Here is a 72,089-nt window from a genome sequence, read left to right as displayed (position 1 = left end):
TGGCTTCGCTGTGTTTTTGGTTTTACTGTTTCTCAATCCGGTTCTAGTCTCTGTTTTCTATTGATCTGAAGTCGGGTTTTGTGTAGGAGATAGTCTTCCGCGCCCTTCAAACGGATGCTGAAAGCGCAACCAGAGCCATTATTAGCTCTGGAGGGTGTTTCGGTCCTTCCTTTGGTGTGCTCGGGAGAATGTGGGTTTTGGTTATCGTTTAGTTAATTTATATGATGAAATGAGAAAGAAATATGGATATATTTATATATGTAGGAATGGATTAGAAATATATTACCCTTGCTTTTGATTGATCGAATGTTTATTACAATGTTGTTCTTGCTCCTTCACTCATGTTCCAGTGAAGCTTTTCCTATTAGTTTTTTACAAAATTACTATCCCCTTACATTGTGTTTTGTCCTCCTTACAGTGTTTTTTTTCCTTCCTCTTCTTACAGTGATGAACCTCTCCTATTTATAGTGAAAATTTGCTGTGAATTATTGAGTTTCATCATTTTTTCCCATTTCCTACTGTAACCCTATGTCTATTTTCCTATGCAGCTGTTCACTGTCGAGAAGCCTCTCGCAAATCGGCTGAATTATTGAGCTTTTTGGCAAAAATGCCATTTGGTCCCCGTAATTGTGATTTTTTTGCGGACTCACGCTGCTGGACTGAATTCTGACCCGAATTTGACGTGGACCTGGATTGAATTATTTATGACCCGAACTTTGATGTGTACTCGGACTGAATTTGAATTATTTATGACCCGAGCTTGATGTGGATCTGGCTTGAATTTGAATTATTTCTGACCCGAGCATACGCCGTTGGACTTGCACGGACAAAATCCCGAGCTTTGGAATTTATTGGACTTGAACTAACAATTACCTGTGCTTTGGAATCGGGCTTGAACTGATAATTTCCCGTGTTTTGAATAATTCTCCGAACTTCCGATTTGTTGGACTTGTACTGCAATGAGATAACTCAGTCACTTGAATATGGTTTGATCACTTTTTAGAATATTCTTGAATCGAGTGTGCGTTCTGATCTTGCTTTTCGGGATATAAAAATTGTCTTCAATTTTAAAGTGAGCATTTTCGGGTAAGTTTGACGTTGACAAGCGGACCTCCGGATCTGTCAAAATTATTGGAAAATAGATATAATTAGAAAGATAATTATAATAATACTGTAACATTTATTTATTAACAAAAATTTATTTTTATGCGTTCATTTGTCGTTAATTTATTGACTTTTCAATTTTTGAATCCATTTGTCATAATTCGTTATTTAGAAATCAATTATATTCTAAACGTTTAATTATAATATAAATCATAACCAAAGTCAATATTAACTTTAACTTTAATATACGATGATACATCATAATTCGCAATTTAGACTATAGGTATTTCTAAATATAGTTTACGATAAATAAATAAGCATTGAAATGTTAATTCGATTGATTGACATCTGAACCTTAATTAATAAATTATAACTCGAATTCAAGCAAATTCAATTTTATTCAAAATACAAGGAACATATCTCGAATAAATAAAATTCATAATAGGTTAAAATTATACATTAATTCTATTAAGTCGCATTTTGAATATAACTCGATATTTTTACCGATTTATACCAAAATATGACAAATTAGCCTTAATAGCACAATTTTTTCCCAATAAATTATTTTCGAGATAATACCATATATTCTGGATAATTCATGAATTGTTCAAATTTTGAGTGAAATTTATTAAAAACTTAAAAATTGATCCGGACAAAAATGGGTATCTACAGACAGAAACATTTATTTTAGATGACATTTTTAAAAATTAAAATGTCACTTTATGCCTTCTTCTTCGTTTGAATTTCTGGTTTTTATACCTGAATATAGAAACATTCTAAAATATGAAGATGAAATTCTGTATATCAATGGTTTTAATTTTATTGGAGACCAATACTCATAATATGTTTACATTTGTGCCTATAACATCAATCCATATCTTGAATAACCAATAAATTTCTGAATTAAAATACAAAAAATAACCAATCTTCCATAAGTCAATACATATCTTGGAGTAATAATTAGGCCTATAATTCCAAAGGTCTTGGTATTTACAAAAACCAAGCAAGTCATTAATATTACACGCATCCCTAAACTCAGTAGTAATTACGTGACCCTTCCCCTTTCACGGCCTTTCACTTACCACAATCATATCACTATAAATATATGCATCATAATTCAGAATCATACCTTCAACAACTAGAAAACTTACCAACAATGGATCCCCTTGTTGAAACTCCAGGAGACATAATTGCTGACTTGGATAAGTTGTACATGGAGAACCCAGAGTGTCTTCTGGCCATCAATGGTACGTATGTCAATCCATAGTTGTTGTGTAACCCTTCTTGGTTTCTTCTGTGTATTCCTAATGATTCTTCTTGGATGATAATGTACATGTCATCTCAATGGTAACTTCTTCACATGGTCAATCAGGATGAAAGGCCCCCAATACACCCCATATGAAAGGTGTGTATTTGAAATCAGAATCAGCTACCCTCCGGATTTCCCAAACAGACCTGCAAGAGTAATATTAACTCAGATCAGTAAGATATAATCACCTACATGAAACATACACTAATAAATTTCTCCTCTTATTCTCAGTTTTACTTCTAGAATGGGATATATCATCCTAACGTGGCTCCTCAAGGGTTGATTCAACTTCCCTGTATCCTTAATAACCATCGCTTTTCCACTGCCACGGTATAATGCAACCATTTATCTATTTCATTTGATAAACATACAACATCATATTTTTTTTCTAATTATTCTATGCATTTTGTAGTGTCTGTGGCACATATATGATCTACTTCTACAACCCAACAGTGAGGAGCCATATCCTGGGCAAGAAGTGCAGTTACTGAGCAATACCACAGCAACAGGGAAGAGTATGAGGGGCTCGTCCAGATATGGACTGAGGAGTATGCAAAGTGGATATGAGGGTGTCCAAATCTCCTAAACTATCTTGGTTAAAGAGAAAGGAGAACCGAAAGGCAATGTGAGCTCCAAATGTGGTTCTCATACCAATTCCAAATTTCCTTTCTATAGTAAAAATAGTTAAGGAGCTTTTGACCTTTAATTCCCCCCTTTTTCTAATATAACATAGAGCTTTGTGCTCCTAAACTGACCCTTTTGTAATGCTCCTTCTACTTGTACTCGTTGTACTTTGAACTTGGTAATGAGGGTTATGATGCTGTCACCGTAAGGGATGCTGTTTGTGCGGAATATGAAGGGTGTTCAAATCTCCTAAGTTGTATTGGCTAAGTGAAAGGAGAATTGAAAGGAAATGTGATATCCAAATGTGGTTCTCATTCCAATTCCAAATTTCCTTTCACTAGTCAAAACAGCTAAGGAACTTTGGACTGTCAATTACAACCGAAAGGCAACACTCATCCCCCTTTTGTAATATAACGTAGAGCTTTGCTATTCAGTTTGTATGTATGTACAAGTAGACTAAACTGACCCTTTTACAATACTCCTTCCACTTGGGTTGTACTTGTGGTACTCTAAACTTGGTAATGAGGTTTATGATGCTGTCAAAACAAAAGACTCTGTTTGTGTTGAATGCATCATAAACCTATCACCGTGTTTAATGTTGTTGTTATGATATCAAACCGAGTGGAAAAAAACATAGTAAGAGTATGGCCAATGCACATACATAACCCTTTATGTAGAGCTTGTTATTCAGTTTGTATGTATATGTATATTCTATCTAATCAAAATATATCTTATCATTTGCAAGCCATATAAGTACATGCAATTAGCTTAAATTTACCCTTCAATCCATGCTTCATACATGCTTCATAAATGAATTGCATTCAGAATCCTTACTTATCATCATAGGTCTTGTTCAAATAAAAATCAGTCAGTTGAGTTCATAACATTTTCAGCTTTAAGAGTTTGTCTAACATACTATAACAAGTAGACAACTTATTCAAGTAGACATGTATATTCAAGTGAACATGCTATAACAAGTAGACAAATTATTCGTGCATGTCTATTCCTTACTTATTCAAGACAACTTATTCCTTACTTATCATCATAGGTCATGTCCAAATAAAGAATAGTATGGTGATATCTTATCATTTGCAAGCCATATCAGTACATGCAATTAGCCTAAATTTACCCTTTAATACATGCTTCATACATGCTCACTGGCCCTTTTATAATGTTCATCTAATACTTGATGCATGATTAATAAGCTACATGCCCAAATGAACAATCATACACATACTCATACAGAACCTCAAACATAAACATCAACAGAACATCAAACATAAACATGTTTCATACACATACACATACACATACACATACACATACACATACTCAATCACTTCTAGCAGTATAACTCATACGTGTAAGAGTAGTGCCAATCACAATGAACATTCAAAGCTTTAGAGTATGCCTAATCAGCCACATGCTCCATGACCCTTTTACAATGTTCCTCTAATACTTGATGCATGATTAATAAGCTATATGCCCAAATGAACAATCATACACATACTCATATAGAACCTCAAACATAAACATCAATAGAACATCAAACATAAACATATTTTATACACATACACATACTCAATCACTTCTAGCAGTATAACTCATAGGTGTAAGAGTAGTGCCAATCACAATGAACATTCAAAGCTTTAGAGTATGCTTAATCAGCCACATGCTTAATGATCATTCATACATAAACTCTATGAGTCCTAGCTTCCTAAACAGTTATATCTAACAAATCAGTTCATACCAATCATTTCATCATCACCCACAACATCATACATATATGTAATCATTCACTTCAAACCCACATACACTACAAGAAAATCGCTTTTTGGCAACACGTTTTGGCAACGAGAATAAAAAGGCGTTGCTAAAAAATAACTTTAGTAACGAGAATGTTTTGGTCGTTGCCAAAGATTGTTGCGGTAAATGTTTCCACACTCTCTTTAAAAAAAATTCGCAAGCTAAGAAATTTGTAAAACTGGCAATATATTTGGCAACAAGAAGTTTATTGCCATAAATTATTTCATTTATAGCTACATATAGTTGTCGTTGCTATATATATGACCATTTACTGCAACGACACTGAGTTGTTGCGGTTAATGAAAGAAGTTACAGCAACGACTTCATGTTGTTGCAGTAAATTTTATTAGATTAATTAAAAAATATACACATTAATATATATAGCTACAGACTCCGTCGTTGCGAAAAATATTTTTGGTAACAAATTCTTTAGGTCGTTACGAAATATAATCACTTAACACTTTCCCTCCATATATTTTTTGCTTTCCCTCCCATACTTTTTGCGGAGGCGGGAGTGAGAATTAAAGCATTATGTTTGGCAATAACGAGGTCGTTGCAGTAAATAAGACATATATAGCAACGACAAATTATTGTTGTCCTTAAAATTTATTTATTTGCTACAACGGTTTGACGTTGCCAAATATTAAAAAAAATATTATAATTAATTTAATTATTAAAAATATATACTTTTTTCAATAAATAATTATATTAGAAAAAAGTCATCTACATTTGGCATAACACTCCTCCTACACGATATAGTGACTTTCCATGAACCAATACTCCTCTTCCCTCTTAGACAAACCAGAACCACCAGCATCAGGCTCTCTCACCCTTTACCCAAAACTTCTTCAGATAGCTGGCTCTCTCTTTCACGGTAATACATTTCTCTCTCTCTCTCCTTTTTGGTGTCTCTGATGTCTGCGTTCTGTGTGGGTTCCCCATCTGAGCCGTCGTAGGCTCCATCTCTCGCTGGAACGGGTGATCGGAAGGAGAAATTGGCGATCTCCCTATGTTCTGCATCAGTCGAAGTTCCTTGCGTTGTACTGGATTTTGAAGTAGGTGGGTCAGGTAAGTGTGAGTCTGTGGAATTCCTCTGGTAGTCGAGCATTGTTTGGATTTGTATTGTGTTCCCCTAAATTAATTTTGGTTAACTGATGGTAATTCCTTCACATATCTAATATAATTTTGTTTGCAAATATTTTGGGCATTTTGGTTCTGGTTTTTCTAATATGTTTATTAATTGGTTTAATTAGTATGCTAATGTGATAGTGTTGTCTATTTGGGTAATAGGTTACTCTGTTTGGGTTTATTTATTTCCATAAGTTTCTTCTTAACCATTAAGTCAAGCTTTGATAATGGGTTTGTGCTGTCTATTTGGGTAATATTTTTGAAGCATCTGCTTGGGTAATTGATTAGGCTAATTTGGTAATGGGTTTATAATGTAATTGTATGCTTTTATTTTTTGTTTTCTCCATTGTACCTGTGTATGTAGAACTTCTCATATAGTTGATAGGCTAATAGGCTAAGAGTCAAGTTAGAAGAGAACTTTGTCAAATGGATTTTTATGCTGATCTGAAAAATCTAGGATAGTTTGGTCAAAATTGTGATGAACTTACCTCTCTTTTTATGTTGTTTTTATATCGTTTTATATTCAGTTCCTACATTATCTAGTTTTATATTGTTTTTTTCTACGGATAAGGTACCAAAATAGGTCTGTGGTTTTTGGGAGGTATTCATTTAGACTCCATATATAAAAATAGCACCAATATAGGCTTAACGTGTAAAAAAGTTACCAATTTAGGCATCGATAACAGAACTTAACATGCACAAGGCTTGAAAGAATGCTGTTTTATTCATATACTGTAGAGGATGTCATTTTTATTCGTGCATTAACCCCTGATATTGCATTCAAATCATAATTTACTTACTGCTTCACTTTTATTGCTTGTCTATGTATGTGTTCTACATTAAATGACCTCATTTTATGTGCTGCAGATTGAAAGTCAAGAATATGCTACTAATGATGAAGATGATGAGTATGGTGGTTATATTGCTGAACAAGATGAATCTCTTGTAAATAAACCCAACCATGTCCTTAAGGACTCTGCAGATTTTGAGATGGATTATAGGTATGAAGTTCCTGCAGATTTATTGCACCGTGATGGAAGAACAAAAAGTAAAGAATCTGTAGACACAACAGCTGCTGTTGTTCGACGCTGTGTAGAATATGCGGAAAAGTATGAAAATGAGGATGAGGATGTGGATGCCATTGTGGTATAGGAAAGTAGTGACGAGTCAGAACAATGGGATTGTGAGACGATCGTAACCACATATTCAAACCTTGATAACCACCCTGCTAAAATTGATGCTCCAGGAGCTGCTAGAAAGAAGAAGATAGGCGAAACTGTCTCTGGAGCCTTAAGTGCATCCAGTCATGTGATATCACTTCGAGGAAAAGAGAAGCTTCCTGTAAACTTCTTGCCTTGTGGTAGAAAATCTGATGCTGAAAAGGTCAAGGATGTATCTGGTTTGAAAACAGAGCCAGTAAAGAGAAAGCAACATGGCCACGAGTCCAAGGAGGAGAAGAAAGAACGAAAGGTATGTATTTGCTGTTTGTTGGAGCCATTTCCCTCTGTCTTCTTGAACCTATTGAATTAATTTGTATGTCTTCTTCTGTTAAAAATGGCCTTTAGGGAAACAATTTATTTATCCGCATTTTGATAGTTTCATCTAGGTCTATGTCCTGGAATATAATAAAATTCAAAATATCAATAGGAGTTGCTGTTACAGCCATTTTTTTAACTTTGACTACTTTGGTATATATCAATGCACCTTCTTCGGGAATTTATCCTTGTTTCTTCAATATGTTGATTTAACATGGTTCCATTGTCGAAGATTATGAGATTTTAATTATGGATGGAGGCTGTTGTTAAAGAAGAGAGGCGTGAAGCTAGGCGTTTGAAGAAAGAAGTAAAGGAGCACTATATGAAGCCCAGCGTGCTCCGAGAGTTGCTGCTATATCTGGCCCATCTTCATTTCATCTTCTGTAAGTATGTCGTTTGTGGACTTGGCTTCTTGTATTGAGTGGAATTGTAGCATTATATAGGAATTTTAGGGATGGCTGTTCTGAACTTCTCAAAGTCCTTGCCCATTTTTTTGTTTGAATTGAAAATAATCTATGGGAATTATGCTTAGGGGGGATGTTTGGTTTAGGCTTTTGGTAAACTCTTTCTCATTAGATGATAATTGATTATGCTATATTTCTTATTTATATTACCATTTTCAAAATTTATTAAATACTGTGTATATATATTTTTTTAATTTTTAGATGATACTTATAAAATAATAAATATATATTTAAGTAAAATCGTTAATAATTGTCCTAGCTATAGTATTATTTTTAAATAATGTATTTGGGCATTTATATGTATATTTGTGTTTGTGTTACATGGCATGTGTAGAGAATAAAATATACTTAGCTGAACTAAATAGAGGCCCTTAGATTTCAAAATTGAGAAACACAAAGTAACACAAAGATGCCAATTGCCAGCAAAATACAACCAGGCACGGAAGTCTAATTGGCTTGGATAACCTTTAGGATGACCATTTCTCGGTTGAACATACTCCAATTATAGGACTTCAATTAGGAAAGTTTAACTTAATGGTCTGAAATATTTGTCTGACAGTAATGGAGTAATAGGAATGACATGTCTAATATTTTCTCGAGGCCTAAATTGATACTTTTTTAAATGTTAAGCCTGTATTTGTACTATTTTGTACATTGAGCCTATATTTGTGCTATTTTGTACATTGGCAAGGGCAATTTTTATATGAGTAAGGAATATGCTAGTCAATTTCATGACCATTTGTTGAAAGATATATGTTAGTCATGTTCATTTTATGTTATCATGATCCTATTCATATATTTGCTTATCCTCTTTTCTTTTCTTGTTCTTATTTAGGATGGAGTTTCATGATGACAGTGATGATCATTGAATGAAAGTGGAGTATAAAAGGGAATCCATGCTTGAAAGAATATACCATTTTTTTAGGGTAATTTATGCATATGTGATGCCTAATTCTTTTTTTTTTTTTTTTTTGTGTGCATTTTCACTTCATAAGCTGCATAAAATGTTTATTCTTATTCTGATGTTGTATTTCATAGTTCCAGGAATGCCCAGGTCTTTTCTCATTTTCTTTTCTCATTTACATGATTTGGACCTAGTCTGTTAAATTCGAGATTTTTTTTAACTATTGGCTTACTCTTTTCCCCTCTGTTTGCACCTAATTACTCTCTGTTTAGTCGAGAAACTGGAGCATTGACTAGAATAATCGATCCTGGTAGCGGTGCAATAAATGTAGTACCAACCATCTTAGAGGTACGGCTTTATGCTATATGTTATTTTCTGGATGCTTGACATCTGCTGCATACTTGTATGTTAGGTTTTCTTTTCCCACTTAGACTGTAGTGTCTTCAATCATTTGCTTATGCTCCGTGTAAGGGTCCTATAAACGTGTAAGGGTCCTATAAATGGAAAAGTAGCTAAAAACTAGATGTATCCATGGGCTTGGGACTTGCTAAGCTCATTTGACCCGAATACCATGTTATTGGGATTGGCAAAGGTTTTTGCGCTTAATCTGATTTCTCTTGAGCTCAATTGGCTACAGAGTGTAAATGGGCTGGCATGTGAATTATATTCTTCTGAGGCCTGTTCTGATTCAAAAGTTCTTTTATTTCTAAATATATTCATTTACCTTATTATTCTCAGTGGCGAACTAAGTTTAGGAAGGCCATGAATAAAGCTGATAATGATGCTAATACAAGGGCAATTGATTCTCTAATAAATTATGCGGTGAGATTCTGATGTTCGGCTTTCTTAAATTTTATCTTTGGTTATCTATTTTCCAGGAACATAAGAACATGATTATCTTCCATATCTTCTTTGTTTTTTGGTTGCACATATTTATTACTTGCATTTTAACTATTGTTTGACTTCATACTAAAAGCTTTCAGTTCTTTGGTTGTTTATAGAATTTTGTTTAATTTTAAAGATGAAGGATAGGGTGATATTTTTTATCTTTTCAGAGAGGAGTTTGCTGCTATTGATTAATTTAACCCTTCCACTAATTCTCCTTTTCCATTTCATGTTCTAAGTATTTATTTCTCATTCTGGTGACCATACTTTACTCATATCTGTGTATCTGTTAAAGGCAATAGTTTAGAAGCCAATATGATTTTTATTCATGTTAGCCGACCCCGAATCATTTCGGGACTAAGGCTTTGTTGTTGTTGTTGCTGTTGCTTATGATTTGAATTACATATTCTATTCAACAAAAAGTTTAGAAGCCATTTATGGTAGCTGAACAATCAGGAAAACCAATAAAATTAATTTTATATTGGTTTGCTTTTCAATTAATGATGATTTTTATCTTTTAACTATATTAGTTTGTGGAAATCATGCTTGTCAGTCCTTTTGTCTTTCTTTTGGCGTAATATAGATTATTGGTTTTCTTGCAGGTACATGAGCGTAATCATCCTCATGTACTTCTACTGCAAATAGGGAACACGTTTCAAATTGCCTAGTGGACGACTAAAGTTAAGAGAGAATGGTAAGTTCCACTTTTTTTCCTATTATGATTATAATCTCTGGCCTTCATCAGGATTGCAAGGGATTATTTATCTTTTACATTGTTGTTTGACATATTTTCATATTTCTTATGATGTCCATGCACATGATAAAAATAGAGTGTTTAAAGTGAAAGCTTACAAGCAAATTTGGTGCTAATTCATCTGCTTTGGTGCCCGACTAGCAGGTATCATTTACTCTCTTATCTTATTTTAAGTGTAGGATCTAAACAGGGATACTGTAAAGTGTAAACTAATGATCTTCTGTGGGAAATCAACCTGTGCAGTTGTAATGTATTTGTAGCTGATTAAATTAGCCATGTTTTGGTATTGAATTTTTTTTTTTTTTATATAATGGTATTGAATTTTTTTAGGAGAAAAGTGTATTGCAGATACTTATTTTTCCGAAGAGAAAAATGCATACCACTTGTCTATGTACTTAGATGTTGCACATGGATGGAGTAGATATGGACAATTCATGTTGGATGGGGTTAATGTGGTTAATGAGGCCCATAATAAATACTCAATTAGATATGCACATTTGCATATGACTTGTTTAATCTATAATTTATTGGGAAGGTAGCTAAAAGTATGTTCGTTTGAAATTGATATTAAAATAGATGTAGCATACATAATTGAGTAGTATAAATTGTTCCATCCTTGTAATTTTTTTTTTTTAGTATAAATGGTTTTATCCTTGTAAAGCACACTTATTATAGTTTCATTTTTTCCTACATGTTTTTTGTTATTTTTTTATGATTATGATACAATAATTTTTAAATAATCTAGTACCTAGACATGTTCCATAATTCTTTTTGTATTTGTTGATATATATATATATATGAGTTCCCTTCGATCCAAATCATTAAATAAAAAATCACAATTTTTAAATTTTTTGGAAAATAAAATAAAATTTCAAAATTTATGGCCCAAACTTTGGCAACATAACAGTTGTTACTATTAATATAGTATTGGCAACGACAATAGTTGCAGCAAAACGTCAACAATATATAGCAACGACAGGTCTTGTTGCGGTACATCAAAATATATAGCAATGACACATGTTGTTAAAGAAAACTAACATATATAGCAACGTCAAAACTTGTTGTGAAATGTTACAATATATAGCAATGATATGTTGTTGCAAAAGATAAGTTTTATTCTCTCACCTACACGTAATGTTTGGCAACGATCAATCTTTAACAACGAGCGTGTTGTTGCCAAATATATATTTTTTGGCAACAACAGTTTGTCGTTGCAGAAACCTTTAGCAACGGAACTATTCAAAACGACGGGAAGTTGTTGCAATATATGACATGTCGTTGCGAATAATATGTTTGACAACGACTTTTTACGTTGCTAAAAATCAAATTTCTTGTAGTGATAAAAGAATTAGATGAGTTCATACCATCTACTGTATCAGGCAGTGTCTTGCCCTAGATTAAAAAAGATAAAGACCCAAGCTTTACAACAGTGAATCTAAATACAATAAAATCAGTGTAGCTAAGCGAGAGATCTAAACCTTTCAACGATAGGTCTGAAAATCACAAGATCCTTATACCAACTGCTGAAATCGACATACACAAAAGTAAATCGGATGAGGAAAAGACAGAGTAAGGAACAATGATACTCTAATACATCTAGGAACGAAGAAAATATGGCTTACCAGTATCGTGTTTCGAGCTCACCCAGTGATTGCATGTTCAAATCAACCATGAAGATAAAGAAGGATGAGAGGGATGAAGCTCTTGCATAACCTAAACTGGGTTTGGGATTGAGAGAAGGTTTATATATCAGTTGAAATTTCAGTCAAATGATATAGAGCGCCTAAAATTTGGTATGGCCGCGTAAGTGAAATTTCATTTGCCGCTTTTTTGTTTTCAGCATACAATGACATTCATTTATTAGAAGTGTCATTTGTTGAGCGCATCAAATTTAACGAAAACGCACGTTTTCTTTGGATGAAAGGATTCTGTAATCGTAATGTCATCTAACAATCGAGCGCATTTTTTATTTCGCCTTCAGATGACATACAGTTAAAATATTGTCACGAAAAATATTCAGATGACACAAAAACAAATGTCTGTCATGTATCTTGTGTCATGTGAAAGGGAAAATGACATAGTGGTGGCTCAAAGTATCTCTCCATGGGTGCGTTTGTGTGCTACAAGTTCAAGTGTTTCAACCTATGTTACCCGGACACGGATACGGATACCGTATCCGACACAGACACGGACACGGGAAACGTCTTTTCAATAAAACATAGGACACGAAACCGTGGAGGAAACGTGTAAATATTAAAAATATTGGGGCACATTTATAAATATTAAAAATATATTTTTATATTTGAATTTTTGTAATATAACTAAATAAAGACATAAAAGAAATTATAAAACTCTTATCTAACCATAATTATTAGATACATGAAATATAAATGATGTCAAAAAAACGTTCAGAGAAAAAAAGATAAAACAATGAAAGCTTTCCTCCTGAATACTAAAAATCTATTTCTTAAATGTTTATTTATATCTTCACCAAAAAATAGGGATTCTAGCTCCGGTTCATCTAAAGTTTTCCTCACTGTCTTTTGGTTTACCTAAGATTTATTGTTGCACATAAAGATCCACGTACTCCTTTGGATATTCCTGCTCGTTTTCCCTTCAAATAAGGATCGACCATAATTGCTCTGTTTACCTCTATTTTTTCTGAAATGAAATACAATCATTTTTTGTCTGGAAAACGGGTGTCCCAGACAGATACGAGTATCCAACTTTTGAATATTATGGATACGGCCCCGAAACGTATCCTAAAAGTTTCTGGGAGTTTCCGTATCCAAAACGTATCGGGTACGTGACACGCAGGCATGTTGAAGTATCCGTGCTTCATAGGTTTCAACTATGGGTAAATGTCTAAAAATGAGTATTTATTCAAAGAGAGTTATTCAAGTTTTTATTCATGACCGGACGATTCAATTTTAGAATTTTAGAATTGTCAAATGAATGTTTATCCTATCACAAGTTAATGATATTCAAGACTTGGTTTTAAAGTTTGTTTCAGGAGCTAATTGATACTTTAGGACATTAATACTTGGGTTGGGGTTGTGTTCCCAAAACATTGAAAAAAAACTAGAAGCAATTACACCCCTCCATTTTCTATATTTAACCCCTCCAAGTAATACAGTATACTTACGTATAAAGATCGATCCCACAGAGATTCCGGACAAGCATTAGCTATCTACGGGTTGTTGAAGTCTAAACGATTAATTTGAAAAGGTTGGTTTTGAATAGCGATAAAAACTTTTGTTGTTAAAAACTATGTTGTAAAGAGTCTAGTTCACTTTCTAAGTTTGAGTCAAATCAAAGCTATTGAAATAAAACATCGAAGAGAAATTCGTGATTTTAAGATGGTTTTCTAAAAGAAACTTGGTGCTAAGACCACTACTAGAAAATACCTGTTTACTGACGAAAATTTCCATCTGTAAACACCTAAATTCCGTCAATAAATAGGTTTACTGACGGAACTTTGACGGACTGAAAAAACGTGGAATTTATTGACGAATGCTGACGGAATTTCTGTCAAACACTCTGACGTTTTTCTTGACCAACCATTTCCGTCAAAGCTCTTTGACGTTTTTCTTGACGTTAAAACCGTCAAAGTTGCTGACGAAATGTTTGACGGTATTTTATTCCGTCAGTATGATTAAAATTAATTTTTTTAATAAATAATAATTGATTTATAATTGAAATTCATGAAAAGTAAATATTATTTGTTACATTAATATTTTATTTGGATTGAAGAGAGCTAATAAATGAATACTAAAAAAAAGTTGCATAAGCTTTGCATTAAATTAACAATCAACTAAACTGCACTGTTTGCTCAAATATAAATATATTATATGAAAGTTAACTTTCTATGAAGGCTATCTTCTAGTAAGTAGTAACAATATTTGAATCATTAATACAAAAAGGAAAATTACAATATCATTATAGGGATGATACATATTATTTAGATTGGTTGAGCAACTAGCATGAGCAAAAATCATACTACTCCTGCAACTAGGGAGGAAGAAAGACACTTCACAAAGATTTGGAGTAAGGTGACAAGTCTCACTTTCCTAAGAAGCAAAAACAGAACAAGAGACCACAAAAAATGACAAAAAAATAAATAAATATAGGTACTGATTATACAATGCAGAGCTTCTATTTCAAGGCAATCAACTTGAAATTATCAACTCCATTCATTTAAATATAATAACCATTCCCATCAATTACATAAAGGAAAGGCAATATACCATGTATTCAAAGTGGAATGGTTCCACACTCACTCCACAAAATGTGTCAAAGAGCAGGTGGACAAGGTATCGGCAAGTGAACCCATACTGAATTCTAATCAATGAGACTTTGAAGCCATTTTGAATTAGAGTAGTCTCTCCTGCACAAAAAGAGCAATAGAGAAAAAGAAAATAATTAACTCTGTCCATAAATTTCATTACACATAGGGTTACTACTATTGATTAGTTAGTGATAAACTCTAGTACCTAGAGATCCACCATATTATCATGAAGCTTCTCTACATTTTTTTATTTCTCTATTCTGCTTTCTCTATAATAACAAATCTAGCTGCTACAATACCACTGATAGAAGTCCTAAGAGATGCTAGTAGCATCAACTTTTTCTTTTGTTTATATTCTAATTTTTTACATGAAAGTATTATTTACGCTCTAATACAAGTATGCACATCAATTATTGTTATTGCAATCACTTTAAGTGTTATTTTCATCAATTAAATATTTAATGTGTTCTTAGTTAGACAATCATTTATGATTTCCAAAAATAATATAGAGCATTTTTCATATATCAATATGAATCAAGAACCTTTTCATTACAGACTAATTAGGAAGTTGGCATATATCATTTCCATATTTATTATTAAAAGTATGCACATCAATTATTGTTATTGCAATCACTTTAAGTGTTATTTTCATCAATTAAATATTTAATGTGTTCTTAGTTAGACAATCATTTATGATTTCCAAAAATAATATAGAGCATTTCTCATATATCAATATGAATCAAGAACCTTTTCATTACAGACTAATTAGGAAGTTGGCATATATCATTTCCATATTTATTATTAAAAGGACCACTAGAAAAAATAGAACACACAAGACTTCTCTGACAAATTACTCTAACATAATTAGAGAGTAAGAATATGATTAATTATTGCCTATAATGCCATAAGAAATACTTCATTGACCTTTATATAAAGAAAATCATATAATTCATGTAACTTCAAGTAGTAAAAATGGGAGAGAAATTTAGAAATCCTATTAAACCCCGACGAATCCATGTTAGGGGCCTGTCCGTCCGACTAGGGTCTAGCGTTTTTTACAACCTTGCTTATATCAAAGCATAATTTAGAAGGACATCTTTTAAAGTTTTAAAATATCTGACGTGGTTCTAAATATTAGAGCAAAGACGTTCAGGATCTCTCAGCGACTAGAAACAGACACCGGAAACACTATTTTTAAAACATAACCTTGATAAAATATCTTTCAAATGAAAATGGACAGGGAAACGAAACTGACACGGACACCTAGTGATGCAAAGGAAACGAAACAGCCCTAGCTCGGTCGATTGTTGATGGATTGTCGATCTTGGTCAAGACAGCCAAATAAATATCACCAATAACAAATTAAAATGGATTATTAATTTGATCTCTGGCTTAAGCCCTTTATTCTAACTCTAATGTAATTTTTCCACGTAGATTAAACTCCACATCAAAATTACACGAAAAAGAAAATTAAATGGCTGCAACAAACAACAACTCACTCAGACCACTCTTGGAAAAGGAAAAGCTCTCAAGGACTAATTTCCTTGACTGGTCCAGGAACTTGCAAATAGTTCTTAGACACGAGTCGAAGAAAATGTGCTGACCGATGCCTTATAAGCAGCTCGTCCTGCAGGTCGGGGCGTAACCACTGATCAAATGGCGGGGTACGACCGACATGTTAAGGATGACAGAGATGTGTCATGCATTATGCTGGGTACCATGGTTCCTGATCTTCAGAAACAGTTCATGGAGCAGCACGCCTTTGAGATCATGGATCAACTCAAAACGATGTTCCAAGATCAAGATCGTCAGGAAATATAATTGACAACAAAGGCGCTATGCAGCACTATGATGCAAGCCGGGACTTCTGTTAGCACACATGTGCTAAAGTTGAAGGGTTTTATTGACACATTGTCAAGGCTTGGCTCACCAGTGCATGCACAACTAGCAGTCGACATTATTCTTGGATCACTTCTGGCATCCTATAATCAGTTTATCATGCACTACCACATGCAGGGCGTTGATAAGTCTGTAGTAGAATTGCATGGCATGTTGAAACTTGCTGAGCAATCCTACAAAAGGACTCCAGAAGTGTTGCTGGTTAACAAAGGGAACGTACCTAAGGGAAAGGCCAAGTCCAAGTCCAAAGCAAAGGCCCAAAAGGTCAAGTCCAAGGCTAGGAAGGCGGCAGCTTCTAAAGGTAGGTTGGCCTCAGCAGATGATATCTGTCATGAGTGTAATGAGAAGGGACAATGGAAAAATGCGTGTCCAAAGCTAAGGGAGAAACAGAAGGATGAAGCTTCTGGTTCAGGTATTTATGTTGTTGAATTTAATTTGGCTATTTCTACATCTTGGGTTTTAAACATTAGATGTGGTACTCACATTTGTTCAAATGTGCAGGGACAAAGAAATAGGAGATTGCTGGGATCTGGTGAAGTGGATCTTCGAGTCGACAATGGTGCTCATGTAGAGGCCCTAAAGATCGAAGATTATTCTTAGAGATACTTAGTGGATTAGTTTTAGAAATTAGAAATTGCTATCTTATACCTGCAATGCGTAGGAATATTATTTCAGTTTCTATGTTGGATATTTATGGTTTTAATTTTAATGTTGGACGTGGTATGATTTCTATACATCGTGGCAATATTGTTTATGGAACCGCATTTCTAGAAAATGGTTTGTATAACCTTGATCTAAAACATAGTGAATCAATCTATAACATAAACGCTAAAAGGATTAAAACTAATGAACTAAATCCTACATATATCTGGCACTGTCGTCTTGGCCATATAAATGAGAAACACATAACTAGGCTTTACTCGAGTGGAGCGCTAGGGTCATTCGACATGCTGTCTTATGACACGTGTGAATCTTGTTTAAGGGGGAAGATGATAAAGGCGCCTTTCACCAAACTGGTGTAAGGACCACGTAGCTGTTGGAGCTAATACACTCAAATGTATGCGGTCCAAGCACCAGTGCTAGATCTGATTTTCTGTACTTTGTTACCTTCACAGATGACTATAGCCAGCATGGGTATGTGTATCTGATGAAACATAAATCTGAAACTCTTATGAGATTCAAAGATTTCAAAAATGAAGTAGAAAATCAACTTGGTAAGAAAGTAAAAGCTCTCCGGTCGGATAGAGGGGGCGAATACTTGAGCCAAGAGTTTGTCTCATTCTTGAGAGAGTGTGGGATCGTTTCCCAACTCACTCCTCCTGGTACACCCCAATGGAATGGAGTGTCAAAAGGAGGAACAGGACCCTGCTCGACATGGTCCGCTCAATGATGAGTCAAGCTTCCCTCCCTATCTCCTTTTGGGGATTTGCTTTGGAAACTGCTACTCATATAATTAACAATACACCGAGCAAGGCAGTTGAAGGAACACCATATGAATTATGGACAGGCCGAAAGCCCAACGTTTCCTTCATGAAGATTTGGGGCTTTGATGCACATGTGAAGAAATTGATAAGTGGCAAACTAGAGTCCAGATCTCTTAAATGCCAGTTCGTGGGTTACCCTAAGGAAACTAAGGGTTATTACTTCTACAACCCAGCTGAGAATAAAACATTCGTGGCTAGGTTTGCAATCTTTTTGGAAAAGGAATTTTTTTCCAAAGTAAACAGTGGGAGTGATATTGATCTTGTTGAGATTCAAGACTCACAAACTCCTGCAGCTTATGCTGAGGATGCTTTAGGAACCAATATAGATCCTCAAAACATTGAGGAGGCTAAACTGGTTATACAGGTGGTGTTTTAAGTAGATTCGTATAAAATTCTGATGAACCCTGTGTGTATATGAAATTCAGTGGGAGCATATCCACTTTCCTCATTGGAGGCAATATATTAACACTACAAGATCAAGTAATGGTTGAGTAAATGCTTCATAATGAAAGACTTAGGAGAAGCCGATCAAGATCTACAAGTTTGATCCAACTGACTTCTAGGCTTGAGTCATGCATCGTACATAGACAAGAATCCATCATGTACTCTATGTTATGTACAAGGCCAGATGTTGCGTGTTGCACCAAACATGACTAGTCGGTGCTAGTCAGATCCCGATAAGGAACACTAGAAGATAGTCAAGGCAATCCTGAAGTACCTCAACCATACCAAGGATGTTTTTATTAGTATTTGATGAGTAGGAGGAATGGCAATATCAGGTTACACTGACCAAAGTTTTAAGGATGATAACCAGTCACATACTGGGTATGGTTTTCTCCTGAATGGCGATGCCATTAGTTGGAGATCCTTGAAGTAGCCAACCATTGCCGATTCTATAATGGAAGCTAAGTACATCGTTGCATGCGATGATGCAGAGGAAGAAGTTTGGATTAAGAAGTTCATAACCGATTTAGGAGTAGGTCAAAACTCTCCTAAGATCAGTTGATGTTTTCTGTGACAATAATGCGGCCATAGCACAAGCATGGATCCATGTCACACAAGAGATCCAAATGCGTACTTAGATAGTAACACCTTACCCGGTGACATTACATTGTAGAGGGTTGATACTGAGAACAATGTCGTTGGTCAGTGTACTAAGGCAATTGGTAGTACTGGATCTATAGTGTTTAGGGTAATACCCGCTTGGAACTAGTTCAAGTGGGAGATATGTGCCCTAGTTCATAGGCATTGGTTCTTATAAAATGTATTTGTGTCACATTAATAAAGGCATTAATCTAGTTCATTTATATCTTGTGCTATAATATGAATAGAGAATCCATTGATTGATAATCGTAAAACCATATCCCAAGTCTATTCTATCATGGGAATGATTAGGACCACAGACTTGTATATTCGACGACTGTATGGTAGTAATTGATACTAGCCATAGCACTTGATAAGTCAGTTGTGAATATGGGTACATGTTGTATACATGTGACTGGATCGATCCGCTCGAGAAAACTACATGGTGGTTGTGTCATTAGTTTTCTTAAGTAGGTCTCTAACTGTCTTCGGACCAGATTTCATTATAATATCAATGTTGGATCCGGTTCACTTTGACATACGCCTAACAGGTCTGTAACAGGATGCCAAATACGGGTATGATTGGGTGAACATATGAACACATTAGTATTGATAGTGAAGTGATGGAATTACCACTCACATAACAGTGAGATGATATCACAGGCCACTTGATAAGTGAGATTGATAAGTGTGTGGCCACACCCTGATAAGTAGTTTACTTATCTAATTCATTAATCTACTTAAGATCAAGAAATATCATAAACATCAGAGAGGATGACAGCCGCCATGTCTCTAGTTTATAATATCGATATCAAATGGTAAAAGAAGTTAAAGAGATAACTACAGGGTCTCTGCATCTTTAAGACTGCTGAAATAGTTGTATTGGTTAGGGGCAGTAATAGTTTGCTAGAATCCACTTACTCTTTGTGGCCGTGAGCCCACTGCTAACTAAGAACAGTCCCATAGGATGATGCACATTGAACATCTGAGTTAGAACTTATAGAACGGTACACTGGAGGGATGAGATTAATTGATTGGTTGACAGTAAAATGTCAAGGTAATTAATTGGTGGTTAATTAATTGATTAATTGATACTTTGTATCAATGTAATTGATTAATGGATTTAGGCGTTGAGTATTTAATTGGTTAATTAGTTTACGGGATGCAATTAATTAATTTTTAAATTAATGAAATTACATTCGTGAATGATTAATCAAACTAATACGTCATTTTATTAATTGGTTCTATTTATTTAATTGGGGTGATTCAATTTAATCTAATTGTAACTGATTGCATAGAATAAATACTATTGGTATTTATTCGAGTGATTATGTTAGGATTAGATTAGTTTTGTAATTAACCAATTAACCCTAAACCAATTAGGTTTAGAAATAACTACACTATATATAATAAAAGCCTAAAACATAAACCTATCCAATTCATATATGTATTCGGCGGCCACAGGAAGGAAAATCAAAAATTGATTTTCGCAGCCACCACATAGTTTGAGAAAGTGTGTTTTTTTGGTTAATATCACAATCTCTCCAGTTCATCCTTCGTTCTTCGACTAGCATCGGTTCTGGCTCAATAGCTGTTCGTGCACCTAACTACGGAGATCTTGCTATCTTGTGGATTCTTCAGCCGTCTCTAAAAGAGACAGTCCGGGTATGTCTATATCCCTAAACGGATCAAAAGGTTTTGTTCAATCAATGGTTAACGGACAAAGATCATATTAAAGGGATTAGAAATAAATTTTAAACCGCAATTCCGCTGCGCTACAGTTGATTAACTGGCAATAATCCCCAACAATTGTATCAGAGCCGTGGTTTAGTCCGTTTTGATTGATTGAAAATTAATAAGATTTGGTTTTTATTATTTTTCCAAATCAGTTTTGAAATTTCCTATTTAATTCCTCGTGTAGAAATTGTTCTAGGAAGTTTTCTATTTTATTTATGTCTGTATTTTGTTGTGTTTGGTTCTGAAATTATTTCTAGAATAATAAATTTAAAAAAAAAATACAGCAATTTTATTTACACAGTAAATAAAAAAAAATAGTTTCGGAAACCGAATAGCAGTCGCGGACTGCTATTCGCGAACAGCAGGCTGTTGTTGGACGGACAACAGCACTATTGCTGTCCGCTAGAAAGTAGCCATGGGGTTGCTGTCCGCTGAATTTCAGTTGTAATGGCAAATTTGGGTGTGCAGAAGAAAGAGAATAATGTTGAAATGTCCAAAAGATCTTCATCACCCTTGTGGGAGGATCTGAATCTAGATATACTAGCTTTCATTCTTGTCCGAATCTCCATAGAAGAAAGGGTAGGACTGGTTTCATTAGTCTGCAAAAATTGGTTAGCATGCGTTTCAGGACCTTATTGTTGGTCTGAAATCAACATTCAGGACTGGTGCCAAAAACGGGACCGTTCTATAGAAGATGTTGATATGGTGGCCATTAAGCTTATGAAGCACAATAGAGGTTCATTTCGGTTGCTCTCTGCTACCAAGCTTGGAATTACTGGCTTCATTTACGCTGCTAACTGGTAATTGATTAAAAATGTTTTCCTATTTTCTGTACTGTTTGAATGTTTAAAAATGGTTGCTTTGATTTGAGATATCTTTATTGATATTATGACGGTCAAGGAAATTCCATTTTAATTTCAGAGATAGGCAATGGATTGTTCATTTGGTTTAACGTTGAAAAAGAATATATTTAAACTAATTTTGGGATATTTTAGACTTTCCTTATGTTTCATCTTTAAATTAAAGTTATTCCCCATAAGAAAAAAATAGATTTGACTTTGTAGATTCTTTTCTTTCTTCTGAATATAAACATTTTGATTTACATACATGAATCTATCTATATATTATATGTTTTATGTTTTCTGTATATGTAGGGGGAAAACCTAAAGGTGCTGAAAATTAACATTTGCCTAATAAGCAAAAATTAGATTTTGACTTTGTGGATTCATTTATTTCTCTTGAACATAAACATTTCTTTTATTTCATGAATGTATCTATTTTTTTGTATTTGTAGGGGGACAAACTTGAAGGTGCTAAAAATTTCAATGAGTGAAGTGACGGACAAAATGGTGGAAAGACATGCTAATTCACTAGTGAATTTAAGTGTGTTAGACATTAGTTTTTGTTTTAATATCACTAGCAAAGGGATTGGAGAATTTGGTAACAATTGTAAAGCCCTAATTGATCTGAGAAGAAACTCAAGATATGCCATGGCTAAGAAAGTTGATGAAAGTGAGGCTATGGTGATAGCAAATACCATATCGGGTCTAAAGAAACTTGAGATGTGTTGTGGGTCTTTTACAAAATTGGGTCTTGAAGCCATACTTACTAACTGCACAACCCTTTCTCATCTCAACATTACAGGGTGTTGGAATGTGACACTCGAAGGTGATGTTTTGGATAAGTGTTTGAATCTTCAGTTTTTCAATGATCCTTGAATTGATGTTTACAGTGACGAGGACCATGATGAAAAATTTACAAGCGACGACGAGGACGATGATGAAGAATTTACAGATTATGAATAGTGTGAGAATTTATTTTATTATAGAGATGGAGTTTGTTGGGCTGTAGAATTGAAAATGCATTTGTCACACAGTTTTTAGAATATAACTCAGAAACCATGAATTGAGTGCTTCAAATGTTGGTGATGAATATAATACAAAAAATGCTTGAATCTTTGCTTAATCTTATTATGTTTATAATATATATATATATATATATATATATATATATATATATATATATATATATATATATATATATAGGTGAATTAGATGAAAAAATATATATGTACATGTGAATAGATAAAAAAAAAAATACATATATACAGGTAAATTAGATAAAAATAACAGCTGAATTAAAGTTATTAGGCTTAATAAACTTTTAACAAAATGTGTTGCCCAACTTACCAAAATGGAATCTAACAACAAAAAAAAAACTTTTCATTGTCTAAAACAAAAAGAAGTTTCTGTAAAAACTGTTCATTTATAATAATAATAATAATAATAATAATAAACTGTGAAATTTAAGATTTTTTTCTAAAATTTTACGCACAATGGGCTTACATTATAAATAAGAAAGAAACATTTTTATCCTATCCAGATGTGATTCGAACTCATGACCTTCCTAGTTATAGGGAAGCTCTCAACCACAAATTTAAGATTTTATTCTCGAGAAAAGATGATCAGAAGTTTCACTTGTTTTTGTTAAAAGTTGGATCTAAAATTGTAATGTTTTATAAGTTTGAAACTATATTACGTTTTTCCCAAAAACATTGAGGTTTGAAAAAAATTGTCTTTTCCTGTAGGTGTGGTTTTTTAGAAGGCAACAAGTTTCCGTAATAGTTGGCAGAAGGCTCTGAAATGTGCTGATACCTACGACCGTGACTTCTCTACAGGTTCTGAATTCATTTGCTTTGGTGCTATAGTGCGAGATTCTGCTGACTTTTTATGAGAAAAAATGGGTTTTTTTCTCAGCCCGAGAGACTCATTACTAGCTGAGTGCCTTAGATATGGTAAAGCCCTTAGTTGGCTAAAAGGCAAGGGGTTTACACTCTTCATAGTCCAAATGATTCAGACTCGTCCTTTGGTTTCCTTATCGGTGATTGTAAAGCCCTGCTAAAAGGACTTAGCTGATTGTAATATCTGTTTTATTAATAGGTATGTGAATCGTGTTACTCATACTCTAGCGACACGTTCTTTATGTGATCCCAGGGCTTGGGATAATTTCCCTCCTTTTATTTGTAATGATCTTTTTGATGATGAATAAATTTTACCTTCTTTTTGTCAACAAAAAAGTTGAACCTTAGAACTATGGCAAACAAATGCATTTTTATTAGCCCACATGTTTTGATGCCACGAAGAGAGGGTACGTCAAGTTATACATATGGGCAGATGACGAGTCGATTGGATGCTTACTTTGTCCAAGACAATGCAACCGAACCAGCCATCTACTGCCTAAGCCGAACTATTGCTACGAACAGAGCCATCTTCCAAATCTGTAACTATCGGCCCCTAACTCGAATCCATTAACTGAAAATCCTCATCAACGACATCTACTCCTCATCTCATGTTTGAGACGCATGGCCTGAAACAAAGCCACCACTGCAAAGAAATCTGCATCGGTGAAGGAAATAGGAGTGTCGACTCCATTCACTACGGAGAAGATCTGTCCTCGTTGCAATGGTGATTCAGATGCATCCTAATCTCAATCGACCGTGTTTTCTATCTTGCCAGAGCTTGCTTGAAAGTGAGTAGGACTAATTATTTCTAATTTGACTAGTTAAATCATGTTTCAGATTCAATTATTTTCTGAATTTGTTGATTTTATGCGATATTGGATGGATGGATCTGATTTTGACCCATTTCTAGGCATGCCTTGCATTATCATTATGTTTCAATGAGCTTTCTCCAACTGTAGTTCCATATCCAAGTGGAGTCTCTATCTGGAGTGTTCATAGTTGTATTTATCAAATTGGTATAACATAGTGAAAAACAAGTACTGTTTTTAATTGTCATTTGTCTAGCGCAGAACTACCCTATAATTCAACACCTTATTTGTAAAGAAGTGATTATCTCTTAGATTTTTTCTTTGAGCTTACTTTTCAATAGAAGTGCTTGTAGGTGCTACTTCAGTTGGGCGCCTTTGATTGATCTTGTGGTTTGCCTTATGTTGCAGAGCATTAACGTGGTTTGGAGGATTTTTTGGGCTAACTTAGTGGTGGAAGATGGAAAAGATGTATTCATTATTAATTTATCATGCATTTGGAGTTGTATTATGTGCAGGTTTAACAATTGTCACTTGTCCCAAGTTTTAGCAGGACAAGTGGTTTTATGGGAGCTGATTTAATTTGCATTTTTTTTTTGTTTTACCCATTAACACTCACTAGTTATAGTAGCTCATCTATCTACTATAGACTTGATATTATAAACACAAACATATTGTTGGATGCCCTGTTTGTGAGCTTGAGAAATGTGATGGTAAGCAATGTATTGCTTTAATAGCTTATAGTCTTGCTAAATTGTGTCTTCTAGTCTAGCTAAATTGATTGTATAAGATTGGTTTTTCATTTTTAAGATGTTGCATATTGTGTTCTGATATGTTTCATCATGAAATGAAATGAACTGCAAAAGTAGATTTATATCCATCCAGATACGACAGCTCATTTTTGAGATTCATTCTTCTCGCATAAGGGCTTGGATCAAATTCCTTCCTACCTTTGGAAGCACCCTACATCTTGAGATAGGAGAGCTTAAGAGCGGTGGTTCTGTTCCAAACCTTCAAATCAGAGGAAACCCCCCTTTTCCCTCACTCTGTTATTTCATTTCCTGGAAAGTATGGAATCCTAAGTATGAGGGATGAGTATGACTTTATTGGCCTATTACTTGAAATTTTGTGTATTTTGGGTCGATAGGGTTTTGATTTTGTGATTTATTCCATTATTTTCTATTTAACACTTTCTTTGGATGTGATCTAACAGGAAACCCAATGTCTTCTTAGTGAACCATGTAAGTTGTTGACTCTTTCCTGTTTTGTGCATTGTTTGATACTTTGTTTGTTAATTTTTAGTTAATGAACTACCAATTGAATAAAACTCCTAGAATATCAAATGTAATATTATTTTTGTTGCTTTTCGTGTTGATTTGCCAAAATGACATTTGCTTCACATGGATGTAGTTTAATTTCTCGATGTAATTTCCACTGCTTTTTTTTTCAGATGATGCCATGTTTTTATATAGGATGTGCTTTCTAGGTACAACACGACTGATGATCGGGAGGCTGAAAATATAGTGGAAAGAGTTACTCCACGACTATAACATGTGAAATCTGCAGTTGTTGATACAGATTGAAAGCGATAAATGAAGGTTTTAATCGTAAACCAACAAAGAGTTTCTTCTCTAGCTAAACTAGGAGTGAATCCCAATAACAAGGTATAAACCTCGGTTCTCAAAGAGAATAATGTTTGATTGATAAAAGTTGCCGTCATTCTTACAAAATGAGGGTTTAAATACTCCCCTCTAATAATGATAAAAGACAAAGATTACCCCTACTAGGGTTACATTCAGGTTATCGACTGAAGGGTAAAATGGGTGATACGCCCCGACAATCGGTACAATGGTACAGGTACGGATTGTCAGGGTTGTTGGTGAATTGCTTCGGGAGCAAGTAGTCCGAGAGATCCGCCCAAGGTAGATGTTGATACGCCTCCTTGCGCACTCCTAGATTCGCCCCGTTGGCTTGTCCTGGGGATCCGCCCTCCTAGGTACAACCTTCGTGAGCCTGATGTCTTGGGGATCCGCCAGAGCGCCTGTGATCAGTGATCTTAGTTAGGATGTCCGCATCATTCTCTCCTTCTTTAAAAGAACTCGGCACTGATTCGCCCTGTTTGAACTCCAAAGGACCATCCGACTTCCATGGGCTAAGGTCACGGATGTTGAATGCTGGTGAGATTTTACCAAGCCAGTTCGGCAATGCTATATGATAGGCATTGGCATTGACCTTCTTGGTGATCTTATATGGCCCGTATTTCCTAGGCCGAAGCTTGCTACTGGCGGCGTTGGCGAGTCTCTCTTTGCCCAAGTATACCATAACCTCATCCCCGACTTCAAACTGTAGGTCCCTGCGGTGTTCATCCGCCTTGGTCTTTAACTTCTGATTTCTCTCCTCAAGAGTCTCTTTCACCTCTTGGTGCATCTGTATATAATCCTTGGCCAGCTGGTTGGCGGTCACATTTCCTTTGGGAAGATGGGCTATATCAAGGACGTGATTCGGGGTCTTTGTGTATACCACTTCAAATGGAGATCTCCCGGTTCCCGAATGGACAGAGTCGTTGTAGGCGAACTCAGCTTGGGCTAAAACCACATCCCACATCCTGGGCTTATCCTTACATTTGCTGCGCAGTAAGTTTCCCAAAGTTCTATTGACCACTTCTGTCTGTCCGTCTGTTTGAGGGTGGGCGGTGGTGCTAAATTTCAGAGACGTATCAAACAGAGCCCACAACGTCCGCCAGAAATGACTGAGGAACTTCGTATCACGATCCGAGACAATGCTCTTAGGTACGCCATGTAGCCTTACAATCTCTTTGAAGAATAGCTTCGCTATTGCCGAAGCATCATTAGTCTTGCGACATGGTATGAAGTGAGCCATCTTTGAAAACCGATCAACCACGACAAAGATGGAATCCATGCCCCTCTGAGTTTTGGGTAACCCTAGGACAAAGTCCATGGACAGATCCTCCCAGATGGTTTCTGGCACAGGCAAAGGTAGCAGCAAGCCAGTATTTATAGTGCATCCCTTGGCGGACTGGCAGATATAGCATCGTTCTACTAAGTAGGTAACATCTCTCCTCATCTTAGGCCAGAAATAACGGGAACTCACTGCTTCATAAGTCTTGTCTCGCCCAAAATGCCCTCCAAGGGATCCGCCATGTAGATCCCGAACAACCTTCTCGCGAATGGAGGTGCAAGGTAAGCAAAGCTGGTTGCCCCTCCTGAGATACTCATCCATCAGGTGATACGCTCCATCTCCATGCTGGTTCTTACATTTTTCCCAAATACTCCCAAAATCAGGATCCGCCAAGTATTCTCCTCGGATGTGTTCAAAACAATCGGTCTCCAGGTTTACTGTCTTGATTAGTGACACCCATCGACTCAAGGCGTCCGCCACCTTGTTCTGTTTTTCAGTCTTATGGATAAGCTTATAGGGGAACTTATCTATGAAGGCGGACCACCGGGCATGCATGGAGCTTCGAAGTTGCTTCTGACTTCCCAGGTACTTGAGAGCTTGATGGTCAGTGTAGAGGATGAATTCTTTTCCCACCAAGTAATGCTCCCATACTTTCAACGCCCTTACTCCAGCATAAAACTCTTGATCATAAGTTGCCCATTTTTGTCGTGCCTCACAGAGCTTCTCACTGAAGTATGCAATGGGCCTCTTTTCTTGCATCAAGACACCACCAATCCCAACTCCACTGGCATCACACTCAACTTCGAACATCTTATCAAAATTGGGATACGCCAGAACTGGCGCTGTACTCAGCTTTTCCTTGATCAAGGCGAAGCTCTCTTCTTGGGTGTCCGCCCACTCGAACCCATTTCCCTTCTTCAAACATTCCGTCAATGGGGCGACTATAGAACTGAAGTTTTTAATGAATCGCCGATAAAAGGTTGCTAGCCCATGAAAACTCCTGATGTCCCCCACATTCCTCGGAGTAGGCCATTCTCCGATGGCTCTTACCTTCTCTCCATCAACTTGGACCCCCTCGCCACTAACCACGAACCCAAGGAAAACCAGGCTCTCCATGACAAAATCACATTTCTTAGTGTTGGCGTATAGCTGGTGTTTCCTTAATAGGTCAAATACTGTCCGCAAGTGCTCCACATGTTCCACCAAAGTCTCGCTATGAATCAGGATGTCATCAAAATACACAACTACAAATTTTCCAATCACGGGGCGAAGCACCTGATTCATCAACCTCATAAAAGTACTGGGGGCGTTGGTCATTCCAAATGGCATAACTAACCATTCATACAATCCATCTCTCGTCTTGAAGGCGGTCTTCCACTCATCCCCAGATCGGATTCGTATCTGATGATAACCACTCCTGAGATCAATCTTGGAGAAGACTCGAGATCCGCCAAATTGGTCCAGCATGTCATCCAACCTTGGAATCAGGAACTTGTACTTGATGGTGATCTTGTTAATAGCCCTACTGTCAACACACATCCGCCAAGACCCATCCTTCTTCGGTGTAAGTAAAGCTGGAACGGCGCAAGGACTCATACTCTCCCTAACGTATCCTATCTCGATGAGTTCCTCCACCTTCTGTCTCATGATGTCATTCTCCTTTGGGCTCATTCGATAATGTGGGAGGCTTGGTAAACTAGCCCCAGGCACAAGATCGATGTGATGTTGGATGTCCCTCAAAGGTGGTAACCCACTTGGCAGTTCGTTAGGGAACAGATCCTGATATTCGCCAAGTAGGCGGGTCACTTCATTCGGCGTCTCCCTTTCGTCCCTTTGGGCGGATTCGTGATTCGCCTTAACCATTACCACATACACCATTTGGCTCTCTTCACATTCGCTGACAAACGATTTGTGTGTAGGACAAACTACCAAAGTAGACTTCTCGTCGGCCTTTGGCTCTCTCATCATTAGCGTAAGGACGAACTTCACCCTCTCTCCACCATCTCTCAATTATGACAAAGTAATGTTCACATTACCAAACAATATTGTTATAAACCCAAAATACCACCATGATGTTAGGTTCACTCAAAGGTATTCCTGTGCAACTTTCTAGAACCCAAAAATCCATCAATTCCTATAAATAAAATGTAATCGACAATCAAATATGCAATGGCAAAGTAAATAAAATCAAATGATTTTCATAGATCAAAATTGTACCATAAGAACACTAGAATAGTAGTAAAGGTGAAGGATGAAAAACATATCCAGGAGGAAATTTGCTATCACTTCGGGCTTCAACACGGAGCCACCAAAGCATAACTTGCCGCTCACAGCTTTCTAAAGGCTCCACCATTGACGGATCCTTCAAAAGAGACAGAGGAATTTCTATATTCTCATCTGCAAACAACACTAACCCATCCAGCTTCTTCTCTCTCACAACTCTGCTCCACCACAGAAACAAATCTAACCGCATCAGTTCACACTCTAATAACAAGTAAAACGGTCTAATTCCCTACTTCTCCGTAATTCAATTTAAAATTGGCCGACTTAAAATTTACTTCACTTTAACATTCAAAATACTAGACGGAGAAGCAAAAGGCCACATCTAAGCATCGAACTAATCAAGCAAAAAAGAAAAAAAGTGGTACCTCAAAGCAGCAAGCCGCATTTTGGCCTCCAATTTATGGCCTCCCTCCCAGGAATTCGACATTCTCTCTTTAAATCCAATATGGATAGTCTTGAGTGCCGATTTCGTGATGATGGACATAGTTTCGTTAGTGATGCCACCGGCTTCCACCACAATCCAAATAAGGTCGTAAAGGACAAGCAAGAGTGAGTGCATAACACCGGTCAAATGCAGCATTTGGAAAGTTCGCACATAAGTCGGTGTGATTGCGATAATAGTCTTAGGAGTCTTCACTCCAAACTGAATCCTTTGTTCTCTCTGCACCCTCCCGATTATCTGATGCGCTCTCATAACCTCGTTGGTGTTAGGATGAGGCCACGGCCGGATCCGGATTCTATGACGGTCGACAACAACTCTAGAGCTAACTCTTCTCTCAATTACAAAGAGTGGACTGTTATCAACAAGATTTGAAGGAACACTTCGAAATTAAGAACTAATTGCATAATTAGATTATGTATCTTACTTTCAACAAGAAACCAGAAAAAATTATGTTTTGAACCTGTGAAAATTTAGTATCGTCTTCTTGAATCCCGGGATTATGCTTTCTTCTAAAATAACCAGTTGGACTATTGACACAATTTTGTGACCCTCGCTGAGTTTTTAGAAGAGTAAAAGTCTTGGAATGGTGAGACCTTGGTAGGAAGATTTTGAGATGAAGATCTTCTTAGGTCTAGGAATTAGGAAAAGAATTCAAAACACGCGAATGAGTTTTCTTAGATCTGCGAATTTGGTAAAAAGGAAAAAGGATATTAGGATCGGCTATGTAAACGGTCGAACCTAATAATGACTCATTGGAGTCGGTTGTTTGAAACAACCGACTCCAATTATGCTTTATTAGCCACGGTCAATTACAAAACCGACGCTAATAACTCTTAATTAAACACAGAAATAAAAATGAAGGTTATTAAGGTCGGTTTTGTATATTGACCGTGGCCAATAAGACATCATTAGTGTCGGTTGTTTCAAACAACCGATTCCAATAACCTTTAACTACGGTTAATAATAAAACCGTGGCTAATAAGACGTAGTTAAAAGCCATTTCTATACTAGTGCTTATTCCTTTCTGCTTGTTAACTAGCTTGTACTCTTCCTATGTACTATGCTTGGTTGTATTCCACTTTTATACATTCCACATTTATAATATATGATTTACGATTTCATTTCCTCTATATGTGTTGGTATTTATTGCTTACTTTGATAATTATAATTGATTATTGTGTAGGTCGCTTACGAGCTCTGAAATCTATTAGGATTCACATAGGTGTTGCCTTACCGGAGTTGACAAGCAGGAAACCGTAGGAATTGAGAAGCCACGGAACTTACGGGCCCTAGTTTCTGATCCTAAGAATTAGAGTCGCCTTAAGAGGAAATAACGACCCTAGAACCTCACAGAGTTGTTCGGTCTATAAATAATCGTCTTTGCAAGAGTAAAATATTAATCGTAATACATTTTGAGTTATTTATCATATGTTATAACTTATCATCTCCCGTAGCACTTCATTAAGAGTTTGAATTACATGAGTCTGTTTCACCGTAGTTTAGGAGTAGTTTGTAGTTGTCACCCAACCCAAGCTAAAGTATTCACCGCTTAGATAACGTGTAGAACCGAGTAGTTTAATACTTGTAGATATAAATCCTGTGGATTCGATACCCGGTCTTAACCGGATTATTACTTGATACGACGAGGTACACTTGCCCCTACGTAGTAGCGTCTAGTAGAGTTTGAAAGCACATAGAAAGATCATATCTATAACCATAACACTTATCATAATATTTTACCGCACTACTAGATTATAACTATCAAGTTTTTGGCGCCGTTGCCGGGGATTTATATTTTCTTGCAATATTAGACCAAAACGTTTTATTATTAGTCTAAGCATTCTTTTTGTATAAATTGTTTATATACAATTTTACTAACAATATTCTTTCTTGTTCATATTTTCTTTATTTACTTCTTTAGTTTATGCACACCCAATCTCGAAGTGGTACTCTCGTTCCTATTGATCTTGAAATTGAACGTACTCTTTGTAGGATCCGAAGAGAAAAGATGGCCAATTTCAACAACAAAGCCAACCAACCCGAGGCAAACCAAAGACCACCCGTCCAACCCGTGAACAACATCCGAACTGGAGGAGGTAATGACACAAGAACAATAATGGAGATCCTTGCTCCGCATAGGCCCCAAAATCGCAATGGAATCGTTGCTCCCACCATTCCGGCCAACACCTATGAGATTAAGATGAGCATAATCTAATTGATCTAACAACTCGGTCAATTTGGAGGAGAACTTCATGAGAACCCCAATGAACATCTCGATAAATTTCTAATGTGTGTCGATACTTCTCGGTAAAATGGTGTTCCGGTTGAAGCCGTACGTCTAAAGCTTTTTCCTTTCTCTTTGACAGGTCAAGCGCTGGAATGGTTGCACTCGTTGGAGGCGGGATCAATTACATCATGGGAGAAGCTTGAGAAGGAGTTCCTTTCCTACTACTTCCCGCCATCCAAGACGGTTAAGTTGAGAAATGATATCACTTCCTTTAGGCAAATTGAATACGAGGCCCTTCACTCAGCTTGGGCTAGGTTTCGAAAGTTGCTCCGAAATTTCCCACATCATGACATCCCCAAGCACGATCTTGTAAGTACATTCTATCATGGTTTAACTCCTATAATCATGCAATCGTGGATTCCGCCGCAGGTGGGGATTTGTTTAGGAAATCAGCAAGCAAGGCTTATGAACTTATCAACGAGTTAGCTAGAAAAAGCGTCCAATGGCAAGAAGATCGGCTTGTCGGACCCTCGCGACATCAAACATTTTCCGTGGAAGACAAGGCTCCTAAGATTTCCATGGTCGAAATGAATAAGAAGCTAGACTCCTTAATGGTACAAGTGAGCCTCAAAAATACAACACAAATCCTAATGTGCTCGTATTGCGGTGGTGATCATCATGGGCAAGATTGCCAAGCTGGAAGTCCTTTTGCCGGTGATGCCGAAAGTGTAAGGTATATAGGGGGACATCCAAGGTACAATTCTAACTACAACTCCTATCATAATTCATATGCTTATCACCACCATAATAATAATAACAACGGATGGAGGCCTCAACACCAACATGCAAATTTGTCGTATGGCAACAATCAAAAGGTGTTGAAGCTCCCATCCGGATTTCATAATGAATACAAGGAGCACTACAAGAAATCTATTCTATAATGACCAAATTTAACGAAGGTACTTGTGATACCCTCGTTAAAAAAGCTTTTCTACGTGGGTAAAAAAGTACTCTCGCTAACAACTACATTTGTAACGACCATAAATTAAACTTGTAGTTAATAACATATATTACTCTAGTTATTAATATATCATTTATTAACCACAAAAGGAATACAGTTGTTATTCTAAAACTACCTTCATAAAAACTTTTCGAAATTTTGGCGCTTAAAATTTTAAAAAATTTGTAACTTTTTTCTTCTTTGTGCACAAAAAAAATGATTTGTTACAAATGAAATGAAATAAAATTTTAAAAAATTTGTAACTTTTTTCTTCTTTGGTGCGTTTATCCACAAGGACACCGACAGATGAGCGGATAGAAGCGTATAGCAAATGAAATCATTGCTAAACGTAGCATATACCAACCAATCTACTTTGGCGGCATAGAAGTGGCAATAAGGCGAATTTCTTGGAATGGTGGTGGTTGCACTCAAGCACATTGGTTGACAGTTTGGGAGGACTTGTATCCCATTGCCTCATTATATACTGCGGCTGTTTTTTTTCGGCTACGCTGAAGGTGATAGCTTATTTTCATGTGGTACGGTGCTACCGTTATATGCACCCTCGACTGCTACACGACCACAACGTGAGATTATTATAGCTCATTTAGGTGCGTACGAACATTTTATTCGGCTAGATTTGTCTAGTAATTTTCCAGTACCTCCTATACTGGTTAATTGGAGTGAATGTCGGCAGAGTTCTGTTGAAGGATGGGATCTCTTGTATGCGGATCGGCGAGCACAGTGGGATAGACTTGCTATTGTTGCGGGATATAGATAGTAATATTATGTTTAGTGAACTTATGTTTAATGAACTTAATGTTTATTGATATTTAATGAACTTAATGTTTAGTAATCTTTAGTGAACTTAATGTTTAGTAATATTATGTTTGATGACCTTAATATTATTGCAGGTTATAAATGTTCACTAATATTAATATTCAGTCATAGCATGTTCAGTGATATCACTGTTCACTGAAATTACTGTTTAGAAAATAAAACGACTTAAACAATTGACGAGTAGCAAAATATTGATAGTAAAACGACTTAAAAAACAGTCCCTAATCATTTGGCCAGATCCCAATCACTCATAGCATGCTCCAGGATATCCATCCACTCAGCTGACTTATCCGGATCGATCTGTTGTAAATCTGCTATCACACCACAAGAGATGCTAGAAAAGCGCGTAACCCACTGGAAAAACAATAATTAATTGAGAATTTTAATTAACATTTAGTTTAAAATTAACAACCACAATCCAAATGACTTACAAGCTCACTGTTCGAACGACTGAGAACATCATCTGGCTGTGCCTGCGTATCGGGCAAGACCTGCGGATGTGAATATCGAACGTACCACGACATGTACTCCTCATCACATGCTGACTGAGTATCAACGATAGTGTATATCAACATCATAAGTGTAGACGACGCTGGAAAAAATTCCAAACTATCATGGGCAACCACAGTTGTATGCTCTAACTTATACCGAGAGCTAGTCCAATCACGTACAACCTTCGTGGGCGTGAAAATCCGCATGGGCACGATCTGGACATACCCCAACTTACGGAGGCATCGATCGGGCATATACGGCTCCATTATATCCCGGTATTGTATCCATCCCCTATAAATAGTCATAGGAGTGCGGACTACTATATCACGACCGTACGGGAGCCACATCACCTGCATACGTATACAAGTAAATTAATAAATTATAAATACAGTACTAATATAATTAAGTGATGAATGTACCTCGGACGCTGTCAATCTGTCAATACGAAGACGTAACTCTCTCAACCGCTGATCAGTCCTGGGCTGCTTTGTCGATGACCAGATCCGAGCTCGTGGATCATCTGGTCGGGGGATGTATCCCTCTCGCTGAGGTCTGAAACACGAGAAATACTCGTATATCCACGCCTGAAGAAGAGTCAGGCATCCTGTGATCTGTGAACAATCTCCTCTACTAGCAATACCTAGCTGTCGGTATAGGTAAGCTAGTGTAGCTGAGCCCCATGAGTATCCACCCACGCCCTCTACCCCATCCTGCACCTCCATCAAGCATACGGGTCGGATACGGTCGCCACTCTTGTCTATAAACAAAGTAGAACCTAATAACAAAAACATCCACCCGATCGCCTCAGAATCTGACATCCGACCTACGGAACACATAGAGACGATGGAATTGCAAACTACACCACCGCCCTTCCAATGCTTACTCTCCAGCTCCTCCTTAGTCACCCCAAACAGCTCCATCACTGCGGACTTAGACTGCTCTGTTCCACTTTCAGTAGACACAAGTTGGCCATCCACTGGTATACGTAAAATCTCCCACACATCATGTAGCAGAATAGTCATCTCACCGAAGGGCATGTGAAATGATGATGTATCCGGCTGCCAACGCTCGATAAAAGCACATATCAGGGGCATATCAATGTGTGGGCACATGATACTCGGTAGGTGTGACAGTCTCGAATCTCGTATAAGCTTCTTAACCTATGGACTAGCTGTCAAGTACCATTTCATCAGTTGCTTGCAATAATGCCCCCTAGTATGGCCCCTGAGCTGGGTCCTCATGTGCCCGCTCCACATCATATAAGCAAAATGTCCCAAAAAATTAGGAATCACAGAACCGTCTACTGGTCCACCTGGGACAGGATCCGTCACTATCCAATCCTGTTCAGCATCCCTGGATCTTTTGCTGCTGCTCCCTGCAATTATATCACACATATAACATTTAATCAATGACAGCCAAGTAATAATAACATAAAAATAATGTAAATTATTTACCAGATGACTCAGAATGAGCAATACGACTGCCTCTTGCCTTCGACGATCGAAGAATTGGGACAGTATCGTCATCGGAAGAATCGGCTTCGGAAGACTCATTATCAGCCTCTACGGCAACGTAATCCTCGTCCATGGGCTGATGAACTGTCTCGTGCGCCCTTTGTGCATCTGCCATCAATTTATCTATTTTTTTGGTCCTCTGAGCAGAAGCTGTGACACCACGCTTATTTGGTTCACGATCAACCGCTGAAACAAAGGTCTGCTACAATGTATAACAAAATTAAAAAATAAAAAAACAGAATATTTTCCGGACGAGCGAAACATCCCGCCTATACGTAATTTCGGGGCAAAATCCCTGCCGGATTTTGCCTGAGCGGACCAAACGACCGGCTGGAGCAAAATCCAGGGATTTTGCCCAAGGATTAGGCAAAATCCCAAGATTTTTCCTGGGCGGGATGTCGGCCCGCCCTGGCCAAAATCCCCAGGATTTTGGCCGGGGATTTTGGCCTTAGCGGGCCAAAAGGCCCGCCCCTACAGTTCAAAGGCGGGCATTTCTGCCCGCCCAGACAAAATTTAAAAAAAAAAACTTTTTTAACAGTTTAAACACGTACCGATGGACTGAACAACCCTTTTCCTCGACCTCCACGACCCGCCATGATGTTTTCGAATTGAAATGTTCAAATGAGGTTAAGATTTTGAAAGTGGGGGGAGGAGTTTGAAAAGTGGGGGAAGGGGTTGAAAATCTTTATTTTGAAAAAAAGAGAAAGGGTAAAAATGTAAAAACAAGGCGATAAGTGGGAAAATAGGGGCGGTAAATAGCAACCCACATTTATTATATATGTTTCAACTATTGAAATTTTTTTATTGGATTAGATATTTAAATAATTTTTAAAGTCGGCACATTCGTTAAATAACGATCAAATTATAGTTGTAAATATCATTTCTAATGATGGTACCATATGGAAATAACCATTGTCTATTCACTCAATAAAATGTAATCACAATCACGGTGATTTATGAAAATGATGACCATTTATTCACTCATTAAAATTTAATAATAACCACGATGAGGAACGGAAAAAATGATCGTTATTCACTCGTTAAATTGTCATAATAACGACGGTGAATTATGTAAATAATGACCGTTTGTTCACTCATTAAAATGTCTTAATAACGATAGTGAAATAGTTAATAACGACAGTCATTATTGTGAGTAGCAACGATGAGCTACATACGGTCATTGTTTAATTTTAACGACGGGACATGGTATATCGTCGTTAATACCTTTAACCTCAAAGGTTTTAACGAGGGTGGACGACGGTATATACGGTCGTTATAAGTTAATAACGACGGTATTTATACAATTCACGACGAGATTGACTCTCGTTATAGACCAAATTTCTTGTAGTGGAGCAAGGTTTGGGTCAATCCCCCAATCCCAAGGAGGAAAAACTTCTCAACCTCCTAGCAACATGCAAGACTCCATGGTAATTAATCTCCTTAAAGAAATATGTTTCCGTCTTGCTGATAATGAGGCTTTTGTATGGATTTGAGGCATCAAGTGGCCCAATTAAATCGCAATCAACAAGAGAGACAACAAGGCTCTCTCCCAACCAATACCGAACAAAACATAAGGCCTAAGAATCGGGAGACCGAACAAGCGATTACACTCCATAATGGTAAGGGTTTGGAACCATCAGTTCCAAAGGCGATTCCGACCGCTCCAAAGGTAAGTAACGAACCGGAAGTGGTAAGTAAGCCCGGTTTAGACCCAAAAACTGTGACTTCCTTGGATAATAATAAAAGATGTTAGTGATCCAATTAGGACTTATGTACCAAAGCTCCCATTTCCACAAAGGTTAAAAAAGGAAAAATTAAATCACTAATATGGCAAGTTTTTGGAAATTTTTAAGAAGCTTCATATCAACATCCCATTTGCGGAGGCATTGGAACAAATGCCCACCTATGCAAAGTCTCTTAGAGAAATCCTTGCCAAAAAGAGGATTTAGAACAAAATGAAACGGTAGCGCTAACGAAGGAATGCTCCGCAATTATAATGAATAAACTCCCACCTAAACTCAAAGATTTAGGAAGTTTTTCCATTCCATGCACAATTGGTAATGTTGAGTTTAGTAGAGCTTTATGTGATTTAGGTGCTAGTATCAATCTAATGCCTTTGTCCATTTTTAGGAAGCTCGGATTGGGGGAGCCAAAGCCTACCAACATGACGCTTCAATTGGCCGATAGATCAATTGCCCGGCCAAAAGGAGTTGTGGAGGATGTCTTGGTGAAAGTGGACAAGTTAATTTCCCCTGTCGATTTTATGGTGCTTGACATGGCGGAAGACGATTCGGTACCCATCCTCCTAGGTAGACCATTTCTTGCAATAGGTAGAACTCTCATAGATGTTCACGAAGGTAAGCTCATACTACGGTTGTAAGATGAAGAGGTAGTGTTCAACGTATATAATTCCATGATATTTCCTTCTAATACCATGGAAGATTGCAATTTTTTACTCTATGGATACTATTGATATGTTTGTTGAGAATTTGTGTGATAGGACCTCCACGGAAACCTCTTTCCGATTCAAATGGTGATGAGCACGTGGATAAGGAGCCATTAAATAAGCCCTTTGAATACTCCTCCGAGATAAAACAATGTTTGTGGGCAAAGAACCGGTTCGAGAGTTTGGACCGGGATAGTAAAGCTAAACCAAAGTCGTCTCTCAAAGAGCCCCACTTTGGAATTTAAACCCTTGCCTCCTAATTTGAAATGTGTGTTTTACAACCTCCTAATTTCTTACACGTTGTTATATCTTCTCTTTTGACAGAGGAAATGGAGGAAGCATTGATTGCGGTGTTACAAAGACACAAAGGAGCATTTGGGTGGACCATTCACGATATCAAGGGAATTAGCCCCACCATTTGCACACACCGCATTTTATGGAGGACGAAATTAAACCTTCCGTGCAACCACAACGACGACTCAATCCAAACATGAAAGAGGTGGTAAAAGCCGAGGTAATCAAACTCCTTGACGCAGGTATAATCTTTCCTATCTCCGATAGTCAATGGGTGAGTTTGTTTCAATGTGTTCCTAAAAAGGGGGGCACAATAGTAACGGAAATGATCAACGAGAACTAATTCCTACGAGAAAGGTAACCGGATGGCGGGTATGCATAGATTATAGGAAATTTAACGAAGCCACCCGCAAAGATCATTTTCCCTTGCCGTTCATTGACCAAATGTTGGAAAGAATGGCGGGACACCAATTCTTTTGTACCCTAGATGGTTTATCCGGTTATATGCAAATCCTCGTTGATCCTTCGGATCAAGAAAAACAGCATTCACTTGTCCTTATGGGACATTTGCATATAGGGGGATGCCATTTGGGCTTTGTAATGCCCCCGCCACCTTTGAACGTTGCTGATAGCTATATTCTCCGAAATGATTATGGACTTCATGGAAGTCTTCATGGATGATTTTTCAGTTTTTGGACCGTCCTTTGAAATTTTCCTAAACAATCTTGATAAGGTCCTTCAACGATGTGAGGATACTAATCTCGCTCTTAGTTGGAAAAAGTGTCAATTTATGGTACGAGATTGTAAAGTGTTTGGACACAAAGTCTCCGGGGAGGGAATCGCGGTTGATCCGGCCAAGATTGAGGTAATTGAAAAATTACCTCCACCAATTAATGTAAAAGGAATTCAGAGTTTCTTGGGTCATGCGGGTTTTTATAGGAGATTCATTAAGGATTTTTCCAAAATAGCAACCCCATTGACTCAACTACTGCTCAAGGATGCAGAATTTAATTTTTCTTCCAAGTGTTTAATTGCATTTAATATGCTTAAAGAAAAACTAATTAATGCACCCATTATGGTGAAACCAAATTAGGACCTCCCATTTGAACTCATGTGCGATGCCAGTGATTTGACGGTAGGTGCTTGTTTGGGCCAACGGGTGGATAAAATTTTCCGTCCAATTTTCTATGCTAGTAAGACCCTCAACGAGGTCCAACAAAATTATTCAATCACGGAAAAAGAGATGATCGCGGTAGTTTTTGCTTTTGATAAATTTAGATCATATCTTGTGCTTGTTAGGGATTATAGCCAGTTAATCAACTGTAGTGCAGTGGAATTGCGGTTTAAAATTTATTTCTAATCCCTTTTAGTTTGATCTTTGTCCGTTAACCATTGATTGAATAAAACCTTTTGATCTGTTTAAGGATATAAATATACCCGGACTGTCACTTCTAGAGACGGCTGAAGAATCCACAAGGTAGTAAGATCTCCGTAGTCACGTGCACGAACAGCTATTGAGCCAGAATCGGTGCTAGCCGAAGAACGAAGAAGAACTGGAGAGATTTCGTAATTAGCCAGGAAAACCTTCACAATTTTGAAGTTGGTGGCCGCCAATTTCAGTATTGCTTTTGCAAAGCAAATAGGTTGGCCAAATATGCTTATGTGTTAATTAGGTTTTGGAGTGTTTTTAATTTATATATAGTGTATTCCAAAACCTAATTAGTTTAGAGTTAATTGGTTAATTACAAAACTAAGCTAATTCTAATCTAATTACTTAATAATAAATACCAATAGTATTTATTTTATGCAATTAGTTGTAATTAGATTAAATTTAATTACCCAAATTAAACAAACAACACTAATTAATAAATTAACGTATTAGTTTAATTAATTATTCACCGAATGCAATATTATTAATTTATAAAAAAATAATTAATTGCATCGTGCAAACTAATTAATCAATTAAATACTCAACACTTAAGACTATCAATCAATTACCTTAATACAAAGTATCAATTAATCAATTAATTAACCACCAATTAATTACATTGACATTTTGCTGTCAATCAATCAATTAATTATATCTCTCCAACGTACCGTTCTATAAGTTCTAACTCAGATGTTCGATGTGCACGATCCTATGAGACTGTACTTAGGTAGCAGTGGGCTTATGGCTCACAGACAGTAAGTGGGTTCTAGCAAACCATTATTGCCCTTAACTAAGACAGAGTTTCAGCAGTCTAAAGATGCAGAGACCCTGTAGTTATCTCTTAACGTCTTTTACCATTTGATATCGATATCATAAACTAGAGGCATAACTGCTGTCATCCTCTCTGATGTTTATGATATTTCTTGATCTTAAGTAGATTAATGAATCACATAAGTAAACTACTTATCAGGGTGTGGCAACACACTTATCAATCTCACTTATCAAGTGGCCTTTGATATTATCTCACTGTTATGTGAGTGGTAATTCCATCACTTCACTATCAATACTAATGTGTTCACATGTTCAACCAATCATACTCGTATTTGGCATCCTGTTACAGACTTGTTAGGTGTATGTCAAAGTGAACTGGATCCCATATTGATATTATAATGAAATCTGGTCTGAAGACAGTTAGAGACCTACTTAAGAAAACTAATGACACAACCACCATGTAGTTTTCTCGGGTGGATCGATCCAGTCACATGTATACAACATGTACCCATATGGCTAGTATCAATTAGTACCATACAGTCCTCGAATATACAAGTATGTGATCCTAATTCTAATGTACGAGTTATATGTTCTCAATAATTAGTGATCATTCAATTCAATACATGAGTTATTTGTTTCTTTAACCATTCATTTGAATATAACAAATGCTATAGTTCTACTATCAGTCTTGATCACATGCACCTTAATGAGCATGTAGAATTTGCTCATTCACCGCTAGATCTAGGCTTATTAGAATCCTAAGGTGGAGATTCAAAACATCCCGAGGCTTAGATTTAATAAGCCTATATTTAACGGTGAATGAGCAAATTCGGATAAATTACACCAATGGTACCTGAATTTTACCCTATTCACACTTTGGTACCTAGATTATATTTTGTCTCAAAAATATACCTTAAGTAACGATGACCGGACAGGTTAGTGTACCGGTCAATGTGAGTTTTATATGTTAATTACATCAATGGTCCCTGAACTTTATCTTAATTCATATTTTGGTACCTAAATTTTATTTTATCCTAAAAACATAACTCAAGTAAAGGTGATTGAAAAATTTAGTTCAATGTGAGTTTGACCATTTTAAACTAAACATTGAGACTCATCATGCACTCAATGAACATAAAATTATAATATTGCCATTTAATATATATATATATATATATATATATATATATAGAAAGAGAGAGAGATAGAGAGAGCTAAATAGTAGTATTGTAATTTTATGTTAATTGAGTATGTGATGAGTCTTAATTTTTAATTTAAAATGGTCAAACTCGCATTGACCGATCACTAATCGGTCAAATGTACTAAATTATTGGGTCATCTTTATTTTATGTGTATTTTTGGAGAAAATGAAATATAGGTACCGAAGTGTGAATTAGGGTAAAGTTCAGGTATCATTAGTGTAATTTACTCATCAAACTCATATTGACTAGCCACTGACTGGTAAAATATACTAAATTGTTTGGTCATCGTTACTTCAGGTATATTTTTTAGACAAAATGTAATTTAGGTATCAAAGTGTGAACTATGGTAAAGTTCAGGTATCATTGGTGTAATTTACTCAAGCAAATTCACTTGCTCATTAAGGTACATGTGAAAATTTCAGAGTTCTACTATATTTAGTTAACAGAATGATGTAATTGTAAATAAATAAGTAAATAAATATTAGTTGGGGGAGCCGGGTAGGATATGAAAAGTTTGTTAATACTTATGCTAATTTCATCTAAAAAGTTTGTCAATAGTTTTGATATGTGATTTGAAAAAGATGTTTATAGGAAGAACATTGCTTATATTTATACTTATTAATATTCTGATATATTTTTAGACTATTAGAGTTGAGGAATCCTTTATCTCCACTATATTAATAACATAGTAAATATTAGACCGTCTCAAAAAAATTGTAATAAACTTATACGTAACGGATTTAGTTTTTAGCATTTTAACTTAATTTTTGTAATTTCGTTAATAATATAGTAAATATATATCTTAGAAATGATTGTGATAACCCGCGAAGCCCAAAACGGGTTATATTCATTTCGCAAGCCCAGCCCAGCCCATATTAAAGCCCCATGGGCTAAGGTTGGACGGGACCCGAATGAAGGAAGCGGGCGCAGCGAGTAAACCGCCCCGAATTCCTAAACGGAGCGCCAAGACTCCCACTCAGAACCACGTTCGTTGCCATGAAAACCACGAAAGGGACAGGGCCTAAAAAGGGGTAACCGCCCTCAGAACGTGGCCCACTAAGGAGTAACCGCCCTCGGCGGTTACCCAAAAAACACCTATAAAAGGCCCTAAGAATAAGGGAGGAGGTACGTTCACATTTTTTCCCACAAAGCTATTGCTAAATTATAGACTCATTCTGACAAAAACTGACTTGATCGTCGGAGAGTTTTTCCGGAGATCCTGTCTCCGGTTTTGTTTTGCAGGTAACTCCGGCAAAGGATATCAAAGCGGATCCAGCAAGTTATCATTGGTGCGGTGAACGTGGACCTTTTTTACCAACATTTGGTTAAAGGTACACGAAGAACATGTCAGAACCATCACGAACGACCGGCGTTACCACTAGATCAACCAGTATGAACTCCAGGGGACTACGGATTGCGAATTCGCAACCTGCAAGTGCACAGCCTGTGGTGCCTAGCTCATCGGGTCCTTCGGGACAATTGAGTCCCTTATTGGAAGTCCAAGTGCAAGCTGAGATGGAAATGTCCAATAGTGATTTTGTGCAGATGGCAGGACAAGTCTTGGCTTCGAACATGAGCCAGGCGGCTGGAGATCGAATGATTAATTTACTAACGGCCCTCGCCGAACACAATACCGCCGTGGCGGCTGCTCCTCAAGAACCTATGGTTATCTCAATGCAATCACCGACTATTCCTGTCATACCTGTCCTTCCGCAGCCATCTCAGGAGCCCAATCAAGTGGGCCAGAGTAGTCGCACAAACCCACACAGCCACCCGAGCAACTACTCGCACCCAGATCTCATTACGACGATACATCCGACCTGGCAGCCATCCCAACCGTTGCCAGGAGTACAAGGCACTCTTCCGCAACAGCAAGTGGAACCTTTTCCTCACAGACATTCAGAGTTGATGACTCCTGGGCGGGAGCACACATGGAACTTTGATCCTATAACGGGACAGCGGTTAGTCCCCCAACAGGCACACGTCTCAACACCGATGGGCGGGTGGATGCCACCCAGAATTCACCAGTAGCGGATGGAAGAAGTCCGGCGAATACCCGATATTGACTTAGAAGATCAATTACGAAGCATGATGGAGCGAATGGGGTACTCGCCTAGGCCGAGAGCAGAGGTCCAGAGCGATTCACCTTTTGCCCCTTCGTTGCGAGAATTCATTCCAGATCACAGAATCAAAGCACCTGCCATACCAAAATACTATGGGGATCCAAATTCTGACCCTAAGGCTCATGTCAGGAACTACCGAGAGTTAATGGATGTTGCAGGGGCAAGCGAAAGCATAATTTGCAGGTTATTCTCGACAACTTTGGGCGGTGCGGCATCTGATTGGTTTCGATCTTTACCGACAGAATCTATTCACAATTGGCAACAATATAGTCGGGATTTCTGTGCGAAGTTCGTGGGCTGTAAAGCGACAGATGTGACAGATAGGCGGCTGAAGGAGATCAAATAGAGAAACTATAATTCCCTAAGGGAATTTGTTGTCGCCTTTAACGATATCCTGGTGCGATTGCAGAACCCGGATATCGTGAGTATTCGCAACATCATGGCGGATGGAACCACAGATTGGAGCATGCGGGAAGAAATCATCCGTAACAAACCACGCACTGTAGCCGAGCTCATGAAGATTAGCAAAGGAATTCATGGAAGTGGATGATGTCAACAGGGAACATAGGGCCCAAACTCGGCGAGAAAGAGATGCCGCAAGAACCACTTCGGACAGTCGGCGTCAGACCCAGTCCAAAAGTAATTTTGTTCGAAGAGGTGATCGTCCCTTTCAAGGTGGAGGACATCACACACCACTAAACACGACTCGCCAAGAGGTGTTACTTTGGATCGAAAAGAGCCCCTTAAAGAAGGATGTGCGGTTCCCCGAGGTGAAAGGCCGAACCAGTTTGGGGCGCTATCCCAGTAAGTATTGCAGGTTCCACAGGTTGAATGGCCATGACACAGATGATTGCTACGAACTGAAGAAGGAAATGGAAAAACTGATCGAGAGAGGCAAGCTGAGTCAATTTGTAAGAAAAGAAACAGCTGATGAGAAAACAACGCTCCCGCATGAGGGAGAAACACGGCCAGAAAAGAAGCAGAAGAAAGGGGTGATAAACGTGATAGCAGGCGGAATCTACGAGCCTCCAACAAAAAGAACTCGCCGTGAACGGCGAAAGAGCAACACACATAGGGGGGATGCCCTCAATTACTCCTTTGCGAGAATCACGGAGCCACATGCGGATGCCCTGGTGATCACGATGGCTGTTGAAGGATGGGACGTCAAGCGGGTCCTTATCGACACAGGCAGTTCTTGCAACGTCATTACCCGGACAGCATTCAACAAGTGGGCGGAACACAGCGGGTGGAACACACCTTCATGGATGTAACTGGTTTTGGGGGTCAATCCTCCCAAACAAGTGGGCAGGTGGTGTTGGAGGCAGAAATGGGCGATAAGAATCTAAAATGGCGAGGTGATTTAGAATTCGCAATTGTTGATCTCCCACTGGCCTACAACATAATTCTGGGACGGCCATTCCTGTCGGAGACGGAGTCGCTCATCTCAATGAAGCATTTGACTTTACATTTGCCAACACACCAAGGGCGAGTCATAGTTGAAGGTGATCAACTTGTATCTCAACAGGCCTATACATTATCACTTGAACCAAAACCGGAAGTGGGGGATAAAGTCGAAGAGAAGCTGCCGGCGGAAGCATTGGGAGAAACGGAACTATTTGCCATCTCGAATGACAAGAACGTGCGGATAGCGGCTGGACTCTCAGAAGAAACAAAGAAAGCCATTATCGAGGTATTGACCCAATGTGAGTCGGCATTTGCCGCCCCAAATGAAGTGCTAAAAGGAATAAGCCCAGACGTAGTAACCCATCGGTTGAATGTAGACAAAGGGGCAACCCCAATGCGGCAAAAGAAGAGGGGACATGCTCCTGAGCGGCAAAAGGCGATTGAAAAAGCAGTGGCGGACTTGCTAAGGGCGGATGCGATTCGAGAAGTCACCTATCCGGAATGGCTAGCCAATGTGGTGCTAGTCAAAAAGCCAAATGGAACGTACAGAATGTGCGTCGACTTCAAAGATCTGAACAAGGCATGTCCGAAGGATATGTATCCGCTTCCTAACATTGATATATTGGTAGATGGAACTGCAGGATATGAAGCCTTATCATTCACCGACGTGAAATCCAGTTACCATCAGATACCCATGGAGAAGGCGGATGAAATCAAAACATCGTTCATAACTCACCAGGCGACTTATTGCTTCAAGGTGATGCCCTTCGGATTGAAAAACGCGGGAGCAACATACCAGAGGATGATGAATAAGATATTTTCAGACAAATCCGGCGAGAACTTCTCGATCTATGTTGATGACATGATCATCAAAAGCAAGAAAATGCAAGACCACCCGCGGGATATCAAAGAAATCCTAGAAGTGTTGATCAAATATGGCCTCAAATTGAACCCAGAGAAATGCACATTCGGAGCAAGAGCGGGAAAGTTCCTGGGTTTCATTGTTAGCGGCAAAGGGGTTGAGGCGAATCCTGAGAAGGTTAAAGCAGTAATGGAGATGAAGACGCCAAGGAACATAAGGGAAGTACAGAGACTGAACGGGCGGTTGGTGGCATTAGGGCGATTCATATCATGCTCAACTAGGCGATGTCTACCTTTCTACAATGCCATCAAAAAATCCAAGTCCTTTGAATGGACGCCGGATTGTCAAGAAGCATTTGAGGGGATAAAGCGATTACTATGTTATCCGCCCTTAATGAGCAGGCCGGAAGACGGAGAAGATTTGTTTCTTTATGTATCCCTCACCAGCATGGCGATATGCACTGTGATGGTGCGAGAAGAAAAAGGGCAACAATATCCAGTGTACTACGTGAGCAAAGTCCTGAAGGATGCAGAACTCCGGTATTCGAAGTTGGACAAAATGGCCCTCGCAGTGATAACCACGGCGGCTAGGTTGAAACCATACTTTCAGGCGCATACTATCATTGTGAGAACTGGCATCCCAATGCGAAAGGTACTGCAGAAACCTGACGCATCCGGCCGGTTGATGGAATGGTCAATTCGCCTGGGCGAATTCAATATCCGCTATGAAGGAAGACCAGCGCTAAAGAGCCAAGTGCTCGCCGACTTCGTGAACGAATTCACCTGGGATGATGATGAATGTCCAAAGGCACAAAAAGAAGAGTGGAGCATGTACACAGATGGGGCCTTATCTGCAGACGGAGCTGGGCTAGGAGTCGTCATCAAGGGCCCGGAGGTTATTCGACTGTGCTATGCAGCAAAATTAACTTTCAAAACTACCAATAATGCCGCAGAGTATGAAGCAATGATATGCGGATTGAAGTTGCTCAATGAACTCACCCCAGAAAGAGTGGTAATCTACAACGATTCCAAACTCATGATAAACCAGATCACAAAAAATTATCTGGTGAAACAGGAGGAGCTCGTAAAATACCATCAGGTAGTCGGCCGATTGACACAAGAGTTAACACACAAGGGAGTCGTTTGGGAGATGGTGCATGTTCCGCGAGGCCAAAATGCAAAAGCTGACGAATTGGCAAAGGCAGCGGCAAGTAGAGAACCATGGAGTCAAAAAGCATGCAGCTTGGAAATAAAATCGGCACCAGCATTCGAGGTTGATCAGATTATGATCATCGAGGAACTGGAAGACGATGAAGATTGGCGGATGCCAATCCGTCAATATCTGGAGCAGGGAGATTTACCGGTTGATAAGAGCTTAGCCAGAAAAATAATTGGGCAGTCGGCACGATACTCAATGCGGGATGGAACTTTGTATCGGAAATCGTACACATGTCCATGGTTGAAATGCGTTAGTCGCAATGAAGGAGACTATGTGCTGCGAGAGCTACACGGAGGAATTTGTGGCGCGCATGAAGCTTCGGCGGCATTGGCAAGAAAGGTCAAACTGCTGGGATACTACTGGCCCAAGGTGGTGGAAGATTCCCAGAAGATGGTTGCGGAATGTCACAACTGTCAAATCCATACGAATGAAAAGCATGTTCCCGGAGCTGAACAAATCACTATAATGACGGCGTGGCCATTCGCAACATGGGGAATTGATATAGTGGGTCCATTCCCAGAAACAACAAAGAAAAGGAAGTATTTGATAGTTGCAGTGGACCACTTCAGCAAATGGGTAGAAGCGGAGGCAGTAACCGCACAAACAGCTGAGCGAATGATCAAGTTCTTACGAGAGAACATTATCATGCGATTTGGGATCCCGCAGAAGCTTATAACCGACAATGGCACCCAGTTCAACTGTGCCAAGTTCAAAACATACTGCGAAAGCATGGGAATCAAGAATCATTTTTCTTCTGTAAACCATCCCCAATCAAATGGTATGACAGAAGTTACCAACAGGGCCATGGTTCAAGGCATCAAGAAGCGGCTAGGTGACAAAAAAACAGGTTGGGCGGATGAGATACCCCATATGTTGTGGGCATACAGAACCTCTGTAAAGGCAGCAACAGGCGAAACACCTTTCTCGCTAGTTTATGGAGCCGAAGCAGTCCTACCTGTTGAAATCAAGTCGCCCACAGATCGGAGAATTTATTATTGCGACACACAAAATCCTATCAACATCAGAGATGCTTTGGATTCTGTGGAGGAACGAAGAGAGAAAGCTTACATGCGAATGGCAATGTACCGCAATAGAATCAAGAAATACCATGACAGAAGAATGCGAAAAGTAATAATCAACGAAAACGACTTGGTCTTGAAAAAAGCGGATAAAATACAATCCAGAGATGGCAAAGGCAAGCTGGGCGTCAACTGGATCGGACCATACAAAGTATCCAAGAAGCTGGGACCAGCCACTTTTGAAATAGAAGAAATGAGCGGAAAGAAGCTCCCGCGCACCTGGAATCTAGAGAATCTACGCCTATATAGAAAGTCCGAGTAGTTCGAGGAAATGACGAGTACTCTTTTTCCTTTTATGAGTTTTTCCCCACTGGGTTTTCTGATAAAAGGTTTTAATGAGGCTTCAATCCCGCACAATTGGTGTACATATGTAATAAACTTTTTCTCGTCATCAATAAAAGTTATTACATTCACTCAGTATGTTACAACAAAATGCAGATTCTTTACAAAAACACATAAATGTGTTGCCTCTTAAAGAAAGGCGGATGCATGATTACGCATCACTCGCAAAAAACCTTAGGGTTAAAATCAAAAACACATAAATGTGTTGCCTCTTAAAGAAAGGCGGATGCATGATTACGCATCACTCGCAAAACCTTATGATCAAAACTTATGACTATTTTCGAAAGAAGAATTATAAGTTAAGGCATAAAATTAAGCGAATAAACGAGTACTCAAAATTGCAAAAAGGGTCTGGCCACCCTAGCTATGAAGAAACACAAATATGGAGTCGGCAAAAAGACAAAGGGCACATATAAAGGGCAAAAAAGTGACAATCACACACATATGAAAAGCAACAACCGAAAGAAAATATATATATCAGAACGGTTTGTTACATGGTTTTTACATACAAAAGTCCAAATATAAGTTAAGCTATGCTACAGCTTCCTCTCCTTCGCCCCTAATGCCCTCCTGGACTGCGGCGACTCCCTCATCTCCTCCGATAGGAGGATCTACTTCAAGCGAATCCTCAACCCTTGAATCGGTAACCGCTTCAGTAACCTCTTCGGCGAGAGGTACCTCTTGCACAGGCTGAGAAACGGCTTGGGGTGCCTCTCCTTCCGCGGGCTGAATAGGGATCTCGCAGCCAATCGGAGGATCCTGAAGACTCTTCCAATCTAAGAAGAGTACCTCATCCATATCAGCATCCTCGGCTTCCAGCTTATCCCACACCCCAGTTAAATCCTTTTCAGGGATGGGAACTTTGGGGCGGTTAAGTACTAGACCCTGATGCCCGTGCTCATAAGCCGCATGAATCCGCTCCCCATACCAGTAGATGCGGGCGCCATCTTCAGCCAAAATCTCCTCAACCCTCTTCTTTTGGGCCTCCTTGAAAGCAGCTAGGTCGTCGAGGGCTTTTTGCAGTTCATCGGACTTGGCCTGAAGGGATTTAAGGGCCTCCTCCTTCTCGCCCACGGCCTTCTGACAGGTGCCCTCTAGGACCTTCACCTTCCCTTGGACATCATCATAAAGCGACTTCTGAGTCGCCAATTCCGTACCAAGACTTTCCAACTCCTTGGCTCGCTCTGCATCCCTTCGGAGAATGCCCTCAGCGAAATTGATAATCTGCATATAACACGTCTCACAAATAAAAATGTGCGAATAGAAATATGCGGTTACAATGAACATAAGATATTTGAAAGCGAAAGGACAAAGCAATAATATACTTCTACAGAACGCTTCTCGATCCCTTCCACAGCAGTAGGGAGCGATACTTGCTCGCGCACACGGGAGGCAGAGGGAAGTCGCCCGAGGACATTGCATATGGAAGATACAATATCCTTGCAAGAGAAATTCACGGCCAGGCCGAAAGTCCTAGTCCACCATCCGCTAATATCGGGGATTGGCTGCAAAAGCATAAGAAAAATATCAAGAGAATGGCAGATAGCTCATGAGGAAAAAGTAGCAATACGAGAGGGAGTAGATCAAGATGCCTCGTGAATGGGGGTACTGCTCTTTCCTTTAGATGAGGCGGATACAGGTGCGCCGCCAACAGTAAGGGACACAGAAGTGTTCTTCTTTTTAGAACGAGAAGACTCTATATCTGCACTTATCTTCCGCTTCCTGGTTAAAGGAAGATCCTCAGAGGCAGAAGCGGGACCTTGTGAAGCGGAAGCCCTAACCGGGGAATCCGCCCTAATAGAAGGAATCGTCCCTCCAGAAGGATTCGCCCCTACAACGGAAGCGGTTTCCATCATCCGCTTCTTTCTTCTCGCCAGGGCTTTGGCCTCCCGGTCTGCAGCGATTTGAGATAAAGGATCACCCCTGCAAAGGGTTAAAAGAAACCATCAACTTGGAAATAAAAAGTACCTTGCACAAAAACGCGATAAGGAATATAGACAACACGATCCCCCTCGCGGTATGCAATCTCTACTCGGCTCCTTAGCATATGAAAGGCCTGATCGTATGTCCATACAAAAGGTGGATTGCTCTTCAGGAACTTGATAACGGCGGATTCTTCCTGGCTGGGATACCCGAAGTTCAAACTCTTTACGTTGGGTCGGCTCCAGCAACGAAGGAAGTTCAGGTTCTCCTCATTAAACTTGATGAAAAAGTAAGATCGATCCCACTCGCGGATCTTGTTCAGCTTCTCGTCAAAACCATAGTATCCGCTCTGGCGGATGAAAGTGAAATACCCCGCCGAGCTTTTGAAATGGTGGAGCTTGGAGAAGATTTTGGGCGAAAAGGGAACCTCCAAACAATCCGCCAAGAATTTGTCCAGAGTCAAATCAGCCCAGCCGTTAGGATGCAATTGCCCGGGCGCGATTCCGTAACCGCCTAGGACGGAAGCAATCTCATCCGCCAGCGGATAAGTGAAGCCGCAGATAATCTGGGCCACGAAAATAGTGAAGTACCCCTTTGGGTAATCGCCCGGTCCCCTATCCTCCCCAGGAATGATAATCTCGAGACCTCGGAGCCAGGGATAATGCTCCCGCAAATCATCGATTGTCTCTTGACAAACCAGACTTCCCGACCTGTCCTTCTTTGGTAACAAACGAGGGGTTGGGACAGGTGGCGGAATCAACTTTTTGGGGTCAAAACCTAAACCCTCGTCGGTTGTATTCGCCAAATGAAGGAAGTCGGCGGGATGAGAATTACACCCAGGAGAGCTGGTCGAAGCTTCCTCAACTATCTCTTCGACCTCGTTAGAGACCTCGCGGACATAATCGTCGTCAAACGGCGCGAAGTCGAGGTCTAACATGATCGATAAAAGGAAAACAGAAGCAAAAAGCTGAATAAGGAACAAATGTGAAAAGAAAAACTTACATGAAAAAGACAACACAGTGAAGTGACGGGATTAAGAGGTCAACGCCGGAAAAGAAGTAACGGAATTAAAAGGTCGACGCGGGAGAAAACGAAAGAGGGGAAATGCACAAGTTCAAAACTTTGAAATAATCGGACAAAGACGAAGCGTCCCCTATAAAAAGACCCTAAACAATTTCAGTATCAAACTACTTAATTTTTTTAATATTAAAGTATACAATGTACTTAGGTTTCCAAAAGAAACAAGAGGTTCATTTCAATTTTTTTTATAGAGGTTCTCAATTCACAAGCAAAAAGCGCCTAGTTATGATTGTTTACCTGCTACAATCTTCACTTCCTAATTCATATATATTTTTAATTGTACTCTATAGAAATTTGTAATTTTGTTTTTGTTTTTTTAGCAGATGAACTTTGAAAATTTTGTCATATTGAGTTATTATTATTATTATTATTGTGATATTTACGAATATTATACACAAACAATGAGAGGAAAAAGAAAAATGCAAGGAAAGGGAAAAAGAACTTGTGGTAAAAAAAGCAGCACGTCAAGGTCTCCCTTGATCCAACTGTTGGCCTGCTGGCCTATGATTCTTTATCTAATATATATAGCTTGCACAACACAAGCAATAATAAGTTTCAAAGGTTGGTATGCTTGTAAATAAAGCCACTAATTAAGCAAATGCATAATGTCAGAGCGGCTTGAGCTTTTGGGAAATTAAAAAACTAATGGTGTGTTGGATCTGTATGGTACACGTTGGAAGCCCAGTGGGTATTTGCATACACTTTTAGTTCAATCGGTTCCATGACACATAAAAAGCCAACCAAAATGACATTAGGATTGACATGGTTTGATTCTTCCATCAATTAGTGCTCAATATCTAGTTATACATTTTTAAATGTCCATTTACATATTAATTAATGATCTCATGAGTATACAATTTGGCATTTCAAATTATGGTGAATCCATAATTTTCTATTTGGCGTTACAATTATTGCATCATTTTAAAAACATGATATATAGTATACATCGTGTGGATATAAGTCCACATACTACTTTATTTGGCATCATGTTTTGAATATCTTAAAAATGAGGATACATAGTAATAGTATACATCAAAATTAGGTTAAACGACTATTACAAATAAATCTTATGTTATTTTCTGAAACAAAAAAAAAATTAAGCATACCATATATAGTTTGGTTTGTATATATTAGATATAAGTTATCATTTAAATCTCTATATGTCATATTTAACACTTTTAGCCTGATGTAATTTAATTTAATTTGTCAAATTTTCTACTAAATCAAATCTCACTTTGTTGGATTAGAACAACCTTAAATAGCTTATTAGTTTTAAGAATAACAACTTACATCGCCGAGCTTGGTAGCATAAGCTTGTGACCCAAATGGGGGGCAACAAAGTGATGGAACATTACTATGGCTCAAAATTCCAGGCTCATGCAACTAACATCTGGCTGGTCCATTCCAAGCTGAGAGTTTAACCATGACCAAGGTTGAGATGACTTGGTTCCTAGAGTGGAGGGCACCGCGCTAGGCTGGCTTCACAAAGCAGCGACAACCTCCTACTCCTAGAAGTGGAAGGAATACAAGGTGGTGCTACCCGAGCCCACATGGTCTAATGAGCCAAGCTACTGCACCATCACTTTTTTGTTGATCAGTTTAACGAATATTCATCAGGTACAAATCAGTTAACAGTTAAGTTACACAAAATCCTATGTAATCCAATAGGATCAACAAGCTGATGTATATTAGTCTTTAATATTAGTGTTGTGAGAATTCCACATGGAAAGAATAAGAATGAAATTTGTATTTTATATTGTCTGGAGACATCTGTATTGTATAAAGACATCTGTATAGCCTGGAGACATCTGTATTTTGGAAAAAGGTAAAACACTTTTATAATTGTTTGGCAACCAATACTTACACAATATGGTTTCCCCTAAGGTACACTATGGTTTCCGGTGAGGTACACTACATGGTTTCCCCTAAGGTATAATATGTTTTCCATGAGGTACACCATGGTTTCCTCTAAGGTACACTATTGGTTTCCCATGAGGTACTGTTGTCCTAAAATGAGACTCTAGCAAGTGCATTAGATACAAGTAATAAAATGATAAGTCCAGTATCGTATCCACGGGGATTGAGAATCAAAGTTTACAAGAAATACTTTGTAGAACATGGTGTGTGTCTGTGTCAATTCTTTAATTTGAGAGGTGTTGTTCAAACATAAACAAGATCAGATCTTTAGTTGATTTCAAAGAGTACTTAATGATAGAAAAGGGAAGAACAGGTCAAGCACACCAGAACAGGTCACTTTCAGTCTCTAAACATCCTATTTATTCATGAATGAAGTAAAGTGATGCCAAGGTCTCTGTTTTGATGCTCACTTAAGTCAACTCTCGTGTGTTCTTAAGATTCTAAGACATACTGCAACCTTAAGCGTCCCCAAAGTTGGTTCTTTCTTGCATTACGATCTAAACAGCATTTCTCTAAAGAAAACCCTTGATGCAACCTCCTGACATCTCTGTTTCGGGGTTGAATGCTTGACTAATGGTTCCGTGAAGATGAAAGCAGTGTCCTATCATGCATCTAACACTAACATACATGCATTTAGCAATGGAGTTAAGGATTTGTCAAGCACATCATAATATATCAACATTCATTCATAAATAAGATTAATAGAAGACTTACATAACCGGCCTTAACTGGCCAAACCCATTCAAAACGACTACTCACTCATAGTGAAGAGTGAATAGCCACCATTTTCCACAGACCTCTATTGGAGGCGTCATTGTCCTAAGAGAGCTTCGCCTCTCTTCAAAAGTTCTAACTAAAACTGATTGTCTCCAAAAGTAAAAAGGTGTCCTTTTTCCTTTCCTCGACTACGTCTATATATAGGAAGAAAAACGAACCATGCCACAAAATATTACAAAATAAGATTGTTTTTCCTACTGTTACCTAACACTAGGGAATGATTAAAATTAAGTTAACCCTTGAACACTCAAGGGGTGATCCGTCTTATCATCATGTTGCTTTCCTGCCTTTCCTGCAACTGCTGCCACGCCGCACCCATCACTTGTCTAGTCGCTATCCTTCATCGGGTACACAGTGAAAATCCGTTGGATCAAAGGGCGCTCAACTCCTTACGGTTTGTTGCAAAACAGGCTGTGTTATCGCCCATTTTGACTTGATCAATACAATTTGCATAAAACACTTATAAGTCCATGTATTTCGGAATATTTTGCGTGAAACACACATAAAATGTTATTAGAATGCTGTTTAATTATAGTCATATTCATGCCCAACAAATACCCCCAAATAAAATCCTTACTTGTCCTAAAGTAAGCAAAAAGATAATAATAACACAAGAAAATAGTTTTAGGCATGAATAATCAAAGGAGTATTTACAGAAAGAATTTATGCAGAAATAAGGGAAACAAAATTATAGGAAAGTGATTTAAACAGAAAGAATTTAAGAAGAATAACTTTTTGAACAATTTGTGACTGCTAATGAGGCTTTTGCTAGAATCAAAATTTTAAAACCCTTTCTTATGAAATTCCTCAAAGCTTCAAATTGACCCTCAATCCTCATTTAAACCACCTGTTAAGCTCCAAGTGCCTCACTAAGCTTAGGAAGATTCACACACTCTCAAATGGCCTTTGTTGCCATAGGGGAAAGTATCATCACTTCTCAGCTTAGTACTATGATCGCTAGGTTATGACATTGCTCATTGGCCCTATCTCGATGGATCAAAAATTTTACGATCATAGTCAAAAGGTCTTGACATGGGTCGTACCGTTAGGCTAAGGCTAAGGTATGGACATGAATTGGTAATTTAAGTGTATGAATTTTCTACATGCAATGCAATTTTACCATACTCGGCACTTAGCATAGATCATTACGCACAGCCCGTTTCACAATATAAGCCAAACTATCCCATGAATACACAAACATAAGTATCCAAACATTTGACTTTAGTCTCAAGATGTTAGCATTTGTCCAAAAATTTAAGAGACTAATTCAAACACTTTTCTGTTATCTTTTTAAAATTCCTATTCATTCCTCAAATGTCATCATTTCACCGTTTGATCATTATAAACATAGATTTTCTCAAAAAAATTTCATTTTTCTTTCTCTCGAGCAGCTTTTCCTGAGCATGAGACAAATTCAAGGTGTTTTTGGGATTACAGTGAAGGGCATTGGTTCCTTAAATCTGTGTTTGCGAAAGAATAGGTTAAGGCTCAAGTTGGATATCCTAACAATGTGAGTGCGAAGCACATGTAGGCTTTTTGTGGAGTGAATTTGGGATCTAACTGCCTTTTTCCTCTTATGATCATCCAAAATTTTACCATTTTGATAGGGCAGCCAAAGCAATACCTACCTAAAGACAATATGCACTAGCCCTCTCATGAAGAATCATCGCATTTTCATGCTAATGTAGGCTCAAGTTCTCACATTTCAGGGCTTTTGCGTTGGAGCAGGAGATTCTTTAAGTGAAGATTGAGTTAAAACTTGAAAATTTTCAGAAATTCACGATTTTAAAAGGGAGCTCAAATAATAAAACAAAGCTATCACCTCAAATTTGCAATCACAAAAGCACAATCAGTTGCGAAATGGATCAGAAAGTGAAATGATTACATAAACACATTATGCGATTTGCTTAACAAGGACGTCAAGATTTTATTAGAGGGAAATTTGCTTAAACTTATCATACTACAACAACAACACGCTTCATCTTTTTATCATGTTATGCTCAAGTAGATTTGCAGTAGTTTAAACACATGCAATCCACCCCCCAAATAAAATTAACATTGTCCTCAATGTTACTCTAACAACAGGATAAAAGAATCATAACATGATAACATGGGAGTGTAACAATAAAAACAAAGAAGGGTTATAAGTGTTACCGGATGCTTGGATAACGACAAGTTTGAGGTTTTAAACAAGTGGGGAACGAGAGGAATCAACCTCTCGATCCTTAGCAAGAGCGGCACCATCCCCTTTCGAGGAGGTAGCGGCATTTGTTTTAGGGACATCAGATTTTTCTCTTACCGGACTTTTAACTGAGGTACCCGAAGGACTTTCCCACCCATGCTCCTCTATACAGACATGCTTCAGCATATCCACTTCTTGTTGCAAAACAGCAGTTTTATGCTCAAGAGCATGGATCTGGTCTCGGTTAGCCACATTCTGCGTAAACAAAGCATCGAACTTGCAAACAATATCATCATTGGTGAGCTTTGTACATTTCTTGTAAAAAGCGAGGTCTTTTTCGGGCGCAATCTGCTCGGACTCAGAGGAAACAGACACAGTAGGTTCACACTTTCTCTTGTGGCTTTCAACTCTCCTTGCTTCAACGAAGTCGGCCATCCATACCCATTTCCCATTCACCAGCTTCCCAAACAACATGCTTTGCAGGCTCCTTAAATCAATCTGGTCAGGGTGGTTCACCACAGTGAGCTGGCTGCGGTCCTCTAGTTTAAAAACCCCAAGTTCTTCTGCAATCCGAGTTACAATGCTTCCACAGCAAATGACCGAGGAATTCTTCTTTTCGAAGTTGCTGATGTACTCCCCAAACCAATAGCCTAAGTTCATTCTGGGCCCGATCGACATACTCCACAAGGCCGTCAAGTCGGCATGGGGAATAGTAGCCTGGTTTTCTCGGGCAAAGATGGTTCCCGAAACCAGTTTATGCAGGTAGCGGATGGCATAGTCATCAATATTCGACGCTTTGGAAACACTACCGTCATAGCTTTGCTAGCCCGAAATAGAATGCCAGAATGCTGTTGGGTCAAACACCTCAGGAGTCTGAGTAAATGCCTCCTTGTAGCCTTCAGATTCCAGATCATCATCGTCTGTAGCACCCAGTAAACTGTTGAACGTATTCAACGAAGGCCGCTACGTGTGAGTCATTAGCCTGAAGCTAAACTTACATTCTTCGTCGGGATCTGTGATATCTGGATTGTGCTTAAACGTGGCCAAGAATTCTAATGTGAGTTCTCTGTAGGCTGGCTCAGTCATTTCAAAGAAGCAGTCGAAATGGCCGGTCTCCATGAGCCTCCACACACGCTGATCAAGTTTGAGCCTTTTTCCAGCAAACTGTCCTCACAGGCCCGAATTCGAATTGCGCAAGTTCCTCATAATATTTCTGCATGGCCGCATCCTTGAACTGAGCAAGCTTTTTCACCAATTTTTCGTCCGGAACAAAAGCAACTGAGCATGTCCCCGCCATTTTTCCCTTAGCTTTTTCTTTCTTCGATGAGCCCTCGATTTTTACCTGCTTACCAGAGCCACGAGTTCTCATGCTGTGCTCAAGTTTAAATAGGGTTTCCCAATGGTAAAGAGCACAGAGCATGCGGTGACTAGTGAAAAGGAATGTATGAAAAAGAATTCAAATCGAGCAAGGGACCGTAATGAGGTAGGTCTCCTTAAGTAGGGAGAGGAGATGGAACGGTCTGTTGCCAACCCATCTTTATGAGGGCGGCCCAAAGGACGCCACCTGGACAAATTGGCAAAAGGCGCGTACCTTCGAATAGACCCTTGGGTGACAAACGGTCACGCTTTAAATTTTGAATTTAGTGCTTTATTTTTATTTCTATTTTTGTTGTTGCATTTTTTGAATTTTTCGAAGTCTAAAAGATCTTTGTCGAGGGATCCAAACATAAATTTTCGTCTCTCAAATCCATGCTTGTGGGGGGAAATTGTTTGCACCATAATTTAATCTTTTGGCTATTAATTATTTTTAATATATTAATTGGCTACGTCTAAGTATATTTTTCCAAAGTGGACATTAGGGGAAACTTGAAGTGAACTTAGGGGAAACTAAGAGCCAATTAATATTTTAACGTGTTTTTGTGAGCCAATTAAAAAGCAGGAAAGTTAGAAGGTGTCAAAAGTAATCCATCGTGAAAGTCAAAATGGAGCAGTTACATTAGACGTGGGCTGAATGTGGAGAATGTGACTTAGTGGAAAGAGGAAGGAAGTTACCTCCAATGTTTATAAAAGGAAGAAATCACGATGAAGCAAGCCCAATCAACCAACTCAACAACTCAACAAACCCAAGCAAAACTCTAGCAAATTACCTCTAGACTTCAGCATTTTTACAATTCTCGATTGTTTCCTTAGATAATTTTCAAGTTCAAGTTCATTCAAGCTTCTAGTACATTTTTATTTTTATTTGTTGTTCAATCATTTTCTGTAAGGTCGGTATCGTTTTGATAATCGAATCTTTAGGAATTTTCGGTCTCTTTAATTCTTACAGTCGTTTGATATTTAGAAGTTAGAAAGCGCACTCAATTTCATTCCATAGTTTGATAATACTATAATTATCTGGCACGCCCGCAATTTCCCACGAAAGAGCCAAACAATACTAAATAATAATATTAAGGGATAAACATCAAAATTGATCCAAACATTTTATGACTATTATTAAACCTTGTTAGGATTGTAACGTGTTAAATCAACAAGTAAACAATAATGTTCAAATTTTTGACCCTAATATTTTACAAATATTATGAAATCTTGTTGGGATTGTAACGTGTTAAATCAACAAATAAACAGTAATAGTCAAATAGATCATGTAAGGAATTTGGTCAGTCACCATTAAATCCAATTTTATTAAATTTAAATATTAGAATAATTTTAATTTCCACCGTATGATTTTAATATGCCTAAATCTTTTTTTTTGGTAGAAAAGGAAAAGAAAAACGAACAACAACAAACTACCCAAGAATTAGCCTAGGGAAGCTAACCCCAATTCTATCTTCTAAGAGAAGAGGAGAGATGAAACTAGGGGAAACCGGAAGGGTAGTAACGCCTAACGTCCCTTCATGGCCCGTCGCCGCCAAGCGATCAGCAACACGATTCTGCTCTCTAAAAATGTGTCTGAACTCTACGAACTCAAAGGAGGAGCAAAGCCTTTTAATAGCTTTGATGAGGTTGCGACTGTGAAGACCCATAGAATGATTCTCAGAAATCATTTTGATTGCTTCCAAATTATCAGACTCCACAGAGAGCCTCTTAACACCCAGCCTTTTAGCAAGATTGATTCCAGTAAGAATAGCCCAGAGCTCCGCAGAAAAGGAAGAACCCAACCCTAAATTCTGGGAGAACCCAGAAAGCCAGGCGCCCCCTGCATCTCTAAGCACACCTCCAGCCGTAATCTTACCGTTACTGAGGCAGGAACCATCAGTATTCAGCTTCACAACCCCCTCTCTTGGCCTGCTCCATCCCACGAGATGGACATCACAACACTGAGAGGCTCTGGCAAGGGACTCTCCTTTGAAACTATCGATAATAGAGAAAAGTTTTTTCGAGAAGAAATCAGCTAAGTTTGTCATAAAAGCAGTTTTATCTCCAAAAATCTCCTCGTTTCTCCATTTCCAAACTTGGTGACAGATAATAGCAAAGAAAATGTCACCATGCTCCATGTATGGAAGCAACTTTCCTCTAACACCATCAGAGAACCAGTCGACCTCAGAATGTGCCATGAAGGAAGAGAAAATATGGTGTGGTAGAATTTTCCTCCAAACCTCTTTACTATTAGAGCAATCTCTAAGAGCATGGCACAAAGTCTCAACATGGCCTCTGCATCTACTACAAGCTCCAGAATCAGCCAAGTGCCTTCTGTGCCTATCCGAATTAGTAAGAAGCCTGTCCTTAACGCCCAGCCACAGGAAACTCCTAATACGGAAAGGAACTTTAAGGGTCCAAATCGACTTCCACACATCCGAGGGAGGATCAGATCTAAAGAGAGAGAAAGCTTCAAAGGCCGATTTGTAAGAATAAACTCCATTGTTAGTCAGCGCCCAGCAGTGCCTATCCAAGTCTTCCTCTTGATTACTCACCTTCACTCCCCGCATTCTAAGGAGAGTCTCAAGGCTAAAGAAAGTATCAAACTTTGACCAGATCCAGTCCCCTTCCGACTCAACCACATTGGCAATCCTCCAGTTGCGTATATCACTAGGCGGGGGGGAAGAACACACCTCAATTAACGGTTTATCCCCAATCTAGTTATCAAACAAGAAACTAATGGACTTACCATTCCCCACCTCCAGGCCAACTCCTGAGCAGAACTCATCAAACACAACACTAAGTCCTTTCCAGAGGAAGGAACAATTAGCAACTCTCTCTTTCGGACCCCTGAAGATTTTGTCTTTCCGATACTTACCACAAAGGAGGCGAACCCAAAGAGAGGAGGGGTTTTGCCACATACGCCAAAGGAGTTTCATTAATAAAACTTTATTATTGTCCTTTGCTTTCCTAATACCCAGACCTCCAGAATCTTTAGGCTGGCAAACCTCACTCCAAGGCATAAGATGGATCTTCCTGCCCTCCGCAGCTTCCCCCCACAGGAACCTACTGTTAATGTTGTCAAGATCATTAAGCACAGGATTCGGAAGCTTACAAGTCTGCATGATGTGATTGGGAGCAGCACAATTAACAGATTGAATTAACGTGAGGCGGCCAGCGAGAGACAGAGTCTTGGCTTTCCAAGTGGCACACGTCGAATTAGCTTTATCCAAAGTCTCTTTGAAGGAGCCTTTAGACACACGCTCACTGTGGAGGGGAACGCCCAGATACTTCCCAAGAGAATCAGTAAGAGGAATACCTGAGAGATCACTTAATCTAATCGTATGATTAAAGTCTAAATAAATAAATTAATATGCCTAAATCTAATCATATGATTAAAGTCTAAATAAATAAATTAATGAATAAATAAATAGGTGAATAAATAAAAATTTCAAAATACCTTTGAAAAAAGAATTCACAATGAATTTTTTTGTAATGAATATTTTTCATTACTAAAATGATATTTAATTAAAATAGATAAAGGAAATAAATATTGTTTCCATATTCTTAAAAATATTCCATATCCATAACATCAACATATTCCTTAATAAAAATAATGATTGCAAATATATAACACTAATTTATAGGCTAAAAATTTGAAAAAAATAATAAAAAATTATTACAGTGTATTGTCTTTGCAAAGATGTCCAAAATACCCTAATCACAATTGTAATATGTGTATAAAAAGGAGGGGAGAATAGCTTAATCAAACTTTATATCGTCTCCACCAGAAGAAAAAATAGTTCTTTCTTTCCCCTATTTCTTCTCACTTTTCTATTCATGGCTTCTTTCAATGGTGGAGATTGTATCAAAGGCCCATGGAGTCCTCAAGAAGATGATACTTTAATCAAGCTAGTTAAACAACACGGCCCCAGAAATTGGACTTTCATAAGCACCGGAATTCATGGCCGCTCAAGAAAATCATGCCCGTTACGGTGGCTTAATCAACTCTCGCGAGAGGTTCAGCACAGACCTTTTACTACAAAGGAGGATGATACCATTGTTCAAGCTCACGCTATTCACGGTAATAAATGGGCCACAATTGCTGGACTCTTGCCTGGCCGGACTGATAATGCCATTAAAAATCGTTGGAAATCTACTTTGCAGAGAAAACGCCAGGCCGAGTTCTTGTCTGCATCATCCAAGTCTAACTTGACTGTCAAGAAGATGAGTCTTGACATTTCATCTGAGTCTAGGTCTGATTCGGGAGCGAAGAGGCTGTGTTTGGGTGTAGGAACGGATTATAGTTGTTTCAGTAGGGTGCCTGAGACAGTGTGGACTTTGTGTCCACCGGGGGATGGGTTGGTTCTGGGAACTGCTGTGGCGGAGAAGGGAGGAGAAGAAGGCGGAGACGTTGAGAAAGAGGAACAGGAGGAGAAATGCTTGCTCAATTTAATGCAAAAGATGATAGCTGTTGAAGTGACAAGACTAGATTTATAAACTCTTCTTTTACGAGTAATAATGTTTTTAAGATAATTAGGATTAATATTTAACTGCATTTGATCTAATTCATTTTTCTATACATTTTTCGGATAAGTTTTTTTTACTACAAGATTATCATTATCTCGTATACATGATTTAGAAAATATTACAAGGAAATTCAATTTGGGGTTTTTATATTTTTTGTCACAACACGATTTCAAAAATAACTTGTTTGATGCAATTACTAGTTTTTTTAATCACAAATACACGATTTTAAAAATAACTTCTTTGACATTATTATCTTTATTTTAGATAAATAATCAGTTTTGATCAACTTTAAACATCTGCTATCAATATGCTATCACTTAGTCACGATTTTATACCTAACTTTTGACATCTTCTATCAATATTTTTATTTTGTTTTTCCCAATTGTTTTTTTATCTATTCAATTTAATTGTAACACCAAAACTTAATTAAAGTCCAATCGTTGCACTATTGAGAATCAATTTCACTTTCAGAAACTAGTAAATTATTTATCCAAATTAATCAAAAAGTATGCAAAAAGAAAAACCCATAATAATTTCACATAATGCAAAAACTTCAGGGTTTATGAAAGAACTTAAGGAAAAAAAATGGCAGATTTGCTACTCCTAATACGAACCGGTCCTTACTGCACACCACAGATCGAAAAGGATTGTTTCAAACCATTGACTTCACAAAACCAATTGCTCTTGGTAACTGAATAAGCTGCCCTTTTCACGAAAAGAAATTCGTAGCCCATTCAAAAACGATAACGGAATAGAAGACTTTTCCGAGTTGCTATCCTGATAAGGATTTGATTCCCCCTTCTAATATCATCTAGGGTTGAACCTATCCTGTCCTCCCTGCATCTGAAGCGAGAGCAAATGCTGTTGAAATCTGCAAAATACAACTCCAATCCAACTCAATTAAGATGTGTTCAGTGCAATACCTGAGGTGTGTTTGCAGAGGTTTGTGAGAGAAACTTAACAAACTCTTCCTTCTTTCTCTCCAAATTGAATCTTGCAGAATTCAATAGCATTTGCTCTCGCTTTAAATCCTCTGTCAACTTCTCCTTTTCCCATGTCTTCTGTTTGAGTTGATTCTCAGTTTCCATGTTGCTATCAGGTGGATTTGCTGACATGGAAGGTTTTGGAAATCTTACATCAACATCAGTCCTGGGGAACAAAAAAAAATCCAGAAAGAAGAGATACCAAATGAGAAATACACACATAACACGCGCTCACACACACACATGCAACTTGAACCCGTGACCTCTCGGTCACACAACAACAATAATGTTTACCGTTGCGCCAAGGCTCACCCTTTGAATCGACCATTCTAGACAAAATAGTTATTTCTTTTCTTTTGTATGATAGTTGTACAAAAATTGGGGGAAGAAAAATCCATGCACCAAATATCATGAGTTGAATTTGGAAGGTCATAGGCTAACACTATGAACCGTATAGGTGGCCTATTATAATCGAATTATAGCACATACATAATTCTACAATGTATCATGATTCAGAAAGACATTTCTTTCTTAGTGCATTTAAACTACCTACATGCAGAAAGAAAATTCCCAAATACCACAAAAGGAGATGTTGTAAACAAATGAAATTCACCATTAGATCCAATTGGAAGACAATTTCATGTCAATAATGAAAGCAAAATACTTACCCATTCCCCAAGGAAAAGAAACCATTAATCTTAATAATCCCTCCATCCCTACTTTTATAAACTTGCAGGTGAGAAAAGAGGCTGTAAAATAGAGTCTCTCTGAGGCCATAGACATCAGATACATACAACAAATTCATGTAATCCACATGGATCATGTTAACAGCGAAACCAATAAATCCAGGTGGGCACTCGCCATTAGGCAATTTTGGCTGTAGAAGATCAAGCCTTCTTTGAGGGTCATCATCCACAAATTCACCACAGTAAGGTCTACAAGGGAAAAAAAGTTTGTAATTCAAGAGCTGAATTCCAAACAGCAATAAAGAAAAGAAAGAGATACATGCCTTAAATTTTCGAGACAAATGACAAGAAATCGACCATCCAGAGTCCGTCCGATAGTAGTACCAAAGCCTCGAATTCCAGAATCACTATTTATATGGCCTTCCTTGTCATAAGTTTCAAGAGCTTTAACACCTTCATAAGTCCTGCAAACAATTCCTAGCATTGTCTCTACTCCTAAGTACTCTGAAAGAAGTCTGCAATTAAGAAAGAATAAGTAAAAGTAGATTGAAAATAGTGCAGATAACTAACAACAACTGCATTATCATGCAGCTCTTTAAAGAAAAGATCAGTGTGGCAGTAAGTACAGAGGCATTTCACTGATTGAAAATAATAAGAGCTCTTGGAATTGTGGAGTACATAAATTAACTGACTACATTAGAACCAGGAATAGTATGCTATATTAGCAAGGAAACTAATCATAAGACTTATTTCATAGAAGAGGAAGAATCTACATGTTAGATAGATAGTAAATATCAATAGCAGATAACATGCAACTTCAAACTAACCTGCTAAGATTATCATCATCCACCTTGCCCAGAGTAGCAACAATACCAAGCACATCCTTAGTGAATCCGAGTTGAGGTGCATGAGTACCATGGCGCGTTGTCAGCTGACACAGAATGCCTGCAGCAGAAGTTTCATGCTGCAGAATCTGATTTACTGTTTCTTCCTCACTCTGATTGGAGGAATGGCTTTCACTTTCACCACTAGGAGGTCTTGCGGAGTGATAATTACCAAGAATAACTGAAAGGAAACTTGTCAGAAGCAAAAAATGAAAATGGAAAAAGAGATATTATGCATCACAAATGATTATACAGATAAAATCTCCAAACAATTCTAGCATCTAAAAGTAAATCCTTCCATTCGGAAACACAGACTGGAAGTTGAGATAAAAAAACTGCTCGCACTATAAGTTCTGAGCTTTGGATTGAGTTATTGGTCCTTGACTATGAAATCAAGAAGTAAATCTGCTTTTCTTTTTCGACCTAGCTTACCTATAATGAGAATTAATTTCGTGATCTCTGAATTTGTTTTTCAAATGATGCTTACTTTATTAATGATAAACACTTCCCTGTTATAACTTATAAGAGTACAAAAGGCAGACTTGAACTAGAACTCCTGCTCATATTATAATTCAAACTTCCTAAATAAAAATTCTGAAAATAATACCATGACCCTATTAGAATTAAAACTTCCTAAATAACAATTCTGATAATAAATTCCTACTCCTCAAGGACTAAGACTTCCTAAATAAATAACAATTATGAAACTAGTAAGTCCTAAACCTAATCAAAATAACGATTTATTATGATATAGACTAGCTACAACAGTTTTAACATTGTCTTCCAATACAAAAATGAGTGTGATCTCATGCACAAAGATGATAACTGGAGCTACTTCACCAAAGCATCAGTTGGTGATAGGATCTTCATCATCTGGTTCTAGTAAAGGTTCCTCCAGTCCTTCCAGCCAGTGATATCTTTTATACTGATGTCCTCATGTATACGATTAGTCATAATTATAACAAATCCCCTTAGTCTTTCGGTTCTCTAAACGGTCCTTCCACTGCTGGCCAGCAGTACCATCTTGATAATTTCTCTTTTTTCATATAGCCTTGGTAATTCAGCAGATTTATGCAACTCTACTTCGACCACGATTGTGCCTTTCAACAGTGTGTTGATGCTTACAAAAATTCTCACACATATGCAACCAACCAGCTCAAGGGATCATACGACCCATCAAACTTAGGAAATCTAGTTTCGAGAATTTTGGAAGCAGACCTCCTCCTGCCGTCGTATTCTACTGTCCACCCCCTATCTCCTTCCTTGTTGTGCTAGATTGCCACTCTCCTCAATGGTTTCTAGTTGGAGTACCATGGCCTCCACCTTTGGCCTGTCTTTGCAGTATGAAGCTCAAAAAGGCTTCAAACTGTTTTTCCAGATTACTTGATTCACCCATAACTTGCTCTAATACCACTTTGTTAAGCTCCTGAGTTTTGGATCAAATTACTGGTCCTTGAACCTTGAAATCATGAAGTGAATCTTACTTCTTTTTCTTTCGAGATAGTATGATGAGAATTAATTAATGCAGCTCGTTAGAGAGAAACCTGGATCTCTATGATGAGAACTCCTGACCACTGAATTTGTTTTTCAAATAGTACTTTACGAATGATAAAATGGCTCCTTTCTATAATAGTACAAAAGGCAAACTTAAACTAGTATTCCTATTCTATTAGATTTAACACTTCCTAAATAAAAATTCTAAAAATAAACTACTATCCTATTAGAATTAGAACTTCCTAAATAATAGTTCTGAAAATAAACTCTTATTTCTACTAATACTAAGACTTCCTAAATAAATGATAATTCCGAAAATAACAATTTCTAAATAAATTTACTCTGATTTGGACTAGCCACAACAGTTTCCTAACAACATCATTTTCTGTTTATATCAGCAAAAACTTTACTGAAATATCTTGTCTAATTAAATTGACTAAAACATTGAAGGAAACAGTGTATATGAATGACAGATCTAAACATTGCTACCACAGTACTTAAAGCACTTGGAGAACCAAGAATTAATGGCCAACAATTAAAAACAGGTGACTCAGTTGAATTTGTTAGGTAGCTACCATGCTTAAATTAAAAACAATTACACTACACAACATAAATTTGTTCATAGATGTGCTTGTATCCAAGTGAACATCACATGCAAATACTTCTTAGCTGAGTAATCTTCAAGAAGAGGCACAAAAAATAAAATTTAGCATACCTTGCAGATCAAGTATTGAGTCTTCTAATTTGTTTCGTTGACTTTTCAAAATTTTCAAGTTATCCTCATGCTGCTTGATTTGGATTCCTGCTGTGTGTAGATCATCTTGAAATTTCTGCAAAGGTTACAATTTAACAATTAGTTCTTTGACCTACTTTACATTGTAAATAAGCTATAGTAACTTAAAGGATGTCTAAAAAAATACAAATTGCAATGTGAAATTTCGGCTTTTTTTTTACAAATGTCAACTCCATAAAAATAAAATATAAATAACAGAAGAATTGCTTTTGATTTACACCCACATCACAACAAAATGTAAAGATCCTATGCAAACTGAAAACCTTAGAATTGTATATGACGGATTGGGCTTGCATAGAACAACCATTTTGCATTTCATTACTTGGGATAATAGTAGCTTCTTCTTCCATCACAGCTGACAAATCCTGCGGAAACACTCTATGTAAGAATTACAACTAAAACAAAAGGATCGACTTAACATTTGCAACTATGAACATATCATCTCAAAGAGCAACATGACACTATGTTCCTTATACAAATAGGTAAAGCAAGGCACATTTGTATGCATCACAGTGCACCTCAAGAAACAATAAAAAGCTGACAAACAAAAACCATATTTACTAATAATGGAAATAGTCATAGTAATCTTCTGAAATCTAAAGATGATAAAAGTCTAAAACATATGAAGCCTCAGATATAATTTCTTTATGGTCTCACTGCATATAGTGAACAAATTAAAAGCCTTCAAAGCTTATGCTCCCAAATAATATCCTAATTATTGGAAGATGAAGTCATCAAAATTAGCTGCAAAGTTTAAAAGTTCTCTGCCATTCAAAAACAAGGGCTGGCAATATAATTTCTTTGATAACAACCATGTGAGCATATACATGGCGTCTACTCTTCTACTTGTCAAAATTTTCAAAATATAGTTCACTGAGTGAAGCAAAATGAATCCAGCCACACTAATCACCATCCTTCTTAGGGTCTCGAAATTTATCATATGCGAGTATTCCAGTGATTAATATGAGATACGGTACGGCGGGGATAAGCAAATTTTATATATAATTAATAATATATATATCATTTATAATGAAAATTCAAAAGATACATAAATATATAAATCACAAATCATATTCATAAAGTGATTATAAAAACACAAATAATACTCTCAAGTCATTATAAAACCACAAATAACATCTATAATATTAACTAATAAGTAATTAATTCATAGCAGATCGACCAGATGAGAGGAAAAACTCGATCAAAGTAGATTGACCAGATGAGAGTGATCGACTTCAGCAAAGCAATCGAGGAAGACAACTGATTGCACAGAACCACTGAACAGAAGAACTCGATCAGATGAGAGAAAAGATTTAGGAATTTCAATTTTGTTAGGGTTCAATGCATCGCACAGGAGAGATTTTCAATTTTAGTTTAGGGTTCAATCGATTTCGTGTCGGTATATACTAGTAATCCTGGGATTATTTCATTTTAATCCTTATATTTTCTGAGTTTTAAAAAAACCCTTATACTTTCATAGTTTTTTTAAAAAAACCCCTAAAGTATCCCCGAAGTGTCCCCGAAGTGTCCTCCGCGTATCCCATCATTTAAAAAAAAATCATTGTAGCATCATTTTTTGATGGGGAATCATTTAATAAAATAATATTATTTATTTTCTTTTTCATTTATTTTATATACATAAAAACCAGAAATCAAGAATCATTTAACACTAATAATCAATCCATACAAAATCATTTAACTCTAATAATGATGAAATGGGTTGGAGTAAAAACATTGTAGCAACATCAAAACAGATAGAGAATATGATGAAAACATGGTTTGATGCAGTAAATTTGATGAAATGTGTTGGAGATGGTCTAAGCCCCTGTTAGTTGCAAACTGAAAAGAACTGTTCATTAAACCCAAAACACAATATTACCATCCATAAGTGGTTCAGATCAAGGCGGTTAGGTTTTGACAACAACAAATTTAACTTGTCAAAACTAATTTGTGTGACTCACTTATATACCAAGTAAAACAAAATTCTCTTGAAATTATCTGATTATGGATTTATAAACATCCATGCAAAACAATTTTTCTTAGAAAGAGAGGAATTAAGTCCAATTTACATTAGAAAATTTGAATTATCCCAATGATCAAAGAAAATTAAGCAATTAAAAAGAACCAGACGAATTCCATCTTAAATTACAAAATGCACAACTGGAAAATTATGGACCCTAATTTGGTCGATCCAACAATGAGCTTACCCGGAAATATAACTATAGAATTCCTGAGCATTAAAGACCTAGGATGGGCAAATAATAAGATAATAATTTAAATAGTTATCGAGTTTTGTCATTGTATTATACTATTAGGTAATTGTGGTTTCCTAAATAACTACCACTATGTTTAACAGAGGCGATATACGAGGTGATATAGGGATAAAAAGTGGCTCTTTATATACGTTGTTTGTTAGAGGGGGTGTACAAGGAAGGATAGATGGGTCGAACTCCAATTAATTTTATTTTTTTTAATTTATAATCATAATCAATGTATCTTCCACATGATTTTTTTTAATGTGAGACTAATAATAGTAGACTGGCTCTCTGAACTCGTCCATAATTGTTTTTTAGCTCCCTGAACTTTGCAAATGTCTTACCAGCTCTCTAAACTTGCTTATTCAGTAACAACTGAATACAAAAACCATAATACTAATTCATCAAATTGTCTTCTCGGTCATGAATCTTGTCATCTACACTTCATACGTGCATCATTTTATCGGTAACAAATCACAAACATATGTTGGGATGTGAAAAAAAATATACTATCTTTTGTACAAATTGGACAAAACAATTCAAAAATTTCACCAATTTATAAATTTGCTCTTGGCTACTAACGTTAGGGGTAAAATTGCACCATTTTACACGTTGTGGGTAAAGTTACTCCTGACCCAAAATATTAATGGTATTTTTGCTCCTTAACCCTACTAACTCTGGTTCCTCAATATTTTGAAAGGTAGGGGAAGAAAAAAATTACCTCACAACTAGATGAAGATGTATTTTTAGAATTTAGGTTTAATAAGTTTTGGTATTTATTTGGTACAGAATAAGCAAGTTTAGGGAGCTGGTGAGACATTTGCAAAGTTCAGGGAGCTAATAAATTTTTATGGACAAGTTTAAGGAGCTGGTGATACGAAATAAGCAAGTTTAGGGAACTGGTGAGACACTTACAAGTTCAGAGAGTCAATCTACTATTATGGATAAGTTCATGGAGCTGGTGATGTATTAGGCCTAATTTTATTGACCTATTTCAAAGCTTAGTAACCAATTCACAATATAAGCTCAAAAAAGTGAAAAGACTAGTCAGACTTGCCACATATCATTTGCTTAAATATAACAGGAATCTATACTATATACTAAATTTGTAGTTAATAGTACTGATGTATCATCTCTTGAAGATATCTATGGCCCGATGTGCCATTTTCTTAAAATATTGTAACTCTTCTTCTTCACAACTTTTCTCCTTAGCTTTGCATGACCATGGTGATAAACCGTTCCCAAATAATTACCCACGTTCTCAATCTACCCATTCTTTATCTATTCAGAATACACGTTTTATTGATAACTTCTTTTCTTCTTCTTCATTTGCACTTTGTTTTCTTCATTTTATGTCATACTTCTTCTCGAATTTTGATTTCATTTGTTGTCGATCTGTGTTTTCTAACCGTTCAAATTTGTCATCTTCAAGCGGGGAGTAATTCCAAGAGACGCTTGTTCAAAGAAGCTCGGATCTAGTAATCTTCACCTACCCCCAATGTATATATGGAATCTACACCATTATTTAAAATACATAAAATTAATATGATTATTTTTGTTTGTATATGTAACTTCTTAAATAAATTCAGTAAGTAACACCATTTTTCCTAAAAAATGAAATATTATAGATTTGTTTATTTACAATTTTTTTTAGTAAAAATGGGGTGATGGTTTAGGGAAAGGCCGGACATCCCGCAAAGGAATAGTATACAAAGGAATAAAGAAACAAAAAGAGGAGAACAGAGCAAAACTAAATTCTAAATTGTTCAATCAAACTATAATCACCATAAATGAA

General features: G+C 37.6%; 4 protein-coding genes and 1 long non-coding RNA gene across 9 annotated transcripts; 3 read left to right on the top strand and 2 right to left on the bottom strand.

Annotated features, from left to right (window-relative positions):
* The first annotated feature begins 5,600 nt into the window (after positions 1-5,600).
* LOC136235080 (uncharacterized) lies at positions 5,601-10,968 on the top strand. Of its 4 annotated transcripts, none has more exons than XR_010691641.1 (8): positions 5,601-5,911; positions 6,839-7,441; positions 7,766-7,889; positions 8,806-8,896; positions 9,147-9,222; positions 9,613-9,696; positions 10,362-10,453; positions 10,590-10,968. It is a non-coding gene; the product is annotated as an uncharacterized lncRNA (long non-coding RNA). The 4 variants fall into 4 exon arrangements; XR_010691640.1 differs by having other exon boundaries at positions 7,739-7,889; XR_010691639.1 differs by having other exon boundaries at positions 6,839-7,889.
* A 9,772-nt stretch (positions 10,969-20,740) lies between these two features.
* Positions 20,741-22,831, top strand: LOC136234755 (F-box protein FBW2-like). The gene is made up of 3 exons (XM_066024228.1): positions 20,741-20,932; positions 21,665-21,804; positions 22,299-22,831. Exons 2-3 carry the CDS (start codon positions 21,707-21,709, stop codon positions 22,720-22,722), a joined length of 522 nt encoding a protein of 173 aa, XP_065880300.1. The 5' UTR covers positions 20,741-20,932; positions 21,665-21,706; the 3' UTR covers positions 22,723-22,831.
* A 6,713-nt stretch (positions 22,832-29,544) lies between these two features.
* LOC136200505 (probable beta-1,4-xylosyltransferase IRX14H) lies at positions 29,545-32,466 on the bottom strand. Its single transcript, XM_065990880.1, has 3 exons — positions 32,108-32,466; positions 30,118-30,573; positions 29,545-29,910 (listed from the first exon to the last, which is right to left on the bottom strand). The coding sequence occupies exons 1-3, from the start codon at positions 32,464-32,466 to the stop codon at positions 29,697-29,699; spliced, it is 1,029 nt and encodes a 342-aa protein (XP_065846952.1). The 3' UTR covers positions 29,545-29,696.
* Positions 32,467-62,509: 30,043 nt separating this feature from the next.
* LOC136200504 (transcription factor MYB73-like) lies at positions 62,510-63,169 on the top strand. Its single transcript, XM_065990879.1, has one exon. The coding sequence runs from the start codon at positions 62,510-62,512 to the stop codon at positions 63,167-63,169; it is 660 nt and encodes a 219-aa protein (XP_065846951.1).
* Positions 63,170-63,708: 539 nt separating this feature from the next.
* On the bottom strand, positions 63,709-69,397 carry LOC136235116 (protein DEFECTIVE IN MERISTEM SILENCING 3-like). 2 transcript variants are annotated; one of them, XM_066024629.1, is made up of 8 exons: positions 69,220-69,397; positions 68,303-68,404; positions 67,962-68,076; positions 65,696-65,933; positions 65,192-65,383; positions 64,851-65,117; positions 64,123-64,348; positions 63,709-64,042 (listed from the first exon to the last, which is right to left on the bottom strand). In XM_066024629.1, the coding sequence occupies exons 2-8, from the start codon at positions 68,387-68,389 to the stop codon at positions 64,007-64,009; spliced, it is 1,161 nt and encodes a 386-aa protein (XP_065880701.1). In that variant the 5' UTR covers positions 68,390-68,404; positions 69,220-69,397; the 3' UTR covers positions 63,709-64,006. The 2 variants fall into 2 exon arrangements, with proteins under 2 accessions (XP_065880701.1, XP_065880704.1); XM_066024632.1 differs by having other exon boundaries at positions 69,256-69,397.
* Between the last annotated feature and the right edge of the window lie 2,692 nt (positions 69,398-72,089).

The sequence above is a fragment of the Euphorbia lathyris genome, chromosome 7 (genome assembly GCF_963576675.1).
Source record: "Euphorbia lathyris chromosome 7, ddEupLath1.1, whole genome shotgun sequence".
Lineage (NCBI taxonomy): Eukaryota > Viridiplantae > Streptophyta > Magnoliopsida > Malpighiales > Euphorbiaceae > Euphorbia > Euphorbia lathyris.
The sequence above is the reverse complement of the archived record's forward strand: the minus strand, read 5'-3'. Positions and strand labels throughout refer to the sequence as shown.

Excerpts from the sequence above, each read along its gene's own strand:
- LOC136234755 (XM_066024228.1), top strand. The coding sequence starts at position 21,707 with ATGGTGGCCATTAAGCTTATGAAGCACAATAGAGGTTCATTTCGGTTG. Across the intron at positions 21,805-22,298 it reads TTCATTTACGCTGCTAACTG|GGGGACAAACTTGAAGGTGC; the intron begins GTAATTGATTAA and ends TTGTATTTGTAG.
- LOC136200505 (XM_065990880.1), bottom strand. The coding sequence starts at position 32,466 with ATGTTCATTGGGGTTCTCATGAAGTTCTCCTCCAAATTGACCGAGTTG. Across the intron at positions 30,574-32,107 it reads GGTGTGCATAAACTAAAGAA|TGTTCCTTCAAATCTTGTTG; the intron begins GTAAATAAAGAA and ends TTAATTTCGAAG. Across the intron at positions 29,911-30,117 it reads ATGCGGCTTGCTGCTTTGAG|AGTTGTGAGAGAGAAGAAGC; the intron begins GTACCACTTTTT and ends GTGGTGGAGCAG.
- LOC136200504 (XM_065990879.1), top strand. The coding sequence starts at position 62,510 with ATGGCTTCTTTCAATGGTGGAGATTGTATCAAAGGCCCATGGAGTCCT.
- LOC136235116 (XM_066024629.1), bottom strand. The coding sequence starts at position 68,389 with ATGGAAGAAGAAGCTACTATTATCCCAAGTAATGAAATGCAAAATGGT. Across the intron at positions 65,384-65,695 it reads GATGATGATAATCTTAGCAG|ACTTCTTTCAGAGTACTTAG; the intron begins GTTAGTTTGAAG and ends TCTTAATTGCAG. Across the intron at positions 64,043-64,122 it reads CCTCTGCAAACACACCTCAG|ATGCAGGGAGGACAGGATAG; the intron begins GTATTGCACTGA and ends CTCTCGCTTCAG.